The sequence below is a fragment of the Saccoglossus kowalevskii genome, chromosome 12 (genome assembly GCF_978046115.1).
Source record: "Saccoglossus kowalevskii chromosome 12, keSacKowa6.1, whole genome shotgun sequence".
Taxonomy (NCBI): domain Eukaryota; kingdom Metazoa; phylum Hemichordata; class Enteropneusta; family Harrimaniidae; genus Saccoglossus; species Saccoglossus kowalevskii.
Window position 1 is genome coordinate 31,991,215 of NC_140652.1, and position 65,830 is coordinate 32,057,044.

General features: G+C 37.6%; 7 protein-coding genes across 7 annotated transcripts; all 7 read right to left on the minus strand.

The window, feature by feature from the left end:
* Positions 1-21,379: 21,379 nt before the first annotated feature.
* LOC146735735 (uncharacterized) lies at positions 21,380-23,059 on the minus strand. Its single transcript, XM_085506035.1, has one exon. The coding sequence runs from the start codon at positions 23,057-23,059 to the stop codon at positions 21,380-21,382; it is 1,680 nt and encodes a 559-aa protein (XP_085362161.1).
* Positions 23,060-24,241: 1,182 nt separating this feature from the next.
* Positions 24,242-24,721, minus strand: LOC146735736 (uncharacterized). Its single transcript, XM_085506036.1, has one exon. The coding sequence runs from the start codon at positions 24,719-24,721 to the stop codon at positions 24,242-24,244; it is 480 nt and encodes a 159-aa protein (XP_085362162.1).
* An 11-nt stretch (positions 24,722-24,732) lies between these two features.
* LOC146735737 (uncharacterized) lies at positions 24,733-27,195 on the minus strand. Its single transcript, XM_085506037.1, has 2 exons — positions 26,995-27,195; positions 24,733-26,898 (listed from the first exon to the last, which is right to left on the minus strand). Exons 1-2 carry the CDS (start codon positions 27,193-27,195, stop codon positions 24,733-24,735), a joined length of 2,367 nt encoding a protein of 788 aa, XP_085362163.1.
* A 762-nt stretch (positions 27,196-27,957) lies between these two features.
* Positions 27,958-29,637, minus strand: LOC146735738 (uncharacterized). The gene has a single exon (XM_085506038.1). The coding sequence runs from the start codon at positions 29,635-29,637 to the stop codon at positions 27,958-27,960; it is 1,680 nt and encodes a 559-aa protein (XP_085362164.1).
* Positions 29,638-30,987: 1,350 nt separating this feature from the next.
* On the minus strand, positions 30,988-31,299 carry LOC146735739 (uncharacterized). Its single transcript, XM_085506039.1, has one exon. It carries the CDS (start codon positions 31,297-31,299, stop codon positions 30,988-30,990), a length of 312 nt encoding a protein of 103 aa, XP_085362165.1.
* Positions 31,300-31,310: 11 nt separating this feature from the next.
* LOC146735740 (uncharacterized) lies at positions 31,311-33,773 on the minus strand. The gene has a single exon (XM_085506041.1). The coding sequence runs from the start codon at positions 33,771-33,773 to the stop codon at positions 31,311-31,313; it is 2,463 nt and encodes an 820-aa protein (XP_085362167.1).
* A 656-nt stretch (positions 33,774-34,429) lies between these two features.
* LOC102802412 (uncharacterized) lies at positions 34,430-35,419 on the minus strand. Its single transcript, XM_006813513.2, has one exon. The coding sequence runs from the start codon at positions 35,417-35,419 to the stop codon at positions 34,430-34,432; it is 990 nt and encodes a 329-aa protein (XP_006813576.2).
* Positions 35,420-65,830: the final 30,411 nt, after the last annotated feature.

The window sequence follows — 65,830 nt, forward strand, 5'->3', positions numbered from 1 at the left end:
CATATACTGGTACTAGTATATGCATGTAAAGTTACTTGTAGGGAGACATTATACATCTTTACAGTATTTGTTCAATTAGAAGGACATTTCAAATAAAAGTGCCATGTTATTACCTGTACATCGCCCTTTATTGCACCTGGTGATAATGAACCCATAATGCATCTGTTGAAACTTGAACCCACAGTGCACCTTTATATACTGTGTGCAACTCCAGAACCAGACAAATTCTTGTTGTTTTGCCTACTCCTTAAGTCCAATTTCATTTTTCAAATCTGGACAGAGTGATATGCTCATGACATTATAACTGTATCCCGTTGTATTCCATTTAGTTGTAGCCCTAATTCAATATTTACACTTTCATTTTTTTATATACTGCGAAACAGTGTCATGATTTTTTTCGTTCTCTTGGTGCATAGATTTCGTTGCTTTTCATTGGTACCTGACTTTTCAGTGTCAAAATACACAAACATAAAGTCCTTGATAAAAAAATTAAAATATCATGGGAATTACACCAAATTTGGCAAAAAGATTTTGTTTTCAAACAAAAATCTGCACTTCATTCTTGTTCACCTTGATAGGAATCTTGTTTATCTCCCAGCATATATCAGTCGTTATGTCACAAAGTGTGCTGTATACCCATGATTGCCAATCTCCAGTTCTAAATCACTGTATAAATGAGGTATTTACAGAGGTCAGGTTAGACTCATTTTTATCAGCCCTTCGCCTGCAGGTGGGATAAAACCTCTTGATTTACAGTAGTTTTCTAGCTAATGCGACATCATTTTTTTCTGTCTTTGATAATTTTTTCACCAGCAATTAAGAAGTAAAAACTGCAAATAGCAGATGTTTGGCAAATAAAGTAGATCTTCATGACTTGCATTGTAAAATTTGTTTTTGTCAAAGTTTTGTCCTTACTTTCTTCCAATTGATTACTGTCTTTGCATTTTATTTTTAATTTGGGCTCGGTACGTCCATCCATCCGTACGTACGTCCGAGGCTATATCTCGAACACCCATTGACGGATTTCATTCAAACTTTACATGAAGACAATACATAATGTCTTTCGCGTCAAGTTACTTTATGATCGGGGCAAAAATGGTCGACTGGCGGCCATTTTGGATGTTAAATTTGCTATTTCTGATACCTAAACGTGTCCGCAGCAGTTTCTTGGAGAAGACTGGGCTGATTTGGATCAAAGTTGGTATGATGATCATACATATTGGGTTGTAGGTGCACATCATTTTTTTTTCGTGATTCGAGAAAATATGGCCACCTGGCTGCCATCTTGTTTTTCATGGTACCCATGCTACTTTATCTTGAATGCAATGAACGTTTCTGTTTAAATTTTGTACAAAGATAGTATACCAAGAGATACATCTGCACTAACATGATTTTTGTGATTCATTTCAATATGGCTGGCCGATGCCCAATTTTCATGTAAAAGCACTAAAACGTCATTTTTACATGTCCGGAGCTGTTTCTCAGAGATAACTGGGCCAATTTGGATCAAAGTTGGTATGGTGATTATACATATCGGGTTATAGGTGCACGTCATATTTTTTCTGTGATTCAAACAAATGTGGCCGACTGGTGGCCATTTTGTTTTTCATGGTACCCATGCTACTTTCTCTTGAATGCAATGAACGTTTCTCTTTAAATTTTGTACAAAGATAGTATACCAAGGGATACATTTGTAACAACATTATTTTTGTGATTTGATTCAATATGGCTGGCCGATGCCCAATTTTCTTGTAAAAACGCTAAATCGTCATTTTTTACATGTCCGGAGCTGTTTCTCAGAGATGACTAGGCCAATTTAAAACAAAGTTGATATGGTGATCATACATATTGGGTTATAGTTGCATGTCATATTTTTTCTGTGAATCAAACTAATATGGCTGACTGGTGGCCATTTTGTTTTTCATGATACCCATGCCTACTTTCCCATGAATGCAATGAACATTTCTGTTTAAATTTTATACAAAGACTATACCAATAGGTACATCAACATGAACATTATTTTTGTAATTTGATTCAATATGACTGCCCAATGTCCAATTCTCGTGTAAAAGCACTAAATCATATTTTTTTACAAATCCATCTCCAATTAATGGTTTCAATCTAATCTCAATGACATCAAATTGATGTCAGATCACAAAATTTTGAATGAGGACTGTGTCATTAACAATGTAATTTCGTAAATCAAGCAATTTGAGTATCACTGGTTAAATTTCAAGTATTGCAGGCGAATGTCCAAGTGATGATTGATATTTATATCTTGTATTTCGATTTTATTCAAGGATTGTTTACAGGTATTCTTTAGTTTGTTTTGCGTCCACTCTATCGTCTACTGTATTGTCCATATGACACTTTGTGAAATTCATGGTGTGAAATTTATTTCTGTACAAAGTCACCTGCGAAAATAAGATCTGTTGAAATTAAAGTATTTCATAGTAGTAGGCTACACACAGTTATAAAGATGTTTTCTATATTAAAAATATTTTGCTTTTTATTCAGCTTCTATAATGTGTTGACTTTTGCATCAGTTTTGTGATTTACACTAGTTGTAGCAGTATTATGAAAACAGTATTGAAAAAATTTTTAACATGTTTTTTTATCACCTGTTCTACAAGTTCTGCATTAAAAATTAAAATAAGCTAAGAAAAATTTGTCATCTGTGTTCATTATTCCATATTTTCATCAAATATTGGAGTAAGTTTCTATATATTTTTTATAGAATAGAATAGAATAGAATAGAATTCTTTATTAATACCGTAAAGATAATGTGACATTTCTTTTTTGGTTAACGAGTTAATAAAGTTTTTACATAGTTGAGCGTACATAAAACTATCCGTGAATAGTATATATAGTATATCCCACTGCAAAATTTGTGCTTTAGAACTGTTGCTTTTCAACTTTCAGTTTGTTTTTCAGCAGGCAACTCATAACAAATTAAGAATTTGTCGTAGAATCACTCATACAGCCATCTAGCTAGTTGCCAGTACAGTCTGACAATGCTATTTGGTGATTCATTAGAGTTAATGAATGAATTCCCATCATCTGTCAATACTGAAATATATATTTTTAGTTTTCAAACCTAAACAGTTCCCTGTTCCTGTAACTGATTCTAAAGTTTTATTTTCAATGAAAATAATATTTTAAATTCAATTGGAAGGAAACTACTAATCAAGGAAGTCTGTACATGCCAAATAATAACTGACTAAAGTACAGATTTCTTCACAATTATGTGAATTAAATTGATTTTAGCAATTTTTGAAATGTTAGTTAAACTGGAAATGGCCTCATGGAAATCACACTGGCCAATATTTAATATATTGAACATTCCATAGTTCTATCTATTTAGAATGTTTTCACTGACAGCCTATATTTGTTACAAAAAGGCACTATATAACATATAACATGGTAAATGCACTACATAACATGGTAGATGCACTACACAACATGGTAAATGCACTACATAACAAAGTAAATGCACTACATAACAAGGTAAGTGCACTACATAACATGGTAAATGCACTACATAACATGGTAAATGCACTACACAACATGGTAAATGCACTACATAACAAGGTAAATGCACTACATAACATGGTAAATGCACTACATAATAAGATAAATGCACTACATACATTGTAACATGGTAAATGCACTACATAACATGGTAAATGCACTACACAACATGATAAATGCACTACACAACATGATAAATGCACTACACAACATGGTAAATGCACTACACAACATTGTAAATGCACTACACAACATGGTAAATGCACTACATAACATGGTAAATGCACTACATAACATGGTAAATACACTACACAACATGGTAAATGCACTACACAACATGGTAAATGCACTACACAACAAGGTAAATGCACTACATAACATAGTAAATGCACTACATAACAAGGTAAATGCACTACATAACATTGTAAATGCACTACACAACATGGTAAATGCACCACATAATATGGTAAATGTACTACATAACAAGGTAAATGCACTACATAACATAGTAAATGCACTACATAACAAGGTAAATGCACTACATAACATTGTAAATGCACTACATAACAAGGTAAATGCACTACACAACATAGTAAATGCACTACACAACATTGTAAATGCACCACACAACATTGTAAATGCACTACACAACATGGTAAATGCACCACATAATATGGTAAATGCACTACATAACAAGGTAAATGCACTACATAACATAGTAAATGCACTACATAACAAGGTAAATGCACTACATAACATTGTAAATGCACTACATAACAAGGTAAATGCACTACACAACATAGTAAATGCACTACACAACATTGTAAATGCACCACACAACATTGTAAATGCACTACACAACATGGTAAATGCATCACATAATATGGTAAATGCACTACATAACATGGTAAATGCACTACATAATATGGTAAATGCACCACATAATATGGTAAATGCACTACATAACAAGGTAAATGCACTACATAATATGGTAAATGCACTACATAACATTGCAAATGCACTACATAAGGTAAATGCACTACACAACATGGTAAATGCACTACACAACATGGTAAATGCACTACACAACATAGTAAATGCACTACACAACATTGTAAATGCATCACATAACATTGTAAATGCACTACACAACATGGTAAATGCACCACATAATATGGTAAATGCACTACATAACATTGCAAATGCACTACATAACAAGGTAAATGCACTACACAACATGGTATTAAAATGCACTGCACAACAATGTAAATGCACCACATAACATTGTAAATGCACTACATAACATGGTAAATGCACTACACAACATGGTAAATGCACCACATAACATTGTAAATGCACTACACAACATGGTAAATGCACTACACAACATGGTAAATGCACCACATAATATGGTAAATGCACTACATAACATTGCAAATGCACTACATAACAAGGTAAATGCACTACACAACATGATAAATGCACTACACAACATGGTAAATGCACCACATAACATTGTAAATGCACTACACAACATGGTAAATGCACTACATAACATGGTAAATGCACTACACAACATGGTAAATGCACCACATAACATGGTAAATGCACCACATAACATGGTAAATGCACTACACAACATAATATTTTACGACTTAAGATAGCTGTGGCTTTCCATACATTTCTACTTTGGGTTGCTATCTTAATTGCCATTAAGGAAAATCTAAAACTAAAACCTAAGAAGTATTTTCCATTCAATAGATAGGTTAATTGCATGTAATTTCCTGATAAAGAACACGACAACGATAGTTTCTTGGACTTATCTCTTACTGTAGCCATTTTGTGTGCCGACTTAGATAAGCCACTACACATAGTTTACCTATAAAGAAACCACGATGGAGAAGAGTGTACGGGGAGTTTAATAGAGTGGTCAAAATGAGTTAAATGGTTTCTAGAGTAGATAGTAGACAGTCAAGTAAGTCAGGAGGAGGGGCAGACTAGGGAGGGACAAGATTCCATACATGAACAGAATGGGAGGGAACCAAATGTGTCATCATTAGATTGACAGAGACAAAGGGGAGTGACATCATCAGTGCGTGACCATACTCTCAAAAACAGTAAAACATTGACACGGATGAAGGACGACGGATGCCGACGGACAATCACTCATATGATAAGCTCTGCTCGACAAAGTTGACAGCGGAGCTAAAAAGTTTAGAACAGATTTTGCGAGTTTCTTTGTGTGTGGTCTGGCCAAACCCTGGCGTAGTGCATTACCGAAAAATTATGGCACGCTGTAACTCTTGGTCTTATGGTGACAGATGTATAATAATACCAGACTTGTTATATAAGTCAAGATTGTGCGGCATACAACATGTTACTGTGACTGCAATGAAGAATGAAAAGGCAATATTGCAGTATGAGACACATTTTTGCTAATGATATTGCTCACAATTTAGTAATTCCTTCACTTTGTTTAATGTCGCTATTTTTTTAGCAAAATAATGTCACATACTGCAACAAGCCGGTAGGCTGGTTGGCGATCCACTCCGCTCCGCTCAAAAACAAGCAACATGTTTTTGGCTGTTTCCATGGTGTGACATAAACGTGAAGCTAACGTCGGTTTATAACTAATACGCAGTTCGCAAACATCATTCAGTCTTTAGAAGTCACTTAGTTTATTACTAGGACCACAGTCAATCTCCTAGTAGAGTGACTGTGCTAGAACGTATTCTGCTGTTACATTTATTATTTCCAACCGTTTTGCGATAGCATTTTCTAGAATGAAGCGTTTCCAGTAAATACTGGAAAGCGAAATAATGAAATAACGAAATGATAAATATTAACTAAAGTACAGTGTGTTGACCTTCATAATGATATACTTCGTAATGCAAAACACTAGTCACGGTGAGTTATTTAAATATACGACTCCTAATCGAAAAATATGACCACAGTCCAGAATTTCAGACGGATATTAAGCAATGTAAGAACATATCAGAAGCATTTACTCTAAAATATAAAAAAAGAACTGCTGTCAAAAGTCAAGAATGCCAGCAAATAAAGAACTCTGTTCTACAATCCTTTGTGCGCGTTATTACGGACACGCACAAAAAACTGTACCACGCTTGTCAAATCTGGGTCAAATATACAGTACGCTACTATCTTGCCACAGATTGTTTAGTAGTGGAGTGTTCGGTGACCATTGAATTAGCCCGTGATTCATATTTTATGTGTATTAATTTATTCATCAATTTTCGTGACTGACAGTACTGCCCAAATTTTAGTCAAAAAAACGCAACTGGTGAAACGGAAGAGCATCGCCAGGCGATGGACGCGGGCTCTTTAGCAACGACCGCATGGAGGTCAAAATACGCGTTCTATTTTTAGGCGTTAAATTTGGCTCTTCCATTTCGCCCCCTCCGGAATGTTCTACTTTCAAAGCCTAATCGCAGGTTTTTCGAAAAACGTCGAAAAAACACAAGAATTAGTAGAAATGTTCCTGTTTTGGGCGGATTATTGATGGAGAATAATGTCTTTATTACAAAAATGCTGAAAAACCGGGAGTTGTTGCCTTAGTTATTTTTTTATTGGCGAAAAACTGCGAACTCGGCAAATTTGGTTGCACAACTTCCCTTTATCATATACACCCAATGACACCGATAAAACTGGTAGGAGGTAATACATTTGGGGCGAAAGTATTCAAAAATCAGTTTTTGGATGTTGCAATGGCAATGGTGGGCCAGGATTGTTTTCCAATTAGTGACGGCACGACCTACCTATGAGGTATGAACAAAACCGGCCGAGCGGAAACAATCACAGAGGAGTTAAAAGCCATTGCTGGTGAAAAGTTAGGGTCAAATTTCTCGGTAATGAAAACAGATATCAAAAATTCAAATGGTAACTTTGTGCCCACACTCAAGCTGAGTAGAATGAGCTATGTCTGAAGTGTTTTATTCCAAATTTGTAGGAGGAGATACATTTGGCGCGAAGCTATCCAAAAATCAGTTTTTTGGCTGTTGCTATGGCAACGGTGAGCCAAAAAAAATTTACAGATTTTTCCTTATAACTAGGGTTAAGGTGTGACCTACCAGCCAAGTTTGAACGAAATCGGCCAAGCCAAAAAAATCACAGAAGAAATAATACGTGAACACTGGAACACTGGAAATGTACACACACACAGACACACACACACACAAAACGACAAAAGTGATTATAAGGGCAATCCTAGCGGAGCGGATCGCCAATAAGGGCAATCCTAGCGGAGCGGATCGCCAATATTGACGTTCTATTGTTTCCCGCAGTCACAGTAATGCACCCCTTTGCTGACGCTATTATTTCACAATTTGTTCTGCTACTCTGAAACCATTTCACTGTTTTGAGCTATTTCATTGGGTTTTAATTGCAAACTACACTCTCGATGATACACAGTTTGATTAAATCAGTGATTAATTTAATCGTAATCGATATTGTAGCTTAGAAAATGTCAATATTTGATGAAGTGTTAATGAAGCCAAAAATGGTGTAAGCCTCGAAAAGGAATTATTCTTCGCATAAATTGTAATGTGTAACTGGTAATATGATCGACCAATGTGCAATAAATCATAATATGTCGCTATATTGGCACAATTTATAATGTATAATGTAAATTTCTAGATTTACTAGTATTAAACCGGGCCACAGAAGCAGATTTATATGAAAACTGAATGATATCTATCATATCAAACCAGTAGCCTGCAGAAGTACTAAATAGGGTTTCCCTCAGGGAAAACAACTAAGAACTAGTAAGTAATAGTGTAGTGGGGGGATCATGCGTATATTTTCTGAAGATATGAGCAGTAGAAGAGAGATCAGGATAAAACAGCATGGGAATTGTCTGTGGGTGTAGCATAGAATAAACAGTAATGATAATAATAATAATAATAATAAATTAAATCTGTGTATTCGAATGATATTTAAGACGACAAAGTAACGTATGGGTCTAGCTGTAGGAGTGACCCAATAATTTAAAATGAAGAGCGAAAGAGACGGACGGACCTTCAAAAAAAAAATACAGTATAAAATTATAATCTGTGTCTACTTAATAAATGTACAGTGAAAATTAGTTTGGATAACTATCCTTTCCTGCTTTATGTTGTTAGGTTATACAAGTTTGCCACAGGGTTTGTTAGAAAATGTATCACAATTAGTCTATCCAGTGTATCTATATGTATGTCCAACCTCCAGACAGTGTGTTCATACAGCCAGGTAGGAAGATTTTTTGTGCATACGTACACTTTGTGGTCAGGACGTCACGATGCCACCTAGGCTAAACATGTGTTTATGGAAAACGGCGTATTTGCAAAAAGGTGGGAATGACTACCAAACCGTAATATTGATTTGGCTGAAGGAAATTGTGAATCATTGCCAAATTGTATAGGAAACTAACTTGGCTGAATTACTGCCAGACTGGAGAATCGAGGTCACTGACCTGACTACTGGAACAAAGGATTGAAATAATCTTTGTCCCACTCCTGCACTCCTCCAGGAGAAAGAAAATCCAGTGGAATTGAGAGCTCATGGAGAGGCAGTCTTTCCTTGGTGACCGATGTGTGAGTAGGTCATGGTCTCTATCTGCAGCATGTGAAGAGATTCGGGCCATGCTGCATAAAGACTGACCAAGGGAGCTCTACTAGGCCGACAATGGAAGCCACTAATCGTGATGTGAACATGCTAATCCACTAAATATCATCGATTCCATCTTGGTACCATAAAGACCATGGCATGTGTTACCGGTAACTCATACACACATTTACATTAGTGTAGGGAATTTCAAAGGCTGTAGTGGTATTGATTGTTATTGATAATTATTTATTGTACGTGGTATTTTGCATAAGTATATTAAATCTATTAATTTTCCAAATATTTGTCACATAAGTTGGTGCAGGGAGAGTAATAAGCAACTCCATCATTGAGTGCCAGAGGCAATTGACACATGAGGCTGTTAGGAAGCAGAGTGGCATTGATTCTAGTCAATTAGACAAGCTTGGAACAGAGTTAAGGCATAACATAAAGCGTGGCTGTTTACTGCATGTGACCAGAGAGGCTGAACAGGAATTAAGGGTTAAAGGTTAAAGGCAAGGAACAGCAAACCAGATGGGTTGGAAAGACTGGCACCAAAACACAAGTGAATGCATGCTACTCGTGTGGGGAGAACACTTAGGTCGACCCATCAAATGGTTTTTCTTTAAAGCAATTTGGCTACACTATGGGCTACATGTTAAAATCACACACTACAAAGACAGTATTATGTTCTCTGTTGTGTCCTAGCGCAATACATCATGCATGTACGTGTACAAATTCATTTCTTTTTACTGAAACTTAGCTGGAGGGTTTTGGTGGAGTAGAAACCCATTAACAACGTTAGGTTATGACCTATCAAAACACGTGGTAGTAAATGTTTTAGCTGAATCCCAGTTGAATCGATCATCTCAAGCACATTTTAATGAAAGTTATTGGAAAATTGAATAACTTTCAACGCAGGACCAAATAAAATTAGAACATGCTAGCTCATTCGATGTCCGGTAGTATATATTATTCAGTTTAGAGCCTTCATAAAATGGCATAAATTAAATAGTACAAGTTGCCATGCATTCGTATGCAAATGATAATAGATTGTGTATAGGTTCTATATGGTGGTAATATAACTAATATTGGTGTGATGCATATACATATGGTGAAGGGATAGTACTCTATAGAACGCCGTCACTGTCTTATGTGTTTGTCATTAAGTATATGACGACATTGCTGCACTATATAACGACTTGCTTTTAATATATGATGACAAAACGTTTATATATGGTGTCGTTTGACCAATATATGGTGACATTGCTTCTATATATGATGGTGTGTTTTCAATATATGATGACAACACGTTTATATATGGTGTCGTTTGACCAATATATGGTGACATTGCTTCTATATATGATGGTGTGTATTCAATATATGATGACACCACGTTTATATATGGTGTCGTTTGACCAATATATGGTGACATTGCTTCTATATATGATGGTGTGTTTTTAATATATGATGACAAAACGTTTATATATGGTGTCGTTTGACCAATATATGGTGACATTGCTTCTATATATGATGGTGTGTTTTCAATATATGATGACAACACGTTTATATATGGTGTCGTTTGACCAATATATGGTGACATTGCTTCTATATATGATGGTGTGTATTCAATATATGATGACACCACGTTTATATATGGTGTCGTTTGACCAATATATGGTGACATTGCTTCTATATATGATGGTGTGTTTTCAATATATGATGACAACACGTTTATATATGGTGTCGTTTGACCAATATATGGTGACATTGCTTCTATATATGATGGTGTGTTTTCAATATACGATGACATTACGTTTATATGTGGTGTCGTTTGACCAATATATGGTGACATTGCTTCTATATATGATGGTGTGTTTTCAATATATGATGACAACACGTTTATATATGGTGTCGTTTGACCAATATATGGTGACATTGCTTCTATATATGATGGTGTGTTTTCAATATATGATGACATTACGTTTATATATGGTGTCGTTTGACCAATATATGGTGACATTGCTTCTATATATGATGGTGTGTTTTCAATATACGATGACATTACGTTTATATGTGGTGTCGTTTGACCAATATATGGTGACATTGCTTCTATATATGATGGTGTGTTTTCAATATATGATGACAACACGTTTATATATGGTGTCGTTTGACCAATATATGGTGACATTGCTTCTATATATGATGGTGTGTTTTCAATATATGATGACATTACGTTTATATATGGTGTCGTTTGACCAATATATGGTGACATTGCTTCTATATATGATGGCGTGTTTTCAATATATGATTACAAAACGTTTATATATGGTGTCGTTTGACCAATATATTGTCACATTGCTTCTATATATGATGGTGTGTTTTCAAACTTGACTTTTATTGTCAACCTGTTAAAGACATTTATTATTTCTGATGTTAACGCATTAAACTAAACAAACGTGCTAACACTGGCTAGCTTATTGAGAGAACTTTGTTTGTGTTGCATTTAAAAGTTGAAAGCAAAAAACATGACAATGCACAAAACCTAGATTTTTTCTGAAATTGTTGAAGTCAAAATTGACCGTTCAAAAGAGACTGCTTGAATAAAATTGAGAAGAAATTCAATCAATAAATCCACCATCACTTTTAAATTAATGGCCGACATCATTGACATTGATGAGACAAAGCGTATCACATGTTTGCATAATCAGTCGTTAATAATCAATACAGGAATACATGAATGAAATGTTTAGAAAGCAGAATTAAACCACGCTTTGAGCGGGAAAAATAAATCATGTAACTAATTCTGTCGTTCTGTATCCATCAACTATTTTTTTGAAATGGCTATTTTATTTAAACTACCAGCTTAAATGCTTTGACAAGTGGTATGTTGACCTCTATTTGAATTGTTCATTTTGTGACAATATGATCACTTCTCTATTTTTAGTGAATATCTTTGTGATTTTTGGTGAAAAAATGCTATTTTTGACTTCTTTAAATTAACAGCACTGATACCTTGTTTTGCTGAAGACACCATACAAACACAGTGGACGTATTTTGGTCGTCAGGTCACTAGTTGATAAATGGCTTGGCTTTTGAAGTCAAAAGACAGTTTCAGGACGATCGGATATCAGTTCTCAGCATTCAATCTACAACATTCGCTTACGATGAAACTAAGTTGAGTTTTACTTGCATTTCATAACTGAGTAATAATAATCAATACTTGTAACTTCTCAAAAACAAGGAAGTTGTTCGCTGGTAAAATGCTGTAACTGGGCGTAACCCATGAAAAAGTTTAAGCTGAAACGTTGTTTTTAGTGATTTGAGATTTAAAATCTGCATTCTTACAACAATGCCCATACATACCTTGCATATGCCAAGTTTATCAAAACCAATTCTGAGCTTTTTAATACAAAGTGATGGCATGGTACTTTCAAAAAGTTCTTGTCGAACCTCTTCTTTCATGAACTGTGGTATTCTACCATTTTGCAATGTAATAAGTCCTGTAAAAAGAAAGGCAAAATATTGGTCAATTGCACAAATGAAGAATGATATATGGTAATTATTTTATTAAAATTGTTTTTTGAATAAGTATAAAAATTGGTATCAATATAAAGAACCATAGAAGTTTAATATTTTATTTCTGACACCATCAACCTATTTTTTGAGGAAAATGTAAGACAATGAGTTGTACATTTTTAATATGCATCTACTCAGAGATGGCTAGTATAACTGAATCATGCCATGTATTTTCATTCACAAGTTAATGAAAATCCAATGAACTTACCCATTATGATACCAACAACCTCATAGTCATAGGTGAAGCTTTAAACCATTTTCAAAATATTTATCATTTATTTCCCTCAATACTTCTGTAAAGAATTCTTTCCTTGGACCACCAAAATCATGGGCTTCCTGTAATTGTAGATATAGTAACTGATAACATTCTAGCTATAGGTTACAATAGTGAATTTTAAGAAGCAATAAACCAGTTCAGTTATATATAGTTATATACAACTCAGCAAAGGCTTTTTATACACTTGAGATGAGATGCTGTTGTCACCAGAACCTACCTCACCATAGAATTCTACTTCTAATGTCAATCTCAGGTTGTTGAGTAAGGCAATTTCATCCATTCCAGTACTTAAAATGTCAAATCTGTCAACCATTATGAAATTGGTTTGGCCTTCTAAGACTTCACTTGAATCATCAATGTCCAATTTCCTTCCAGTCACCATTTGACTTTGAAAATATTTCAATATTTCTACTGGGTCTGAAATATTGTTTTTTTCGCAATAGTCAAAGGTTACATTTACTGCTATATCCACAGAGTTAGATGGAGGTTTAGTTTCTTCATCAGACTGAAAATAATCATAACTAGTGAGTAATGAATGAGTAAAGTCATTGAAAACCAAGTCTTATTAAAATACAACAATTGATTTTGAGATGTAGGTAGAAAAATTGGGTAATTATTATGCAAATTAAGCAATTATTGTGCATAGATTTCAAGCCAAAACTTATTAGGTCTGTGTATTGTTCAGAGGCACAAATGTACCAAATTTCATTATAATGTGATGATTAATTCTTAAAAAAAATGTGGAAAGTAATTATGCAAATTAGATAATTATTATGAATACATATACATATAAACCCCAAACAATATAGATTGACTGCAAATGAGGCAATTACTATGCACAGATTCTAATGTGAAACTAATAAGGTCTGTGTAATGTCACAGAGCATCTATGTACCACGTTTCATTAAAATGTGATGATTAGTACTTGAGATACAATGTATGAGTGACAAAGTCAAAAATTTACTAATTATTATGGAAAAAGGGAAATTAATATGCACATGATTTTTACCCAAAATTAATCAGGTGCATTGTCCCAGAGCAGCTATGTAGCAAGTTTCATTGAAATCAAACCAGCGGTTCTTGAGACATCGGTAGAAAAGATGCACACAGACAGGGTAAACACAAAAGACTCCCATTGTGTTCTTTGCACTCAGGAGTCAAAAAAAAGCCTCAGGCCTATAGCAAATACTAATACAGAAAAAAAAAAAAATAGTGATCAACAATTCTGACATCCAGTAAGTTAGAGTGTAGGTAAACATGGCTAAATTGCGGGTTACATAGCAACATTAATGTACTCTTATTATTCAATTAAAAAAAATTAAAATTTATAGTTATGATAATTTCAATAAATATTCATGGTTACGCGCATGTTGGCTATGTTCAAGTGGCCACTACTGGTTAAACATAGAATAGAAACAAAGCATTTTGGGCATCGGTACTTTGTGACAACATTAGGTTAATTTACACTCAACTTTAATATGGGGTCATAATTAACAAGCCATGGCACAGTCCCCGTCAGTTATCAACTTCAGATATCTAGTTTTGTTTATAGTAATATAGTTGGAATATAAACATAAACAGCATTAATTAAAACAAAATAGCCACTGGTCTGCCATTTTGAATACATCTATATATCTATAACATGATGTATAGTAAATATATAAAATTTTAACGTAATTAGTCAAATCATGTCAGAAATACGGCTCCAGAACTGCATTCAGCCAGCCATTTTGAATCCAAATTCAAAAATAAAATGATATACATCGAGGTCCCATAATGTTCAACATATGTACCAAGTTTGAATTCTTGACTTTGATGATTTTTCAGCACAAAAATGGACGCCATTTGGCCATCTTGAATCAGATCGTGAAACAAATTGATGTGCATATGCATAATATTATGTATGATGTATGTGTGAAGTTTGAACATAATCGGTCTAGCCATGTGTAACATACAGGTCCAGACACACACATGCGCAGATGTAAAAGTAATCAGAGTCACAATTCATGCGAAACTTTTGGAATTATACTGTCTGTAATTATTACGGTTGCAAAAATAATTGTGATCTGAATTTGGGAATGTTTTTTTTTTTAATGTTACCTTGTCTGAAGTAAAAAAAACAAAGTCTGCATAAGAATTGAATTTCTAATATTGGTACAAACCAAAATCTTACAGCCAAAATTACATAGTTTGTGAAAAGCATTTCACACAAGATCAGATGCTTTGTACAAAATGCATGATAGTAAAATATATATTGTGTTAATTCCAGAAATAGAAATGAGTTTTGATGGATTTTCAAAATTATAGCTGTTATGCATCTTATGATTTGTTATTGTTTACTGTGATAAATATCCATATTTTGTTGTTGAAAGTCATAAACAAATTTGCAGTTGGGCTGTGTCGTGTGTAATGTACATGTATATGACAACGAGACAAGGGGGAATCCCCTGCAGGAAAACTTGAACTCTTCTATGTGTTAACCAACAACGATTAGCCCAGAATGAAATAAATTGGTTGTGTTTGTTTTATTGTGGAATGATGTTTGTTAACATAGCGATTGGTATAATTGGTCGTTGGTCTTTCACACCTGTTTAGTTTATTTAATTTTGGATAATTTTCTATTTTCTATGCTGCACCTGACACAGAAATATTTTTTAAACAAAAAACTATGTTCAAAAAATACTCACCAAAGGTGGATTATTTTCAATTTCACCAGAAACTTCCAAAGAAACATTACTACTTCCAGAGCTACTTCTTTGTTCCAAAGCGATGTTGGCTGTAGATATATCCATGTTGTGGCTTGACTCAGTGGTTTCAATATTGGGTGTATTTTTTTCAGAAGGCATGTCATCTTCACTTACATCAAAAACAGCAGTACACTCCCACAGGTGTGATCGTAATTCTCGAACCAAGAAACTTTGTTTGCATCCTTTGCATATTTCTTGAAGAGTGGATATTGTTACTGGTGCAGCGGATTTAGTGTCTAGATTTGTCTGTATTGGACGCAGGTAGATCTTAGATTGGGGTCCCAAACTGGCCTTCAAGTCACTCACGGTCCATGGACAGGAATTGAGTGTCAGTAATCTAGAACCAGACACACAATGTAATAACTCAAATCCACCGCAACAACGTAACTGAGGAAAACCTTTATCGTCATCTGTCAATCTTTGCATTACAGTTTCTTCGTCGTCAGCGGCAAAAAACTGAATTTTCTTGACGCCAAGACCTACTTTATGAAGTTCGGCTCGTTCACTTTGTGAAGGAACAGTCGTTGTATTTCTATTCGCTAAGCAAAACAAGTTAGCCGTCCATGTTCTCGGACGGGTAGTTTCAGCTGGATGATTTCTTTTTCCAGATGTCCTACGACCTGAATTCGATGTCCTGCTACTGGTACCAGGCCTAAACAACATGTTTCTTTCATGTGAAACACGTCTTGCCAAACTCATGTGCGGCGTACTTGACTCACCAGTATCGGCACTGTCATTTCCACTTTCATGATTCGGCTTGCACATCTCTCGAATACGTATCCTATCCCCAATCGTAGTTATGCCTAGACGAACAAGTTCACCATCCGTTATGGCTAATACAGTAGAAGGTTCTATTCTTTCGTCGGAAAACCGTTGAGATAAATTTTCTAAACCAAGTTTCTCTAGTATTCCCTTCATCATGGTCCGCTGTTAATAATAGCACACGCATGCGCGAAGCAGGGGCGCTGCATTCTGGGATATCCTTCATATATTGAAGTGCGCACCCCATCATATATTGACATTTCACCTTCGTATATTGACGTCTCGTGAACATATGTTGAAGCATGCGCACTGTATATAAAACTAACGTCACTGTATAAGAAAAGAGCGCCACCATATATTATAAACACACCATCATATATAGAAGCAATGTCACCATATATTGGTCAAACAACACCATATATAAACGTTTTGTCATCGTATATTGAAAACACACCATCATATATAGAAGCAATGTCACCATATATTGGTCAAACGACACCATATATAAACGTTTTGTCATCATATATTGAAAACACACCACCATATATAGAAGCAATGTCACCATATATTGGTCAAACGACACCATATATAAACGTTTTGTCATCATATATTGTAAACACACCATCATATATAGAAGCAATGTCACCATATATTGGTCAAACGACACCATATATAAACGTTTTGTCATCATATATTAAAAACACACCACCATATATAGAAGCAATGTCACCATATATTGGTCAAACGACACCATATATAAACGTTTTGTCATCATATATTGAAAACACACCATCATATATAGAAGCAATGTCACCATATATTGGTCAAACGACACCATATATAAACGTTTTGTCATCATATATTGAAAACACACCACCATATATAGAAGCAATGTCACCATATATTGGTCAAACGACACCATATATAAACGTTTTGTCATCATATATTGAAAACACACCATCATATATAGAAGCAATGTCACCATATATTGGTCAAACGACACCATATATAAACGTAATGTCATCATATATTGTAAACACACCATCATATATAGAAGCAATGTCACCATATATTGGTCAAACGACACCATATATAAACGTTTTGTCATGATATTTTGTAAACACACCATCATATATAGAAGCAATGTCACCATATATTGGTCAAACGACACCATATATAAACGTTTTGTCATCGTATATTGAAAACACAACATCATATATTGAAGCAATGTCGCCATATATTGGTCAAACGTCACCATATGTAAACGTTTTGTCATCATATATTAAAAACATACCATCATATATTGAAGCAATGTCGCCATATATTGGTCAAACGTCACCATATATAAACGTTTTGTCATCATATATTAAAAACACACCATCATATATAGAAGCAATGTCGCCATATATTGGTCAAACGACACCATATATAAACGTATTTTCATCATATATTAAAAGCAACTCGTTATATAATGCAGCAATGTCGCCATATACTTAGTGACAACCACATAAGACAGTGACGGCGTTCCATAGTACTCATTGTCATGAATATATACGACATGAGAATTATGTATTCTAAAATGCCGTGCCACGTAATATGGGAATGACCTCTTATTGGTTATTGTCATTAAAATAATCTTATTTGACAACATGTGCAAGAAATATTTGTAATAATTTTTTGCTAAACACAGATGATATTTTGCGTGTATTGTGTTTGAACTATGTTGATACCAAACGCTTCAGCGTGGTATTAAGAGTTTGTTTTCAGGGGTAGGTGATACCAAGGTGGAAAATGGTTGCACATATGGGTATAATTTCTGGAATTACAATAGAGGGGTTCATGCCGAAATACAATATATAGTGTTTTCGCGTTTTGTCTGATATTTCTGTGAGATTCTACTGCTGTAACTAATGCAAGATTTGTTCTGAAATTCAGTGTATTGTGTGCACTCCAGGGTTATTCGTTTTTTTGCTGAAAACACTTCTATTTTTTAATGGCAGAGTCGAACTAGTTTCATTCCCACTGTGAAATCTGCTTTGTAGCTTGAATGAGAACTAATTATACACATTTTCCAGATCGTAACCGAAGTATATAACAGCCTATCACGCGATTTTATTCAGAATGTCAACATAGAAAGAGGCTATCCTATTTTACGCAAGAATAATTGGGAGTAGAATATGTGAGGGATTGTATCAACAGAGTTGATTATACTCAAAAGTAATATATATCCTTCTTTTGCATCGCTGAGCATTTCCGTTTTAGTATACTGGTTTGAAAATGTTGAATTTGCATGATTTGCTATGTGTGTTTTTTTTTTAAACTGAAACGCCCCTAATGGTTGAATCACGGGTTTTGAAGGAGAATGTAACAGCTCACCGTGTGATTTGTTTGAATACAATAGTGAAGGACTGGCATGATAGGGCACCGTCTGATCTTGGAATGACTTTCGTCGACAGCGGTTGTCGCTGAGCTGCACGCTACAACTTTGCCTGTGGTGTTGCTTGCTAGCCATGGATCGAATGAATCTTGATTGCCGGTTAAAATTTTGCTCATTTGGCGATGGTAATCTTCATTTGGAACTGGGTGGAACGACTGTTGCAATGGTGGGACATGAACGTGAAGCTAACGTCGATTTGTATAACTAAAACCGGGCACCGTAAACGAAGTTCGCAAAAAAAAAAAAAAAAAAAAAAAAAAAAAAAACATTCAGTCCTTAGAAGTCACTTGTATTGCTAGAACGTATTCTGTTGTTATTATTTCCAACCGTTTTGCGATAGTATTTTCTAGACTGGAGGCAGCATTTACATTCTATTCAAAGTTCAAAGTTGTGTTGGGATTTATACAGTGTAACAATATCTCTTACCAGTGCGCAAGGTAGCCACAATAAAAAGCATGATCATTTGAACACTGCTATTACAACACTGGTATGAGGTAATACATTTGGGGCGAAAGTATTAAAAAAAAACAGTTTTTGGTTGTTGCCATGGTAGCGGTGGGCCAGGATTGTCTTTCCAATTAGTGACGGTACGACCTGCCTGTCAAGTATGAACAAAATCTGCCAAGCCAAAACAAATCACAGAGCAGTTGCTTGTGAAAACTTTGGGGTCAATTTTCTCGGTAATGAAAATAGACATAACAAAAACAGAAAATGTTTTGCCCACACTCAGCTGAGTAGAATGAGCTACGTCCGTGCTTTTTAATCATAGAAATGTAGGGTGTGATACATAATTATTGTAGAGACAAATGTCAATAATGCGATGTATACCGGTCGAAGCGTTTACCTGAGTTGCGCACTCGTTGTCAATGGAAACTGGGCTGTCGACCTTTCCGGTGACTTGCGTGCGCGTCGAAGACGCGGGAGAAGTAAACAGTGATTCAATGTTGACTTCTGGTGCAGTAGCAAGGTGATTGACAGTAACGGAATGTTTATCAACAAATAAATCACAGGCGGGCCAATTCTCGATACTTGATAACCATGACGGGCCTTCATTCCATAGCGCAGAATTTCGTAAGGCGATAGGCGTAATTCCTCTCGTAAGCAGATCGGCGGGGTTGTCACTCGTTGGGATGTAGCGATACTGCTGGGTGAATGCGTTGATTTCTTTGGTGCGATTACGTGTAAAGACGTCTGGGTTTCCACTGCCATTAATCCAATGTGAGTCACTCCACAGGAAATGTTTATCTTAAATTTTGTAGATAGTTCAATACCAACGAATTTATTCAAACATGTGGCAACCACTGCGCCCATCTACTCTAAGCGGGGTAATGTCAAAGTTTGTCGTTTTACCGGGGCGACACGTGTTCTGGAAATGACAAACGAAGTGCGATAGTTCGATCGAGCGTAAATCACAGCACCGTAGACTTACTTGACGCATCGGAGAAGGCGTGGATTACCGAAGCGGCAATATCGGGGAAATATTTACACGGAATGCAAATGTTTGTAGCTTCTTGTAGATCGAGGGCGATTTCGGACCAACTGCGCTGGAGCTCTTCGGATAGCGGAGCGTCCCAGTGTCGATCTTCCTCCCACAATCATTGTATAAACAATTTGGCTCGAATGTGAACGGGTGATAAAGTACCGAGTGGGTCATATAGGGCCGCGACGTAGCTAACAACATTGCGTTTTGTTAGCATGAGTCCAATATCTGTGGGAAGTCGTATTTTTGGACGTAATATTCTTTATAATACCAGCAGTCCAGCAATCAGACAAGACAAGTACTTTTAAGAGTAGAACACAAGTTGTTTATTCGTGAACATAACATAGAAGAGCCCTGAAACAATTACAATGAATGCTTAAATACCCTCGTGGGGATTCTGAATTCGAGCGGGAAAACTAGATACAAATATACAATACTGTGATTGGTCAATACAAATATTGTGGTGTTGCCTCTCACGTTCGCTCATAGCACAGTGTTCAAGGTCGTATCCCGTTTTGTTACATTCAAGCTTTAGGCGGTACAAATGATGTATATAACAGTGTAATAATATAACACGATACACAATATCAGTAAAAATAGTAAACAATAATTCTATCCATATCTATTTCCGACATTCTCCCGGCCACGAAAAAAAAATATCGACTAACACGTCATATTAACAAATACGAGGCAATGATGTATTAAATCAACGCTATCAATGATCATAGAAGACAACATGTAATAAGAGTTGAATAATTAAACATTTTGAATCAAAGTTAACATTAAAGTTTTTAGAAAATATCTCTATCATGATAATAAAATGTCACGATGTAATGTGTTCAAATATTACTCGCATAGGTAAACAACTGAGAACAAAAAGTCAATATATTTCATAATGTTCAACCAATTAACGGCAATTAATCCAAGACATTGGCAGGCAATATCCGATAAACAATTTCAGGGTATAATCACAAGTCCTTGAGACGATCTTGTATAAAATGTCTAGCCGCAATGACAGCCCGTCGTTTTGGGCGAGAATGTCTAGCATCAGTATCACTTTGTTGCGTTGTGTCATCTCTATTTTCACCTCCATGTGACAACGAGAGTGGTTCTGTGTTTCGTGGTGGACTCTCTTCATCTGAAGGAGTGGGTGTCTTCACCTCAAGTGGATACAGTTTGTGGATAGGACGATTTGTCATACCAGATGAGGTTTTTATTTCTGCTGATCTCACTAGGCCATCATTTCCATACACAAGTTTTATAACAGTAGCTAATTTCCATCGTACGCGTTTATCAATGTCATTATGAACGAGAACGACATCACCAACTTGTATAATATTATCTCTTACCCCGGAAATAGTCGTTTGATGCCTTTCTCGGAGCGCAGTTAGGTATTCGGTTGACCACCGTTTCCAGAAACTCATTTGTAGTGTTGATAGATGTTTATATCGTTCGTTATTAGCGTTATGATCCCCATAGTTAGGATCATTAAGTTCATCGATGTCAGTGGAAATGTAAGGTAGCGTTGTTAACGGTCGCCCGTTAAGAAGGTGTGATGGCGTTAATGCGACGGGGTCATCTTCGGTCGTTGACACGTAGGTCAGAGGTCGGTCGTTTAAAATTGACTCGATTTCAGTAAGAATAGTTCGGAGTTCTTCAAAGGTAACAAAGGCGCGACCGAGTACCTTTTTTATCGTTGTTTTGGTTAATCCTATTAATCGCTCCCAGAACCCACCGAACCAGGGTGTACGTTTAGGAATGAATGTCCAGGAAACGCGATTTTCGGCTAGTAGATTCTTTACTTCGGTAGACTCGAACAAAGCGTGAATTTCGTCAGCGGCGGATAAATAGGTAGTCGCGTTATCGGATAACATCTTACTTGGTAGGGAGCATCGTGCAGCGAATCGACGGAAAGCCATTATGAAAGTTCGAGTACTCAAGTCGGGTACCAGTTCAAGGTGTATTGCACGTGTGACCGCACACGTGAACAAGCAAACGTATGCCTTGTTTTCTTTGTTATCGGAGGATTTGACAAGCAATGCACCAGTAAAATCCACGCCGGTTACTGAAAACGGTGGAGTCATATTGACACGGTAATCTGGTAATGGCGCAGTTAACGGAGATTGATATGGTTTCCCGTCCACCTTTCGACAAGTTACACATTTATGAATGACGTAGTTCACTGCGCGTCGAATTTGCGGGATCCAGAATCGTTGTCTCAGGGACGTCACAATAGCCTGCGTACCGCTGTGCAATAGACGAATATGATCATGTCGAATGATCAGAGTAGTAAACGTATGTCCCTTAGGTAGAAGAATCGGAAACTTCGTAGCAAAGTCAATAGGAGCGTTATGTAATCTTCCACCACACCGCAGAATACCATCATTATCGATAAAAAGTTTCAGTTGGCGCACCAAACGACCGTACTTTGCATTATGTCCCCGAAGTGACATCATAGTGTCACTGTATGTCTCTTTCTGCACACATTTAATCCACGCGGTTTCGGCTCGTTCAAGTTCATTGGCTGTCAATGGCCCGCGTGTAGTATTATTGCGTATCAGTATAGACACGAATCGTTGAACATAAGCGGTAACTCTCAACAGTTTACTCAAAGACCCATATTTAGTCAGATCAATGATACGTTGCATTCCCAGAGAAATGTCAGAAGAGGCTATAGATTCTCAAGGTGAATCTATAAACAAAGTGTCCCGTATAGCATTATCCGATAAACGGCAGTGTTCATCGTCGGTATTCATGGCAACGGGCAGAGTTGATTGAATCTCAGATTGATGAATGTCCGACACGTGAAAAACGGTGGGTGTGTCTCTGTTTACGTTTACCGGCATCTGTGGGCCGCGAGGAAACCCGGAAGTATTGATGTTGACATCCGCGGACTCGTCGATGGCGTTAGAACGTAGATCAAGGGAATCCCCGGTACATAGTTCGTTGACCTCATGTGTGACGTCATTGGAGCGTGGATTCGCGTCGCATTGAACGTCGCTGAAGAGAGGTGAATCGAAAAGCGTGCAGATTGGCCAATTTCCTTGCACAGGAAGCCACCGTGGACCATTCCACCAAAGATTGGAATTGTTCAATTCTTTTGCGGTAATTCCTCGAGTCAGGAGGTCGGCAGGATTGTCAACTGTTGGACAATATTTATACACGTGTTTGAGGCCAGTAATTTCTTTCACTCTGTTAGTGATGAATAAAGGCAATTTCTTATCACTGTGGATCCAATGTAATGTTATTTGGCTATCACACCACAATACGCGTTCAGTAATGTTCAGTTTCGGAGATAACGCATTGTAAACAAACTTACTCAATCGCGTGGCAACTAAGGCTGCCATCAACTCTAGACGAGGTAAAGTCAGTGTTTTGCAGTTGATCGGCGCGACTCGGGTTTTCGCCATAACAATAGCAGTTTTGTTGTTTTTCCTGAGGTAAACAACAGCACCATATGCTTTCATGGAAGCATCAGAGAAAACGTGCAGTTCACAATCGTTTGTGTCATCTGTGGTTTCATTGAAATATTGACGATTCATTGTAGTATTTGTGATCTGATTTAGATCGCCAGCAATAGATTCCCAATTGTTAAACATAGTCTCATTTAAAGGTTCATCCCAATCGATTCCCTTTTTCCAGATGTCTTGAATGAACAACTTTGCCTTTACGTGTACTGGTGATAATAAACCAAGCGGGTCATACAATGACGCTGTATGACTGACGACGTCGCGTTTCGTAATTAAATGTCCCGGTGATTGAATGTTAATATCTCTGTAAGTAAGTGTATCTTTCTCGGTATTCCACTGTATACCAAGAATGCCGACGTCCTACGTGGTCTTCAGTTTGTTGTAATTTCTGGCAAGTTTACGAATCTCATTATTGTTCGAAGACCATGAACGAAGGTTGAAACCACAAGAACTCATTAGTTGATTGGACTCGTTGTAGTATTGTATGGCGTCGGATTCAGACGTACAGCCGGTTATGACGTCATCCACATATATGTTCTGTTTCAAATCGGAGGAGGTTGGAATGTCCGAATTAGCTTCCATCTGCGTTTTGACTACGGTATTCAAAATGAAAGGCGAACACACAGCGCCGAATAAAACCGATTTGAATTGGTAAGTGACGAATTCGCTCTCGATATCTCGTGGATTAGAAAGCCACAAAAACTTTGTAAACTTTCGTTCATCGGGTTCAAGACGTATTTGGAGAAAAGCTTTCTCAATGTCACTTGTCAATGCGATAGGATTTGCGCGAAATCGTAGTAGTATCGAGGTGAGGTCGTTGAGTAACGGAGGTCCGGTCATTAGGCAATCATTTAGGCTAGGAGAATCAGCGTTCTTCTTACAACTACAATCGTATACAATACGAATTGGCGTGGTCTCGGAATCTTTTTTGACGGATCGATGTGGCAAGTAATGACCACATGCAATGTTATCGTTCTTAACGACCTCAATGAAGCCTTGTTTTTTTCTTGATCGGTAATTATTTTATCGTAAATATCAACAACATCTGGCGGTAGACGGCGAATCATGGATCGCGTTCGCGAATTCGAAACGTTGTAGTTTGTAGGTAGTGGAGCGTGGTCTGATTTCCATGGTAACTTAGCAACAAAATGATTGTCCTCTCGGCGCAGGTGAGTATCGCGATACAACTTGAATTCGGTTTCCTTTGTAGGCGTGTTATCAGAGCGTGTATCATCTTTGATGCCGATGGACTCAAGGTCCCAGTATGAAGTGATAGCAATGTCAGTTTTGCAAGTGTCAGTCATTACGTGTAGCACATTAGCAGCAGCGGTAGATTTCCCATTAAGTTTGGGACCAGATAACAAGTAACCAAAAGGAGATGACACGGCTGTAGGGCCTTTGCCACGAATAACTTCGTCTCCGACGAAATTCCAGTAGTAGTCGGCACCGATTAAAATGTCGATGTCGTAACAAGTGTCATTAGAAACCGGGTGAGCTAGGCGTAGCCCTTTCAGATATGGAAGTGTCAATAGTTCGGAATCAACGTGATTGGACATCGAAGTGGATATCTCTGGTATGAGCAATGCGTCAATTTTCGCTTTGTTGCCGGAAATGGTATGCAGATCGAATGTCCCCTTTTTCATTGAGCGTATGCGTGTATGTTTGTTCCCAAATGAAGCAAGATTAATGTTTTCGGAACGCGTAGTGTTCGCGTGTATTTTGTCGGCGAAACTTTCAGTAACAAATGTGCGATTAGCTCCCTCGTCAAATAGTACAGTAGCGGAGACAATAGTTCCATTATTGACAGAAACGGGTATTTTAGCAGTTTTGAGCAGAACCGGCCCTTTTGGCGCAAAGTTCAGGGTTGAAGTAAAATGTACACAAGTATTATTTCCATTTCTATTAGATCCGTTCGTAGGTCTGCTAGTATGATTTCCATTATTGGCCGAATAAACCGGTGTATTATATCCAGTGGCCGAATCTGCAGGTAATCCGGAATTGTGACGAGTATCCCCACTGGGATTAGATCCATTTGTGGCACTGCTATTATTTCCTTGGTTACTGCGGTTATATCCATGAATGTGAAGCGATGAGTGATGCTTACGTTGACAGTGTCTGCAGGTGTGTTTCGATGCACAGTTTCCAACGAGATGCTTAGCTAAACAATTATAACACAGTTTGTCTCGGCGTACGATCTCCAAACGGCGCTTCGCGTCTGTAACAACCGTACATTCGGAAGGCGAATGCGATCCTTTGCAGTAGGCGCAAAGGCGTTTCGGACGAGCTGATTTCTGCCCTCGCGTCGTAGTGTGAAAGGTAGCAGTAATCGTGGGTTGATTTGTTAAAATGTTATTGTTACCAACCTGACTTATCTTAATTTCGGTGAGTATGGCTTTTCGGAGATCGGGTAGGTTCCAAGCGACATCTCCACGTGCCCTTGCTAGTAGACGTTGTATTTCAGTCGGCAGTTTTTCTAGAATCATGGGTACAAGAAGTTTTCCGTATGAGTTCTCGTCTTTACCTAGTGCATGTAGAACGCGAACATGGGATTCGAGCGAGTCGTAGAAGTGACGGAGACTTGTGGCATCTTCCGTCGGCGTTGGTAGTTCCCACAGTGATTTCATGTGGGCACTGATTATGACTTGTTTCTGTCCATACCTTTCCCTGAGTAATGTCAAAGCGCTAGTGTAGTTGGCATCAGTAAGATTAAGTCCTTCAATTGTGTGTGCGGCTTCACCTGTCAGAAGGCTTCGCAGATAGGTGAACTTCTGGATATTGTCAAGTGTTCCATCGTTATGTATGGCAGCATTGAATGTATCATTGAAACTAACCCATTTTAGTGTATCTCCCGCAAATGTCTGTAATTCGAGTTTCGGTAGTTGAACGGCTCTTCGTTGAGCGGATGATTGCGCGGAGATTTGCTTTCCGGCGATAAACGAGGCATTCGCAGCTTTTTTCAGTGTAGAGGGGTCGCGTGACTCAAGAAATTGTCCGATTAGTTCTTTTCTCTCGGAGATCTGAATTTCATAGTCGTCTGTCTCTTATATGTCGCTGCTCAGATCGGGGTCTTGAGTTGCGTTGAAAATTTGTTCATCAATAGCGATGAGTCTTGCATATCTATCTTGAACAAGTTTGTATGTTGCTCGAAGCGTGGCATAGGCTTTAGTTTTGTCAACCTCAGCGTCATATTGTCCGATTTCTGCTTCTGCCTTTTTGAAGATCTTCGTAAGTTGAGCACGGCAAACTGTGCATTTCTTTTTGAGATCAGGCAATGGATCTGTCGCTTCAACTGGATTCTGGGCTGGATCTGGCATTATCCTGGTCTCATCACCAAAAATGTGGGAAGTCGTATTTTTGGACGTAATATTCTTTATAATACCAGCAGTCCAGCAATCAGACAAGACAAGTACTTTTAAGAGTAGAACACAAGTTGTTTATTCGAGAACATAACATAGAAGAGCCCTGAAACAATTACAATGAATGCTTAAATACCCTCGTGGGGATTCTGAATTCGAGCGGGAAAACTAGATACAAATATACAATACTGTGATTGGTCAATACAAATATTGTGGTGTTGCCTCTCACGTTCGCTCATAGCACAGTGTTCAAGGTCGTATCCCGTTTTGTTACATTCAAGCTTTAGGCGGTACAAATGATGTATATAACAGTATAATAATATAACACGATACACAATATCAGTAAAAATAGTAAACAATAATTCCATCCATATCTATTTCCGACATTCTCCCGGCCACGAAAAAAAAATATCGACTAACACGTCATATTAACAAATACGAGGCAATGATGTATTAAATCAACGCTATCAATGATCATAGAAGACAACATGTAATAAGAGTTGAATAATCAAACATTTTGAATCAAAGTTAACATTAAAGTTTTTAGAAAATATCTTTATCATGATAATAAAATGTCACGATGTAATGTGTTCAAATATTACTCGCATAGGTAAACAACTGAGAACAAAAAGTCAATATATTTCATAATGTTCAACCAATTAACGGCAATTAATCCAAGACATTGGCAGGCAATATCCGATAAACAATTTCAGGGTATAATCACAAGTCCTTGAGACGATCTTGTATAAAATGTCTAGCCGCAATGGCAGCCCGTCGTTTTGGGCGAGAATGTCTAGCATCAGTATCACTTTGTTGCGTTGTGTCATCTCTATCTTCACCTCCATGTGACAACGAGAGTGGTTCTGTGTTTCGTGGTGGACTCTCTTCATCTGAAGGAGTGGGTGTCTTCACCTCAAGTGGATACAGTTTGTGGATAGGACGATTTGTCATACCAGATGAGGTTTTTATTTCTGCTGATCTCACTAGGCCATCATTTCCATACACAAGTTTTATAACAGTAGCTAATTTCCATTGTACGCGTTTATCAATGTCATTATGAACGAGAACGACATCACCAACTTGTATAATATTATCTCTTACCCCGGAAATAGTCGTTTGATGCCTTTCTCGGAGCGCAGTTAGGTATTCGGTTGACCACCGTTTCCAGAAACTCATTTGTAGGGTTGATAGATGTTTATATCGTTCGTTATTAGCGTTATGATCCCCATAGTTAGGATCATTAAGTTCATCGATGTCAGTGGAAATGTAAGGTAGCGTTGTTAACGGTCGCCAGTTAAGAAGGTGTGATGGCGTTAATGCGACGGGGTCATCTTCGGTCGTTGACACGTAGGTCAGAGGTCGGTCGTTTAAAATTGACTCGATTTCAGTAAGAATAGTTCGGAGTTCTTCAAAGGTAACAAAGGCGCGACCGAGTAACTTTTTTATCGTTGTTTTGGTTAATCCTATTAATCGCTCCCAGAACCCACCGAACCAGGGTGTACGTTTAGGAATGAATGTCCAGGAAACGCGATTTTCGGCTAGTAGATTCTTTACTTCAGTAGACTCGAACAAAGCGTGAATTTCGTCAGCGGCGGATAAATAGGTAGTCGCGTTATCGGATAACATCTTACTTGGTAGGGAGCGTCGTGCAGCGAATCGACGGAAAGCCATTATGAAAGTTCGAGTACTCAAGTCGGGTACCAGTTCAAGGTGTATTGCACGTGTGACCGCACACGTGAACAAGCAAACGTATGCCTTGTTTTCTTTGTTATCGGAGGATTTGACAAGCAATGCACCAGTAAAATCCACGCCGGTTACTGAAAACGGTGGAGTCATATTGACACGGTAATCTGGTAATGGCGCAGTTAACGGAGATTGATATGGTTTCCCGTCCACCTTTCGACAAGTTACACATTTATGAATGACGTAGTTCACTGCGCGTCGAATTTGCGGGATCCAGAATCGTTGTCTCAGGGACGTCACAATAGCCTGCGTACCGCTGTGCAATAGACGAATATGATCATGTCGAATGATCAGAGTAGTAAACGTATGTCCCTTAGGTAGAAGAATCGGAAACTTCGTAGCAAAGTCAATAGGAGCGTTATGTAATCTTCCACCACACCGCAGAATACCATCATTATCGATAAAAAGTTTCAGTTGGCGCACCAAACGACCGTACTTTGCATTATGTCCCCGAAGTAACATCATAGTGTCACTGTATGTCTCTTTCTGCACACATTTAATCCACGCGGTTTCGGCTCGTTCAAGTTCATTGGCTGTCAATGGCCCGCGTGTAGTATTATTGCGTATCAGTATAGACACGAATCGTTGAACATAAGCGGTAACTCTCAACAGTTTACTCAAAGACCCATATTTAGTCAGATCAATGATACGTTGCATTCCCAGAGAAATGTCAGAAGAGGCTATAGATTCTCAAGGTGAATCTATAAACAAAGTGTCACGTATAGCATTATCCGATAAACGGCAGTGTTCATCGTCGGTATTCATGGCAACGGGCAGAGTTGATTGAATCTCAGATTGATGAATGTCCGACACGTGAAAAACGGTGGGTGTGTCTCTGTTTACGTTTACCGGCATCTGTGGGCCGCGAGGAAACCCGGAAGTATTGATGTTGACATCCGCGGACTCGTCGATGGCGTTAGAACGTAGATCAAGGGAATCCCCGGTACATAGTTCGTTGACCTCATGTGTGACGTCATTGGAGCGTGGATTCGCGTCGCATTGAACGTCGCTGAAGAGAGGTGAATCGAAAAGCGTGCAGATTGGCCAATTTCCTTGCACAGGAAGCCACCGTGGACCATTCCACCAAAGATTGGAATTGTTCAATTCTTTTGCGGTAATTCCTCGAGTCAGGAGGTCGGCAGGATTGTCAACTGTTGGACAATATTTATACACGTGTTTGAGGCCAGTAATTTCTTTCACTCTGTTAGTGATGAATAAAGGCAATTTCTTATCACTATGGATCCAATGTATTGTTATTTGGCTATCACACCACAATACGCGTTCAGTAATGTTCAGTTTCGGAGATAACGCATTGTAAACAAACTTACTCAATCGCGTGGCAACTAAGGCTGCCATCAACTCTAGACGAGGTAAAGTCAGTGTTTTGCAGTTGATCGGCGCGACTCGGGTTTTCGCCATAACAATAGCAGTTTTGTTGTTTTTCCTGAGGTAAACAACAGCACCATATGCTTTCATGGAAGCATCAGAGAAAACGTGCAGTTCACAATCGTTTGTGTCATCTGTGGTTTCATTGAAATATTGACGATTCATTGTAGTATTTGTGATCTGATTTAGATCGCCAGCAATAGATTCCCAATTGTTAAACATAGTCTCATTTAAAGGTTCATCCCAATCGATTCCCTTTTTCCAGATGTCTTGAATGAACAACTTTGCCTTTACGTGTACTGGTGATAATAAACCAAGCGGGTCATACAATGACGCTGTATGACTGACGACGTCGCGTTTCGTAATTAAATGTCCCAGTGATTGAATGTTAATATCTCTGTAAGTAAGTGTATCTTTCTCGGTATTCCACTGTATACCAAGAATGCCGACGTCCTACGTGGTCTTCAGTTTGTTGTAATTTCTGGCAAGTTTACGAATCTCATTATTGTTCGAAGACCATGAACGAAGGTTGAAACCACAAGAACTCATTAGCTGATTGGACTCGTTGTAGTATTGTATGGCGTCGGATTCAGACGTACAGCCGGTTATGACGTCATCCACTTATATGTTTTGTTTCAAATCGGAGGAGGTTGGAATGTCCGAATTAGCTTCCATCTGCGTTTTGACTACGGCATTCAAAATGAAAGGCGAACACACAGCGCCGAATAAAACCGATTTGAATTGGTAAGTGACGAATTCGCTCTCGATATCTCGTGGATTAGAAAGCCACAAAAACTTTGTAAACTTTCGTTCATCGGGTTCAAGACGTATTTGGAGAAAAGCTTTCTCAATGTCACTTGTCAATGCGATAGGATTTGCGCGAAATCGTAGTAGTATCGAGGTGAGGTCGTTGAGTAACGGAGGTCCGGTCATTAGGCAATCATTTAGGCTAGGAGAATCAGCGTTCTTCTTACAACTACAATCGTATACAATACGAATTGGCGTGGTCTCGGAATCTTTTTTGACGGATCGATGTGGCAAGTAATGACCACATGCAATGTTATCGTTCTTAACGACCTCAATGAAGCCTTGTTTTTTTCTTGATCGGTAATTATTTTATCGTAAATATCAACAACATTTGGCGGTAGACGGCGAATCATGGATCGCGTTCGCGAATTCGAAACGTTGTAGTTTGTAGGTAGTGGAGCGTGGTCTGATTTCCATGGTAACTTAGCAACAAAATGATTGTCCTCTCGGCGCAGGTGAGTATCGCGATACGACTTGAATTCGGTTTCCTTTGTAGGCGTGTTATCAGAGCGTGTATCATCTTTGATGCCGATGTACTCAAGGTCCCAGTATGAAGTGATAGCAATGTCAGTTTTGCAAGTGTCAGTCATTACGTGTAGCACATTAGCAGCAGCGGTAGATTTCCCATTAAGTTTGGGACCAGATAACAAGTAACCAAAAGGAGATGACACGGCTGTAGGGCCTTTGCCACGAATAACTTCGTCTCCGACGAAATTCCAGTAGTAGTCGGCACCGATTAAAATGTCGATGTCGTAACAAGTGTCATTAGAAACCGGGTAAGCTAGGCGTAGCCCTTTCAGATATGGATGTGTCAATAGTTCGGAATCGACGTGATTGGACATCGAAGTGGATATCTCTGGTATGAGCAATGCGTCAATTTTCGCTTTGTTGCCGGAAATGGTATGCAGATCGAATGTCCCCTTTTTCATTGAGCGTATGCGTGTATGTTTGTTCCCAAATGAAGCAAGATTAATGTTTTCGGAACGCGTAGTGTTCGCGTGTATTTTGTCGGCGAAACTTTCAGTAACAAATGTGCGATTAGCTCCCTTGTCAAATAGTACAGTAGCGGAGACAATAGTTCCATTATTGACAGAAACGGGTATTTTAGCAGTTTTGAGCAGAACCGGCCCTTTTGGCGCAAAGTTCAGGGTTGAAGTAAAATGTACACAAGTATTATTTCCATTTCTATTAGATCCGTTCGTAGGTCTGCTAGTAGGATTTCCATTATTGGCCGAATAAACCGGTGTATTATATCCAGTGGCCGAATCTGCAGGTAGTCCAGAATTGTGACGAGTATCCCCACTGGGATTAGATCCATTTGTGGCACTGCTATTATTTCCTTGGTTACTGCGGTTATATCCATGAATGTGAAGCGATGAGTGATGCTTACGTTGACAGTGTCTGCAGGTGTGTTTCGATGCACAGTTTCCAACGAGATGCTTAGCTAAACAATTATAACACAGTTTGTCTCGGAGTACGATCTCCAAACGGCGCTTCGCGTCTGTAACAACCATACATTCGGAAGGCGAATGCGATCCTTTGCAGTAGGCGCAAAGGCGTTTCGGACGAGCTGATTTCTGCCCTCGCGTCGTAGTGTGAAAGGTAGCAGTAATCGTGGGTTGATTTGTTAAAATGTTATTGTTACCAACCTGACTTATCTTAATTTCGGTGAGTATGGCTTTTCGGAGATCGAGTAGGTTCCAAGCGACATCTCCACGTGCCCTTGCTAGTAGACGTTGTATTTCAGTCGGCAGTTTTTCTAGAATCATGGGTACAAGAAGTTTTCCGTATGAGTTCTCGTCTTTACCCAGTGCATGTAGAACGCGAACATGGGATTCGAGCGAGTCGTAGAAGTGACGGAGACTTGTGGCATCTTCCGTCGGCGTTGGTAGTTCCCACAGTGATTTCATGTGGGCACTGATTATGACTTGTTTCTGTCCATACCTTTCCCTGAGTAATGTCAAAGCGCTAGTGTAGTTGGCATCAGTAAGATTAAGTCCTTCAATTGTGTGTGCGGCTTCACCTGTCAGAAGGCTTCGCAGATAGGTGAACTTCTGGATATTGTCAAGTGTTCCATCGTTATGTATGGCAGCATTGAATGTATCATTGAAACTAACCCATTTTAGTGTATCTCCCGCAAATGTCTGTAATTCGAGTTTCGGTAGTTGAACGGCTCTTCGTTGAGCGGATGATTGCGCGGAGATTTGCTTTCCGGCGATAAACGAGGCATTCGCAGCTTTTTTCAGTGTAGAGGGGTCGCGTGACTCAAGAAATTGTCCGATTAGTTCTTTTCTCTCGGAGATCTGAATTTCATAGTCGTCTGTCTCTTCTATGTCGCTGCTCAGATCGGGGTCTTGAGTTGCGTTGAAAATTTGTTCATCAATAGCGATGAGTCTTGCATATCTATCTTGAACAAGTTTGTATGTTGCTCGAAGCGTGGCATAGGCTTTAGTTTTGTCAACCTCAGCGTCATATTGTCCGATTTCTGCTTCTGCCTTTTTGAAGATCTTCGTAAGTTGAGCACGGCAAACTGTGCGTTTCTTTTTGAGATCAGGCAATGGATCTGTCGCTTCAACTGGATTCTGGGCTGGATCTGGCATTATCCTGGTCTCATCACCAAAAATGTGGGAAGTCGTATTTTTGGACGTAATATTCTTTATAATACCAGCAGTCCAGCAATCAGACAAGACAAGTACTTTTAAGAGTAGAACACAAGTTGTTTATTCGTGAACATAACATAGAAGAGCCCTGAAACAATTACAATGAATGCTTAAATACCCTCGTGGGGATTCTGAATTCGAGCGGGAAAACTAGATACAAATATACAATACTGTGATTGGTCAATACAAATATTGTGGTGTTGCCTCTCACGTTCACTCATAGCACAGTGTTCAAGGTCGTATCCCGTTTTGTTACATTCAAGCTTTAGGCGGTACAAACGATGTATATAACAGTATAATAATATAACACGATACACAATATCAGTAAAAATAGTAAACAATAATTCTATCCATATCTATTTCCGACAATATCTCAGTATCTGGTTCTTTGAGCGGTTTGACCTGTAGAATGTCACTTTCCAAATTCCATTTCACACCAAGCACATGTGTGGTTGTTTTGGTTTGAGCACGGTCATCTCGTAGCGCGAGGTTGTTTACTAGTATTTCTTTATCGTTGGATTGCCAGGAACGTAAGTTAAATCCTCTGGTTTTCAAAATGTCAGTGGCTTCGTTATAATGGCGCGTGGCGACTTCAGTCAAATCACAACTGTGACGACGTCATCGACGTATATGTTGTGTTGAAGATCACGAACAGAAGCACTGTCATTATTATTATGATTGTTCATCAAAGTTTTGATAGCAGCATTCAGGATAAATGGGCTACACATAGCGCCAAATAAAACTGATGTGAATTGGTACGTAACGAAGGGGCTATTTATATCTGTGGGATCGAATAGCCACAAGAACTTAGTATATTGTTTATCATCTTCGGCGAGTCTGATCTGTAAGAACGCCTTCTCAATGTCACTGAAGAGTGCGACTGGGTTTGCGCGAAACCGCATAAGTATGGCGGTGAGGTCATTTAAGAGCAGAGGGCCGGTATCCAGACAGCTATTCAATGAAAGGAAATCATTTCCCAGTTTTGCCGAACAGTCATAAACGATGCGTATCGGAGAGGATGCGGATTCGGGGCATTTAACTGCTCGATGTGGTAGATAATGTCCTTTGTTTACATCATCCACGTATACCGGTTCAATGTAATTCTTACTCAGCTGGTGATGAATGACCTTGTCGTACGCGGCCAACACGTTGCTTGGCAACTGTCCAACCATGCGTCGAGTGCGCGTCTTGGACATCTCGTAGTTTGTTGGAAGTGGCTCATGATTAGTTTTCCACAGTAGTTGAGCGACGAATCTTCCATCTACTTCTTGTAGGCAATTTTCAGAATATTGCTGAAATTGTTCATTCGCGGTAGGCTTCGTCGTGGGCTGGTTTATCACATCACATATTCCTACCGTTTCTAGATCCAAGTAGGAGTTGATCGAAGTGTCAAGGCGTTCTGCAGTTGATTGCGCGGTGATGTGAAATGTTCGAACGAAGTTAGTGGATTGTAGACCGCCGCGTACAGACCTGGAAAGTAGAAATCCGAAAGCGGAACTCACGGCAGTAGGTCCAGGACCCCGAATAATTCTGTTGCCAATAAAATCCCAGTATCGATCTGCACCAATTAAAATGTCAACATTCATAGATATGACGTTTGATACTGGTTGTGCGAGGCGTAATCTTGCTAAATGCGGTAGGTTGGCAACGTCAGCTGCAATGTCATTAGCAAGGCCGTTGGATATTTCACGGACTTATAACACATTCAGGGGCCCGGTATCTCCGTAGCGCGTATGCAAATTCACGGTGATGTTGTTGACGTCTTGAAAAGTAGAGGGGTTGTCGAACGACTTTAGTGTCAATAGTTCGGTACCGTGCACTCTGGCATTTAATTTGGCTGCAAATTCACGCGTTATGAAGGATCGATCCGCGCCTTCATCGAATAAAACGGTTGCTTGTAGTTTTCATCCTCTGTATGATGTTGGAATAACTGCAGTTTTCAACAATGCGCGTTTAACTGGGGATTCAGATATTGGACCTTCTGAATACGGGCTTTTAGGTTTCTGACTAGCGTGCGTAAAATTGACGCTGACAGAGGGAGCCGGAGGTTCGAAATGAGGGGTGTTCGTGGTAGATTGTCCATCGTCTTGTTTGTGGTAGTGGAGCGATGAATGATGACGTCTCTTACAAATACGGCAGTTAAACTTCAATTGACATTGGGAAACAGCGTGTTTTTCAAGGCAATTGAAGCAGAGCTGATTACGTTTGACAATTTTCATTCGTTGAGAAGTGTCTGTCACTGAAGTGCAGGTAGACGGGTTGTGTTGCTTGTCGCAATAAATACAATTTCTCCGAGGCGGACCACAGGGAGCCCAGGAACTATAATCAACTGTAGTAAGCAGTCTCTATGAGTGGGGGGGGGTATCGGCTGGTATCTAGTGTAAGAAATAGGGAGTGCGTAAAGTTGATCATAGTTCCTGGGCTCCCTGTGGGCGGACGCGGTCTTCTATAAGCGATTGTTACGTGCGATGGCGACATGCGAATCTCTACCCCTCTGATGGGTTGTTTGCGTGTAGAACGCAGCGATCGATGAATTGGGCGACTCGGCTCCGTGGTTCGAGTTATTTCCCACTGATAAAACTCTTACCTCGCGACACAGTGCTTGGCTCAATTCGCTCATGATCAGTGTCCACGTTTCTTCCTCGGCAGCAACAAAACGCAGGTTACAGGTTGTCGATTAATAACATTTTTCTCAATATTTAATCTTCTTCACGATTTGTTTTAATAACAGCGGTCACGATCCCGGGTCGTCCTCGTCGTTGAAAGCGATGGTCATTTAAGCCGAACTCAGACAGCCTCGCTCGACGTCACATGAAAATCTTCTGAGACCGCCATCTTACCGGCATCTTACACTGCTGTCGCCGATGAACACGGGGATGAACGTCTCGTCTAAAATATTAAACACGGAGCTGGCCAAAAAACTATATCCAATTGCATTTGAAGACATTAAAAAATTTAAGGAATATCTTCAATGGGGAAACAACAGTTGTTGAACAGTAGATATGGGAGAAACTGAACTTATTAACGGTAGCAAAGTAGACATAGATTAAAAAAATCTAAATAAATTTTGAAATAATGAGGATTTATGTATACTTTAAACTAGTACCTTAATTTTGCAAAATTGGGTTACAAAGAATATACCCTTGGGGTCCTAAACACACAGTTTCAAAATGGTGTCCACACAAGTACTCACAAAACTTGCTTGTAGTAAATATTGAATGGGATACGGTATATCTCATGAATGCTTGCTAATGTGAAGGGCTACAAAAATTCATAGTTTACAATGAATTTCAGTTATGCCAGTGATCCGAGAAAATTTTTCTAGTTGTTTCAACGTTTTCTAAACTGAATTAAACCAAGGCATATAAATGGCAATTTTACTATGCCTTGCAATAAATAAGCATTTTCTCTGATTATGTTATGATGCTAGTCAAAAAAGTAACAAAACAGCACGAAATGAAATGCGAAAATCAGCTGTTGACCTGGGGTCACAACACCCCTCGGCCAAAATCCGACTAGGAAACTCTTGATTTCTGATTGAAATAATTCGATTTGTAAGTATGGTCATTATGCACCTGTGTTTTTAACCCCATCCAAACCCAGGGCAAAGTTAAGGATTTGGAAAATAGTTATATGAAATTTGGCAAACACCCTCAAAATTATCAAACGCCCGACCCACCTTGGGCATATATGTTTGACTGCTGAAAAAGTGGGAATATAAACTGGAACGCGACGGCCAGCAGAAGACACAGTCAGCTGGCATGAGTGATTAGACTGTGTATATAGGATTTTTTATTTATTTTGGGCAGAAAAATATATATTTACTACACATGTACTGAAAAATTGTGAGTTTTTGTTTTAGATTTTCTGAAATCGGCGAAGTCTGAAACGCTGGTTTCCCAACTTCAATTTTATACACAGTCCAATCAATGTTGCCAGCTGATTGTGTAAAAAGCCTGCAATGTCAATGGGGGTATTTTACATTACTTACCTCAAGAAAGCTTTACATTTACTTTGAAACATGCTCGTTGTTCGTTCGTATCGTATCAAAGAAATGCGAAACCACAACCGTGAATAAAACACACTGTAGACAGAATAGTAAGCACGCACTCTTGTTTCACCGGAAGGTGATCGAAGTAGGTTGTCAACTTGTAGTTAGGGATTCGAAACAAAAAATTATCGTTGAAAATTTAGCATGGCTGATAGACAAATGAATTAGAAAAATATGTATTAGCTTTTAAGGAGGTGTAAATAGAAAACAGTTTAATGAAAATAAGAAAAATCATTCATTTCATTTATTATTTTGTATTCGCGGCGGGAAAGTTTACTCCATACGGTGTGTGGCGGCGCTGTACATTTAGTATGATTCAGTTGGCCGGGTTTGTATCGGGGTTTGTATGTAATTTTGATAAGTAACCATGGAGGTCTCTAGATCAAGTACGTCGATGATATATCAATGCATTTTCTTTTATTTCACAAATATTTTTAAAGTTAAATATTGAGAAAAATTTTATTGATCGACAACCTGTAACCTGACCTGTAACCTGGCCTGTAACGTGTAACCTGCGTTTTGTTGTTGCCGTTTCTTCCTCATGATTTCTCGCAAGTTGCTGTTGGATTGGGATGGGTAATTTGTTCATAATCACGGGGACGAGTAGATTACCATAATTGTCCTGATTTTCCCCAAGACCAGTCAGTCCTCTTATCGTGGTTTCAATCTCGTCATGAAATTGGCGGAGGCTGGCTGGCGTATGCGAAGGCGGTGATAATTCCCAGAACGATCTCATGTGCGAATCAATGATCGTCTGTTGTTGACCATAGCGGTTTGTTAATAAATCCAAGGCAGCAAGGTAAATGGCGTCTGTAGTTCGAAGCCCTTAGATTGTCTGTTTGGCTTCGCCGGTAAGAAAGCTCATCAAATATGTGAGCTTTTGCACGTTTGATAGCTGTCCGTCATCATGAACTGCGGATCTGAAGGTATTGTGAAACTCTGTCCATCGTAGCGGATCTCCTTGGAACGGGGTAATTTCCAACTTCGGAAGCTGCACCGATCGGTATCGAGTTGAAGCGGTGACTGGCGAGTCGTGTACGTGAATCAACGGCTTCGGTGGGCTGTCTGTAGATCTTCGATAAATTGCAGGACAGTCTCGCATCGGTCGGAGATGTGCTGCTCGTAATCCAGTGTTTCAATGGCGATATCGTCTTCGGCGTCAAGGGTGTCAATAAGCTTTCGGTTCGCTGTAAAGAGTAGATCGAGTTGCCTTTTGAGGTACGTCTTCTTGACGGTGATTGCTCTTCGGGCTGCATCGTTGTAACTATTGATGATAGTTACGAGTGGCTGTAAAACCCTCAGTAGGAAAGCTCTCTCCTTGTTTCTCTTGTTCGTGAGCTTGGTGATCGACGGTTTCAATCTCGGCACCATAAATGTGGGGGAAATTGAGAATAGGGTTTCACACTTATCTCAACCCTAACGAGCGTAAAGTTCAAGACGCGTAAAACAAGGGACGGTCGATCAAAGGAACAGGAAACAAATATCAAGAAACTGCTTTTATTACTCGTCACTGGAAAAGATTACATGTACTCTCGCGCTAAAACATGTATTCAGGCATTTTAAGCCTCAGTAGGATCAGCCATCCTAACAAATTTTAGCGGGCTTGGTGCTGATTGGTTCATAGTGCTATGACCTATGATTAGGGAATAAGGGAATTAGGGAATAAGGGAATATCATTTGAAACGGCGTCTGCTGTCGTTATTTGTGCTAGTTCTCTTCGAGTTAAACATGTAATAAAGACGGTGAATTGAATAAACACAATAAAAATATCAGAAAGCACTGAAACACAATTGAATAATATTGAATCGATAATACAAACGAATATCACAATAATAATTAGGGAAATAATAGTGGATTATTCTCCCTATCATCGACAGTTACCCCCAGTTACTTTGGGGTCAAATTGCTCATTAATGATAAAAAGATATCAAAAATGTCAATAGTAACTTTGTGCCTACACTCAAGCTGAGTAGAATGAGCCATGTCTGATGTGTTGTATCCTAAATTTATAGAAGATACATTTGGCTATTTGAAGATGCATTTGCAAATTAGTTTTAGTCAAAATAAGTGACTGCCTAAAAGTATCATTACTGTTTAAATTCCATTTCACTCGGCAAGTATATTCATGTACCCCAAGGGTAAACTATCGTACTTCTAAATATTGTTTATTTCTATGTTTCGAAAAACGCTACTCCTGAACGGACTAATTTGTTTGCTCTCAGACCTCATTTGCATATGGGGTGTGGAGATACCGATTTTGATTTCAGGGACGAATCAAAATAAACTGCAGTACATATGTAATAATGTGGAATACTTCATTTTCACTGAAAACATTTTTCCGCTAAAATAAATTCCAATGAAAATGCCATTTCCTTATACTCTATTGAGACTTTACACAGCACAGTGAAAATTAGATCAACACGTAATGCTTGAAAACCTTTCAGCGAAAATAAATTAAGTGAAATTCTATGAGACTTTATGAAAGTTGTAAATGAACAAATTATATGACACACGCCCCTACCCCGTCATATACACTACACCCCCAAAACATCCTTTCACCAGCGTTTTCTATTAGACTTCAGGGGAAATTGAAATAAACAAATTATATGACAACAAACGTAATTATAATTTTAGCCTCTAGTTCAGCACTGATTAAATAAACTTGAAGTTATTCATTGCCTACACCAGTGACTTCATAGTCTATGTTTCAATCCAAGGAATTTTACTTGCTATTAATTGCATGGGAGTGCCAGTCTTTTATTCTCTATTGTAATGTCAATTTCTTGCGATTACCCAGAACATGAAGCTGTAACAACAGACCGTCTAGGTGCTGTAACTAAATCCTGGTAAAGTAAGCACCGGTTAGGCAGGCTTGAAGTTGAACTGTGCATGTGAAGCCAGCTGAGAGGTGTATCCAATCCTATAGATTTCTTATTTTTTGGTTACTATTTGCTGCAAATGCAACAAAAATCAATATAAAAAATATTACCCACACAGCATTCTACAGGTTACTTGTACATTATTTACTTGAACAGTGCACATGCATACATAAACGACCCATTCAGCTAGCGCTCGACACTAGTACAACTGACTAATTTGTGACAAATCAAATTTGTTGCGAACACAGCTGCCTGGATTTCAGTCACTCACTGTTTAGGCTTGGTCTATTATATTTTGCAATGTCCATATTGCATATACCCCAATTTAATAATATAACTATCCCTTAAATCAGTTCCCCTGGCATCAGTTAAATTTTGGGAACCTCTCTACGGCGTAGCGAATACCAGGTGTTTCTACTTCATCCATCTCCCGTCTTCTCTTCGTTTTATTAGACAAATTAAAATAGGCTATGTCCATTCATATTTTAATTTGGGTTTGCATACTCTAAATTAGAAATTGTGCATGCGTAGTGATTTGAATAATCCAAATTGAAAACGGCGCATAATCTGAATTCAAAAAGGCTACACGTGTAGTAATTTATGTATTTTGGGAATGCCGACTCTTATCACAATGTAATTTGAAATGTTTTCTAGCTACAAGGACCGCTGTTGTCATTGCTTACATATTGTAATATGGCATCTCCTATTCCCTATGTCATCATACTATCTACACTTTACCAACACTTTTTCAGCCATCACGAGGGTTTTCATATATAACCTCCTAGTATAAACAATAGTGGATCCCAGTTAATTGTGGTGAATTTCGGACTGGTCAGAATGCAATCTATTTAGTCACATCACTATGCGGTAAGATGCATCAAGTTATGTAAGACTGGATACTAGATGCATTGAATTGAACTGTGAATGCCCAATTCACTGCTGCCATACTTTCAAATTCTCATACATGTATTAGTTAAAAGTCAAACTACACAATCAAACAGTAAATCGCGAACGTTTGGTTACAATAATTTGTTTATTAATGAGGGGTGGTAAATTAGTAGAGAAAGGGGCAATCAACACTGAGCTCAATGTTATCGAATTATCAATGAATTGATTGTATTGTATTTATAAACACTATTTTCAAATTAACATACATTTCCAATTGACAAATCTCCCTGAAACCCGGAATCTTGCTGAAACAAACATGACATACTAGTATGTTTGTGTCACAGGAACTGTCCTTTCATGGTTTGAGTTATTTATTTATTTGTCATTTGTCATGATATTCAGCAAACTAATCTTTTTGAATGTATAGATGTCATTAATAATTTCTTAAAGGCTTAGTGACTTAGACTTTTAAGATATCGCATTAGTGTTTAAATTCGCTTATATAAATTCGTCAGCCAACACGGTGGTGGCGTGGTTCACCCAACATTCAAACGTGGTATGTTTGTGTGATTTGCATGAACGGAGACGCGAGTTGTGATTTTTTGTATTCGACTTGACCGGCTCTCTACCAATCAGCTTGGCGTACAAGAATATGGAAAAAGTATACAAAAATATGACACGCTGTTATTCGTCCCATAATGACATGGCATATGAATTATCCTATATTTTCTTCAAAATGTTACACTTAGAAAATCATTTCGTTTGTTAAATAATTAAATAGTTCACTGAAATCAGTTGCTACCGTGACGACTATCATGTAATCGGTTATACAGGTAGAATCGTAAGTTTGCGCACGTTACTTTATGTTGGACGATAAGTGATTGTTGTATTTTGTTTGATTGAAAAGCAATTTAGAACTATGCTCTGTTTTAATAAAAAGCGAAAGCTCAATAGATTAGTACTAGTAGATAATTGTAGTTGCTTGACGCGAGAAATATGATTGTGGACGATTTGTGTCACTAGTGTGAATAGAACAAAAACCACAAATAATAGTTGTACTCTCAGAGATTTACAAAAGGACGATTAGAGTGAACACACAACAACAAAATTACGAGAACAATTTTTGACACGACAATAATGCCAGACCTTACTCTAACGTTATACATGCTGCAGATAACATTTTTCTCGAGGTGTGAGAAATAGTAAATATTTATAAAGAGGCACGCAGCCGTCGCGCAGCGCCTCTTTGAATTTTGTGCAAACAAACAATGTATTTTACACGTTGTTTATGATCTATATGCAACGACCAGCGCTTTAATACGACCGCAGACGGGGATTCAATAGACTCAAATACCCTTGGGAACAGTCAAGCAAAGTTAGTTAGTTTAATGCCTATTTCTAAATACCAGCACAGTGGCTGCAGGCAATCGTGATTTTACACCACACCCCGGCCCCCACTCCCTATATTTAGGGGGGGGGGGGCTATGCTTGTTCCCTCATTTGTTTGACCCCCCCCCCCCATCTAGGGAAAAGAAGAAAATTTACCCCCCCCCCTTCACGGGCTTTTCCGATGAATTTCACCCCCTATCTAGGGAACTTTTCAGTCTAGAACTCCTTTTAAACCCCCCTTTTTGTATATCTCGGGAAGTGTTTTGAAATACACCCCCTATTTTGAGAATCTCGGGAGTACAAGCAAAAAATACCCCCTTTTCTACGATTTCCTCGGGAAAATGTTCCCGAGACAGATCGTCAAAAAGTACCCCCTTTCCCGAGAAGATGGGAACGCGCATGCGGCCCCCTATGGATCCTGAGTGGGGGGGGGGGGGGCTCCACACGTTTCACACGACTGTTCAGTAACTGCACGAGTGAACCTTTTCAGCAACACGTTGATTACCTGGAAGATACTGGGTGGAGTGCCGTTTGACCCATATAGTCAATAAATCATAATACGTTTCCTGTTTCTCTGCACAGCAATGAGGAATTCCATAAAAAAAATATATATTTCAGTAACTACAATTTCCCCGCGTGGCGTATTTCGACGTTCATTCTTTCATAGATATTATGTTATTGGGTGAGCAATTCTCTGTGCGTACAGTTGTGCCATTACGGTAGATAGTTATGATTGGGGTTCTAATGTCGTCACACATGTATGCATTCGGTTCTACCATCCTTCTCGTAAATAATGGTTTTAGTTACTGTTGTGTGTGTTTTGTCACGAGTTCTATGCCCCAGATTTCTATGCCCCAAAGTTCGTACATAGTAGCGTAGTACACACCTGTTCAATAATTCATGACTATATACAAAATCATGGTGAACTAGGGGGACCATGTCTTGTCTCAATGGGATTTCATTACATTTCAATACAAATGTTACAACAAGTATCCTAAAGAAACTCGTCATTACAAGTTCTTACTAGGCCTTATACACTCACATATATTATTTTACGTGGAAATTGTGAGTGAAATCGACATGTGATTGTTATTACAGTATGGCAAAAGAATACATTGGACTTGATGCACTTTGGTTACTCCTCATATTGTTGCATCTTCCTTTCGCCAGTGGACAAGGTAAGGATAGTTATTTCCTTTAGTTTGTTCTTTTAAAACATATCTCTCTCTAGACTGTACAGTTAAATAGTCACACCTGCAAACATGGTGGTTGTTCGTATTGGCCACACAAAATTGAAGTATAGTTAAATACCTTAATTTTAACTTAAACCATAAATAATAATCACTGACGAGCTGCATTTCATTATTTAAATATTCACGCATGCGGAATCGCGATATCATATTAAGCATCGGTTGGTAGTATTGATGGATTCCAGTAATGTCTAAACTAGATAGAGTAAAATTATGCCGCATTTTATAGATATAAGGCTATACAAACTTTATATTACTCTTCAAAAACATTAGCTATACATGCTATATACAAAATATCAAGTTGATCAGTTGAAGCACTCATGAGAAACAATGCCCAAAATTGTTGGTAATTTTCAAGGTGGCAGCCATACCACCTGACTAATCAATATTATATTTTTTTTTTCGTAAGAAGCTACGGCTATACATATTATATGCAATATATCAAGTTGATTGGTTACGACATTCAAGATAAACAAATTCCAAAAAACTATTGGTCATCTTTTTCAAAAAGAAAAGATGGCGGACGAATCATGCAATCAAAACATAATACCTGGAAAACATTGGGTGAAATGTCATATGATCTTAATAGTCGATTGTACCACACGAGTGCACCTTCTCGGCAACAAGCTTAATACCTGGATAATAGCCGACTGTACCGCACGAGTGCACCTTCTCAGCAACAAGCTTAGCACCTGGTAAACATTGGGTGGAGCGCCATATGACCTATATAGTCAATTACGCGTGTTTCTCTTTATCTGCACAGTAATGAGGGACCTTATAAAAATGTATTTCATTAACTACAATTCCCCTGCTTGTCGTACTTTTAAGTTGATCCTTTCACTGGTAATATGTAATTAAGTGACCATAGTGTATAGTTTTGCCATCACGTTAGTTAGCTTTCGGCCCATTCCTTCTCGTAAATAATGGTTTGTGTTACTATTGTGCGTGACAAGTTCAGTCACGACTTCTATAATACATGACTATATACCAAATTGTGAACTAAGGGGGGGGGGCATGTCCCGTCTCAATGAGAATAAATTTCATTTTAAAAAATCAAAGAGATGCGTTGTAAAAACAGCAAACAACGCTATTCAAAGGGACGTTGATTAAACATTCGGTTGCTAAGTATTGCAACTGGTACGAGAAGCACCCTATAAACCCTTACACACGATACAAAAGGGGAACCGCAAACAACTTATGAGTTACCTGAGTGGCACTTTTTTTTTAATTTTCTGGGCTAGGGGCTGTCTATTATTTTACATATTTAAACACGATATATTGACACCAAAGACAACAGTTAAATAGTCTAATGCAGGATCAGAATGTTACTGTAGACTAATGGGTATGCAAATGGTGCAAATGACGCAATTTTCTTTTTTTAAAAATACTTTTTGGTCATCCTCTTACAATGTGGTTTCTACATTTACACCAAAGTCTAACATTTCACGCAGTCAAGCCACATACACAGCAGTGTTTATTCGCACTGAGTGTAATGTTAAAGGTCAAACTACACCCACTCCAAGCATTCAAGGCCTATACTAAAAAGGTTCCCTCGATATGAAGATGTTACATTATTGGTAATTTAAAATAATGAAAACCTGTAAAAACTACATACACGTTATTAATACTGACATTATTTCGTTGTCATTAGGTCACCACACGCCATTTCCGCCAGAATGGGATTAATATATTATATTATCCTGAAGCGCCTGGGATAAGCCATGGAAAAACATTCTTAGAGTAGTTTGAAGTAGGCTTGAATAAGTTGATTATTCAGCATCATAAAACGTACTCGCTATCATATACGCTAAATGTATAAGTGTCAAGCAGATAGATATATTTTTAACCTCACTACAAACTAGTATATACATATTTACTCTAGCGGCTGACAAAGCTGCCGACGTTTACACGTGCGGGTACGTGGTGATGACTGTATTGCTTGCACAAACTTCGTGGTCAAGTAACTGCCGAACGATTCACGTTTTCTGCAGGCAAAATTATGACACTTCCAAAAGGTTCTGCATCTGGGGTCTGTTTGATCCTACAGTGTTGATTCCACATCCCCAGTACCCACCCACTACACTGGACACATTAGGTTACGATACATGACGAGGTTACTAAAACTGTGGTACCCTTCTTATCTAACATTAGCTTGAACAGTGGTTCGGCTTCATTGTACATGATATAGTACACCTAGGTGTCATCAATTAACTAACTTGGGTATCGAGTGCATTGGTGACTGACTTCGCGTATGATCGCCGAATATCGAATACGGTGCATGCATGTGACGTGGCACCATATCAAAACAAATAATATGTATAATACCGGCAGACAAAATAGCTTCCCTCTGTTTTGATGAGAACAAGTGTGATCTAAAGATTTCGTGCAATAACATACATTACAATGAGTTTTACTTTACTACTTTTTAAGACTCTTTTCATTTGTTATACTGATAAAATAATACAAGAAATTGTGTTTATTTACATGAATCTTATTTGTATACAGCTGGTTATACACATACATTGGTTAAAAATAAAAATATACAACGAAGCCAACACATTCAGATATATTGATGATGTAATTTCAACAAACAATTTTAAATTTAAATTTATATAACTAAACTTGAGATTAAGGAAAAGAAAACCCCGCCTGCTACTATGATCTGTGCTTAAATTTGACTCGGTTGTCAAATTTACTAACATGACAAAAAACAAAACAAAAACACACACACACACATAAGTTGTTTTTATTTCACCATAACCAATTACTCACACTTATAACGCATCTCAACGAATCATTTTGTTTTATCAAGACAAATCTCGTGCATGGGCGACACATTCAAATGGTTATTTGACACATTTAATGAGTTGTCTATAATGATAAGCCTCTGACATGGTTTATTTCACAAGACATTTATGTTTAATATCTGGTATTGGCTTGAAGTTTATAACAGCAACATCTTAAGAATATGAAAAGTTATATATGGTAGAGGCCTTATTTTATGACCATTCTTTGAAACACCTGTTGCCATGTTTACATTGAACTTCTTCAGAAAGCAGGAAAATAGTTTTGTTTCGTCGAATGGATTTTCTGCCAACTTTCATGTTCCCCAATATTGGATACTTTAGTTAAGTTTGTATGTGTACAATGTGTGGTATTTGTAGCATCTGGTCCTACCAATTTGATATTTTGTATGCAGGATGTATGGCCAAAATACACGAACACAATTATTTTGATCAGTCACATATATTTGCTGGCATCATGGATTTGTGCCAAAGTGATCACAATATAGAACATGTAGCATGTAAGCCAAAGCATGGATGCTTCCACAGACTGACTTGATATTGTGTGTGTAGCATGCATGTTCAAAGCTTCATATAAGAAAAATAATGTAATTTCGATTATCAAGAACTTTTTATAACCTGGTCAACTTTGACTTTTTGTGCTATTTTAGGGCCGCATTGCGTAGTTCATCGCCATGTGTAAGTGCACCAATATAAGTGCATGTCATGTGATTACACGGACAGTGAATTCATGTTGGCTTCACAAACAATGTCTGTCACTGTACTCAATAAATTATATTATGTTTTTGATGGGAATTTAATGAGATGTACACTTTCTTTCTTTTCAGAGATAAAAAAAATATTATTTTATGCTTGACATATTTCGATGTTGATAATATCACTACTAATATATGTTGTTGAGTGTACTCTGATTAATATGTGACTCGATTGGCGATGGTATCAATTAAGATTTTATTTATTTTCGGAAACATATGCAAATAAGTGCATATGAATGACGCGAATAAATAATTTATATTTACAAATGTGACAAATTAACGCGTTATGTGCAATTATGGAGTGCAGAACAATGGTACAATAAATAGTCCGGGTTATTGTGCTTCGTGCTGGGTGTTAAATTATATAATTCATCGAATGTTTTGAGCTATATGATAAATCAGCATAAAGTTTATGTTTTCATGACAATTGACATTCTGATGTATAATATCGGCAGACCAAATGCGTGGTAATATACCATCGTGTTATTCAGAACGTAATAAATTGTTTTGAAGCGGGGCACATGTACTGTCAAATAATTACTTCTGTATACATTCGATGGGGTAAATATTCTGCTGACTTGTTACGCATTTAGATACCAAATGTAAGGCATTTCAGAAACACTTTTGGTTGCAATAATCACGGGTTACTAGGGCGACTGTGGTCAATTCAATCATCCAGACCGTTACTTATCAGCATTGGCTATTATTACTGTGGTGGCATACTCAAACAAAAAGCAATAGACACTTGTGGTTTATGTTAACTTAACCAGCTAGATGAATGCATATCGTGGGTTTGTCCTGTAGACGAATGTACTGATACATAAAGATATCAAATCAAAAACAAATCCTAAATCTCTTTAGTAGCTTGGCCACCATTTTATCGTTCATTTAGTGTAGGCACAACCATCCACGATAACAGACCTATTTGTTACTCTATAAGAGGATATCACTTTGATTACAACTCACCTCATTTGTGACCGAACTAACTACTGGTGTAACCAAACAAGGATGGGGAGTACTGAACACAGTAGAAATACAGCAATAAAGGATAATCAAAACTAATGAAAATATATTGCTCATTACGTTTGGTTTACATTGTAGCGCGCAAGATTGGGGCTGTCGACGCTAATGAAATACAGGAACATGTCATAGAAACTGGTTACCAGGGCATCGGATAGACATATAATCGACACAAAGTACTACTAATAAGTTTCAGCTACTATCACTTGAGGTGGCACACTCCTATAAACATCAATCGACAGTTTGGTTTCTGATAGTTTAACTAACGATGAATTATACAGATGGCCATTATGAATCGTCCGCCTTGTTCACCAATTCAAAAATTGTTTTGAAGTAGAACTTATGCACAGTCGAATTATGACTTCTGTATAAATTTAGCGATGTACAAATCTACCGACTAGTGGGCATTGACATACAGACAAAATCCACCCGAAATGTAATGTGCATTTCAGAAATTTTTGAAAGCGCAGATAAGGAGAACTCCGGGTAACAAGAAATTGACTTTCTAGACTACAGTTTGTTCTATTATCATTTCGACAACCACTAGTGAATTTTAATAGATTCAGCTGGGTTCCAAGTAAATACGTAGCTTAAAAAAAGAATTCTGATAAGGTCGGCAAATGCACTCATCCAGATTCCTAGTAGACGGTCTGGTCTCTCTTAAAACATGTTTTTGACAAAGTCTTGGTCTAAAAACACATAACTGTTTTTTTTTTGACAACATTTTTTAAGTAACTGTTCTGATGAATTCTGATTGGAATAACGTTTTCGTATTTCCTCATTAAATTGTTTAGTTATTACCCGTGTGTTTTGAATTAGCAAGTGGGGTCCGTATGAATATTTACTAATCTAATTTACTGATACATATACGAACATGTAAACCAACAACTCTGATTCCAGACATCCATGTAAATGCGCACCACAATGGCAAAGAACAGCTTTAAATTGTGTAGTGACTTACAGTGACTAAATGGACATTTGAACCACTGAAAATGTAACTTGTCACTGTCAGCCCTCAAATGAAGCTTGTATTAGTGTTTTAGTGAATGCAAACTTATAGCCACTAGATGGACATGCACTTATACGAACACATAAACAAGAAAATAACCACCATGCGTGTGCAAGCAAGTTCCTAGGTAAAGTAAAATTAATGTGTTGTACTTCAAATGTGTGGTTTAGAGTCATGGGATTGGAGTATGACACATTGCAAAATCAGAATTATGTTTTCGGATCCAGTGTGTTTTACTGCAATACATCATGCGTGTACGTTAAAATGCAATTCCTTTCATTCCAACTTAGCTGGAGGGTTGTTGGTGGAGTACACCCACGTAAACATCGTTAGGTCATGACCTATCTGTCGTTAGTAGTAAATCAAAACACATTGCAGTAAATACTTCAGGTGAATTCTGCTTGAATCAGTCACTTCAAGAAAATTTGAATAAACAAGACTGAAAAGATGAGTAACTGCATCAACTTTCAACAAATGACCAAATTCAATCAGGATATGCAAAGTTTCATAAATTATATAATGATCGGTTAGCTGATTAAACCACATACAAGGTGCCATACATTTATATGCGGGTTTTATGTATACTCTAAATAATTATATATTGTGTATAGGTGTAATATGGCCTTATTAATAATGATGTGATGTATATACATACGTTGTAGGGTTATTACTCATTGCCATGATAATATGTAGCGATTTATGTATTTTGCGTGCATTAATAGTAAATCGACATATTATGTACAGCGTAATTTGTTGAAATAGAGTGCTGTTGACATAAACATATACTCAAGCAGTGTGCAGCTCTACTTGTATCTCGTACCAGTGTTCTAATGCAAACTGGGACGCAGTGTGGTGCGTACAGGGTGGGGCCGGGTGTGTTTGTAAAACAAATATTTGTTCATCAGGCTGAAGCTGCTGAAATTAGGTTCATCAAGTAAAATGGAAAAATAGAATTCAATCACTGCTTTTGAACTCTTTCAATTTGTATGTTTGTACATACATGCATTCATACCTACGAGTGTGACCTGAGAGATTGCCATGATTGAGTGTCACATTTTCTATTTTAAGAGTTATTCGGTATAATAATACAAATGCTCACCACAACAGCGGTTGATAACCAGTTTTAGCGATCCTTATAAATCTCAGCTTAGCTTCAGTTGACAATGAGTTCTTCCGGCCATTTAAACTGTATGTCCACTTCTAACGAGGTGAACATTTATAAAATGTAAATGAACACTCACTCTGAATCTAATATAATAGCATTGTTGTTATAATATCACCATCAGTAGGTGTTAATTTTGTGTTTATTTTACACATCTTCATTTGCTGGAAGCATATCCGATTAGCACACCAACCGTTGCATAGCACTGAAATCAAACACTAAATCGGCGAACTAGGGGGGGGGGGTTGGGGATTTGTAATGATGGTGCATACCTATGTGAAGTTATTTCTTTTCTGTCGATACATTTTATATTTCTTTTCGCCACACAACCTACAACATTGAAAATATGTATGTAAACTAGTTTCAAGGCGTTGATTGACAAGAATGTTTCGCATGCCATAGTCCTCTACTGACTTGGATGTATTTGTTTTACTATGCAACTTTTTTGGTGTTGTTAACAACTATTGGTTTTGTGTTGTGGATTCGAGTTTTTCATCTGCTAGCTCCGCACGGCTTAGTCTTTTCCACGAAACGAAACGAAACGAAACCCAAACCCTAACCCTAACCCTAACTCGCATTTTTGTTTTCATTGGCCCAATAATATCTGAGAAAATTTCACACTGTGAAATACGGACGTGACGATGTTTGAGGTCGTTCAAAATCTAAGGTTAGGGTTAGGGTTAGGGTTTCGTTTCGTTTTGTTTCGTTTTATTTTGTTTCATTTCGTTTCGTGGAAAAGACTAAGCCGCTCCGCACATGTTGAATATCATTTTGGTATTCTGCATTTGTCAAAATAGTTACGCATTAGAAAACATTGACTATTTCAAAATAATATTTTCTTTCTGTTTATATATAACCTGGTAGTAGAAATTTCGTTACGTATTGCACGTGTGTCATAGACAATGCTTTGAAATGAAAAGGCGGTGACGACATAGTGCTGTTCTAATATTGTCATGTTCTCAATTATTCTACTCCACCCACGAATAAGTAGTGGGAGTGCAATAATCAAGTTTCAAAATTCATGCATGGAAAATCAAAAGAGATGACATGTAACTGTCTTTTGTACTTAGCCCCTGTGTCAGCATCCTTTATACTATGTTTTTGTCATATTACCTCAAACTCTGCAAATAGAAATGGTGTGCATTGTTGTGTGATAACTGTCATGAAGGTGATTGACAGGTCATACTTGCTTTCAAATATGGAAGGGCAGTTGGAATCTACCAGGTATGCTTGTGATTTACATAACAAAGGGTGTTTACAACTTGGGAAGGACAACTGCAATTTACCAGGTGTGCTGTTATCTGAATAACAAAAGATGTTTATGATCTACTGACTTGCCTACGTGAGACAGCTGGTATCAAAACCACATTTTGATTGACTCATGTGGAAACCCAGGTGGTGTCCCTGATTCTGAGCAAATAAGGCCAATACATAGGCTACACTGAAGACAGTTTGGTTCAGCATTTCTACTGTGTGCCCTGTGTGTTGCTGCTACGATATTGTGAAACAAGTGATGCAGGCTTCAATCATTGTTCTTTGAGACTTGTATGAAATGCTCTGCGATCTCCTGCTTTCAGCGGTACCTCCAGAGTAACAGCGTTCTCCTGTATGCAAGACTCCTGTATTTTTTCGTTGTTGTCATGCATGAAATGTAAGTTATGGAAATGTGACTTGACTTATCACCAGTGCACACTTCCCTAGGCAATCCACTATTTTAGTGAATTTATTCATTGTATTTTTCTGTGCTTTGTTTCTTGTAATGATTTTGAGAGCTATTAAGCCGGAAGCTTTAACTTGATATTTGGTGTATTTTGGTGTTTACAGTACTATAGTTTTTTTTACCCAATACTAGCAGTGAAAGAACACCCTGTCCCTGTATGTTCTGTGGGTGGCCTCCCATTATCAATAAGCAGGCCTTACAATGTGACACCCTGGCGACTTGCAAATGACCAGAATGTCCCCCTCGCATCGTCAGCCACGTTCTTCGACTGCAATAAAAAACCTGAGATCATTGATGTTTTTGTTTTACTTTTCGAATTTTACTAAGAAGTTTAAGTGAAAATATTGCATGTGTTTATCAAATATGTCTGCAATATACATTTAAGACCGACAACGAAATTCGATTGACTATATTATTTGGATAATATAACAATATTTATCATTGGGATAGAATACGTCTGGCCATATCTAATAATTACCAAGGATTACTATAGCAATTTCACGATAATTTGTTATAATTAAGGAAAGCTCGTCTATATATATATTTTTATATATTTAAGGTTGAACAAAGACTTGTTTCAATAATTTAACTTTGTACATTAGGTATAATTTGTATTTCAGTAAGAAATTACAGGAACAATTCGTGATATGACAACAGTACCTCAGATTAGAGACACCAGATCATAGATGCAAATAACTTCTTCCCCGATGTGTGAGAAACAGTAAATATTCATGGATATATACGTTACTTGACGCATCTAAAATATTTTCATCCTTATAGTAAAATTTTAAATACATGTGTTTACCATATTGACCACGACGCGACGAAACCGCGCTTTAACACGTTTGGTAGACAGGGATTCTGAACTGTCTGAAATAAACCAAATAGCCAAGCAAAATGTTATAGTTCCTAACCCAATTCTAAACATCAGCACAGTGGTTGTGGGTTTTTTGGGCAATCAGGAATTTTTCCACATTTACGATTGTATTGCACGAGTGCATCGTTTCAGCAAGTTGATTACCTGGAAGACATGTTACACCAGAATGCTCCTAGTTCCTCGTAAAAATATTGTTTTTTTTTTGTTACTGTTGTATGCAGCACAAGAGTCATGACATGACCTAAATTCCGTACGTAGAGATCTGAAATAACATAGTATAATTCATAAACTAGACGGACCACGTCTCCTTCATTTCAAGAAATGAAAGGGCAGTTACACTGCGAATGAATCGATGTTAGTAAGACGCCAATCAAAACAACGTTCATTATATATTCTGTTGCTGAGTATTGTGACTAATACGTCAAGCACCCTAAATAAAGCTTTCAAACGATCGTTCCCTCAATAGAAAGAGAAAATACACAAACTTATGAGTTACCTGAGTGGTAAATTCTCAGAAACCGTGGTCAACCATATAAGCATTGTCCATTGTCTATTGTCTTCATTACTTATATTGCATTACATTGCATTGCATAGGATACCACGCACACATATTATTGTGCTTGACGATTGAGTGTGATCGACATGTGAATGATATTTCAGCATGGCAACAGAACACATTGGACTTTTTGCACTTGTGATACTCCTCACGTTGTTATCTCTGCGTCTTTCCTTGGCTAGTGGACAAGGTAAGGTTATTTATCGCCTATAGTTTGTCTTTCTAATACCACACCATACTCCGGACTATACAGTTAAATAGTTACAAATGCAAACATGGTACTTAACCCAAAAATGTACAATATAAATACAACTTGGGAAAATTGTTATGTAGAATAATCTCAAATAATATTTGTAACGCACATCATAATATTTACTATCAAAAATTAAAGCAATAATTACATTCATAAAGAAATACAAATAAGCATCATGATTAATGCCCCCAAACAATGTAATAAGTTAATTGTGTTAAGTAAATGCGAGAATGCAAGTAAGTAAAGTTTTACTCTGTCATTTATAGATCGATAACATCGATTTACACTGCAGAGTAAATAAGAAAGCAATAACGTAGAAATAACGACGTCAAAGACGTTTGTTGTATAGCTCAATATAAAATGGCGATGTTTGTTTGAAAATCGCCCAGGAATTTTGTTCAGATGACAGTTCGACATATAAGGTGCTGAACATCAAGAATATGTAGGCTTGGCAACTTCACCATGTACTATAGCTGACAGAAGCACATGTTGGCCATGGGGTTTCCTACCCAAAATATCAGGAGCTGGCAACGAACTTTCCAACAGGCAGCAGGCAGAAGTGATTTCTTTATGTTACGCCATGTGGCGAGTGAATTTATTCAGGAAAAAATCATTTAGTGGGTTTGTTAGTCTCACCCATTAAAACTGTCAAATACAGACAGCGCCATACCTGGCCAAAATGATTGAACTTAATTAATAAACTGGCAAAATATACACTCCAACAGTTTAGTTACCGCGAAATGACCCGGTGACAGTATAAGTTGGAAAATGCGAGCATGTAGTAGAATAAAGTGAGTGGTCACCTCACAACACAAATTCTTATTTCGCGTGAATAGGCAATGTTTTTTTTAAATGCGATGTGTACGTTGCAATAAGATCTATATTGAACATGATCCGAAGACACCGCGCTTTAACACGCTGACAGGCGGGGTTTAAATAAATAGACTGAAGTACACAAAATACCCCAGGGAACACTCGGGCAAAGTATTCAAACACTAGCATAGTGACTGTAGGTTGTTTAATATAATCATGATTCTACACACGTTTTACACGATTGTACCACACGAGTGAACCTTTTCAGCAACAATTTGATTACCTGGAAGACATGTCATACCTGAATGGTTCATCCTCCATCCTCATAAAAGAGTTTTTGATACTATTGTGTGTAGAACAAGAGTTACGACTTCTATGACCCAAATTACGTACATGGTAGGCGCAGAGTAGAGATCTGCAATAAACCATTATAATTTCACACGTTTATATCACACGAGTAAACGTATTTTTAAGTTTACGCTTTCACGGTAGCTGGCTGAGCAATTCTCTGAGTGTGTAGTTGTCCCATTACGTTGACGTAGTTCCCGCATATCATACATGTGTGCTTGTGTTACTATTAAGTGTGACAAGTTTTGTCACGACGTCTAGGCCGAGACCTGTCCAATAATTCATATATAACAAATGTTGAACTAGGGGGTCCGTTTCACTGGGATTTTATTTCAAAAAGTCAAAGGGTTACACTGAGAGAATAACCTTTTGTGTATAACGCTATACAACACAGCTTTGAGTAAACTTTCAGTTGCAAAGAAACCTGTCAAACGATCCTTCCCTCAACATAAAGTGAGTTATTGAGGTGTACGTTTCTTGAATATCGTAACTTCTTGAACTATGTAACTAGTGTTCAATTGCGCCAGCCGTTGATACTGAGCCTTATATTTCAATAAATAGGTCATCACGCTCACATATAATATTTTACGTGGAAATTGGGAATGAGGTTGATATGTGAATGATATATCGGCATGGGAAAAGAATACATTGCTTCACTTTGAATAACTTTCATATTGTTGTATCTATGTTTTCTCTTCGCCAGTGGATAGGATAGTTATTCACTTTTAAAGACATTTGCCGCCATAACTGCAATTCTTGTAGATGTACGTATTAGCCACACAGACTTGCAGTATAGTTGAATACCCCAACTTAATGAGGTGATAAAAATCAAACCAGCGGTATCCCGGTATCCATCTAGCTCCGTAGAGCCCGGGAGAAGCTACCTCGTATCCCGCGGGAGCTCCGCCGATTTCACTGATTAGCATTTAATAACGACAAACGTCATTCTTCTGTTAGAATAAGGAAAGGTTCAAGTAGATAATTTATAGTAATAGTAAGGACGGTTGTGTTTTAAAAAACAAATTAAATGTAATTGGTCCAAATTTCATTTTGCTCACCCTCTTGCAATAAATTTACAGTGGCGGTGACACCGTCGGGGGTAGGGTAGTTCGCCCTCACATCAAACTGAAACCCTTTGTGTCAAGAAAAATTGCCCCTCAAAATGCAGGATAGCTTTACGGAGGGTTTAGATTTCCGGAGGACCACCCCACTGTAAGGTCGCGCCAGAGGGACGGTGGGCAGACCACCCCTTACACATTCGAAATACATACACAGCAGTGTTTATTCGCATTGAGTGTAATGTTAAAGGTCAAACTACATCACACCAATGCCTTCGAGGCCTATACTAAAAATGTTCCCTCGATATGGAGATGATACATGCGTGGTAAAATAACTAGCAGCCTGTCGGCTGATATAGCTCCGCTGTTTGTGATGCATGCTCTGAAAGCAATGACTAAGAAGCAATTTAAACTTAATGCTAGCTGCTTTAATATCGCAAGACACCAACTTTCTTCATTTTGTTGCAGAGAATAATTCACTAAAATTAAAGAGTTGAAGATATCGTCATTAAATTATCAAATCTGACAGAGATTCACCCAATGTACCTACAAATAAAGTTACAAAGCAATCGGATTAGCCGTTTTCAGGAAGAAGTTGAAAATAACGTTTTCGACCAAAAATTACAAAAATATTTTACAAAATTAGAGGATTAAAGATATTGTCACAACATAAAAAAATCTGACAGAGGTCCACCTGATGTACTTACATATACAATATCAAAGCAATCCGACTAGCAGTTTTCAAGAAGTCGAAAATATAATTTTATACCAAATATGACAACAATATTTTACAAAATTAGAGAATTGAAGATGTTGTCACAAAATAAACAAATCTGACAGAGGTCCACCTGATGTACTTACATATACAATATCAAAGCAATCAGACTAGCAGTTTTCAAGGAGAAGTCGAAAATATAATTTTTTACCAAAAATGACAAAAACATTCATCAAAATTAAAAAAAAATGATATCATCACGAAATGGACAAATCTGAGAGAGGTCAACCCAAGGTACCTGCATACCAAGAATTAAATCATTTGGGCTAGCGGTTTTCAAGAAGAAGTCGAAAATAGCATTTTTGACCAAAAATGACAAAAATATTCGCTATAAATAAGACAATTGAACATATCCGCGCGAAATGATTTAATTCTTGGTATGCAGAGAGAACTACCACAGGTACCTTCATAGAAAACTTCAACTATACAGTTTGTGGTTTTTAAGAAGAAGTCGAAAATGTAAAGTTGACGACGGCGACGGCGACGGACACCGACGGACAATCAGTAATACTATAAGCTCCGACAGCTAAACATAATGTAAATTTGTACTAAAAACTACATATACGATGTTAGGACTGTCTTGGTTGGATCTTGTGCGCTATTAATACATTCGCCGACATCTTATATATATTCGTCTGCACCCTTCACACACTACTTCCATCCGAATTATATTAATATAATTCCACACCCACACAAGAGTCTGCGATGAATCGTGAGACATAAAATCTCCAACTAGTTTGAGAACTCTTATCACTGGAACTGGTGTACGGAATTCCCTTTTTTCACATTACACAAAATATGTTACTAAAAAGAGAAAACAAGTTTGAAACGTGCTTCGAATATTTTTAAAGTGGCTCAAATAGTAGATGTACTATTACGCATCACAAAACGTACTTTCTATCATATGCTGAATGTACAATTGCCAAGTAGATTGAAATCAGGTGACAATATATGTATAACCAAACAAACACATACATATTTACTCTAGCGATTGACAAAAGCAAAGTTGTCGACATTCGACGTGCACAGAGTACGTGATGATGACCATACCGAACGATTCACCTTTTCTGCAGGAAAAACATTACACTTCTAAGATTTTCTGCATTCGGTGAAAATATTAAAAATTATTATTTTTTTAGTCTGGCATTGTCGGTATTCCCAAAGGTGAATGCTTCATTAAAGCTGCGTTGATGGCGCCTGTTCTCTTTAAAATTCTAGTTCACATGTTTTACGTTCGCGATTGAACAGCATTTCGAGCGTCTCTGCTGATCTTTCTAAATCTAAGAACTTATCATAAAAACCCATCACACAACTCTAACACACTTGCTACATTCTGTCGTCAAGATGAAACCTAAAGCTCGTGCATTATTACACCTAAAGATTATTATGCTAAAGCATGTAGTACATATATGGACTTTTGTCATCTTTCGTCAAAATTAGTAAACTTATAAATGGTTGAAGTCTCGAATATACTTGTCGCTATAATGAATAGTTAGTAGAACACAGGGGATTATGGGGAAATCGACAACAGAAGAATTATTCTGATCAGTAATTTTTGCTGCCATATTGAATGTTCAGCAGAAATGTATATTAAAATAAAATAATGTAAATCAGTCACATGAATTCGTTGGCATTTAAAATTTCTCAATTGTTGCATATATTACCAACACTTTTTTACAAGAGAAAATTGTTTTCTCATTAGTGATGGTGATGGTTGGAAAGAGTTATACATCTTTTGCCACAACTGCATAATACTTTACACGCATTTCGGGTTTGTATATTTATGTGAACATTTGACTATTTTCTGCGTGTATTTAATTGACAATTGAGACCATATATCATAGTGACACGTTTTGTTGATGCATGCTACAAATTAAATGTTAGATCACTGGGTTAAATAGTATGAGAGAAATACTTTTTTAGACATTTCTTCTTTTGTTAATGTATTGCGGCAACCAAACTTTGTGAGCAACTATGATAATTTGCTCGTTTTGTAATACACAATTTCTACAACCGGAGTTAATAGAGATCCAATAGAGGTCAACCGAGTTCGGAAAACGGCCAAGTGATGCCACATATGCCATTCAACTTTTGAATGGGTCAAATGAGTTTAACGATCAACTAGCTTAACAGAGGTCAAATATGCCGCCTATGGATCAACCACAGGTCAATTGTGGTCTTATATTCCGCTTAGAGGTCAAATTTAACTCAACTAGAGGTGGACTGATTTTAAATAAGCGCCCAGTGGTCGACTAGGGTCAAATAAGTTTAGCTATAGGTCAAATAAACAGCAGAGTAAGTACATATAAAGTAAAGCTATTGGGATGTGTACAGTGATACAAATTAAACATGCACATTAGGGGTCACTAACAATTACACACTAGGCCCAAATATACATGCAGAGTGGCTCGAATTATACATCCGCATTTGAATGAATTAGAGGTCAATTGAAGCCAAGTAGAGGTCAATGCAGGTCAAATAGGCCGCCTAAATTATCTGATTTCTAGTTTACTCTTATTTAGGCTGAGTACAAGTAGGCTGCCTAGATGTTAAATGAGGTCAATGTGAGGTCATCTAAAATCGAATAGGCCGGCCAGAGTTGAAAGAAGGTCAACGAATAAGTAACCTAGAGGTCATTTGTTTGCACGAGATCAGCCAGAGGTCAATAGAGGTCAACTAAAGTTCAACTGATGCAAATATTCCATCTAGAAGTAAAATAGAGGTCGAATATGGTCAACTTGAAATCATCTGAAGACAAAAAGGCCACTAAAAGACATTATAAAGTCAGCTAAGGTCAAAAGGCCGCCAAGCTGTCAACTAGAGGTCAAAGAAGGTCAAACAAGCCAAGAGCAAGAGAGAACAACTGAAGTCAACCTAATATAAATATGCCATCAAAAAGGAAAATAGCGGCCAAACAATGCAAAATATGCCATTCAAAGTTTGAAATTGTCTACTGGGCCCAACTAGAGCTTAACTGAGGTAAAATAGCCCTCTCAATTGTCAAGTTAGAGGTCAAGTAGGAACAATTGAGGTACAATAGAGGTTAGCCAAGTTCAAATATGCCGGAAAAGCTGATGCTGAATAAGCCATTCAGAGTTTAAATGGGTCAAATAAAGCCAACTAGAGTTCAACTAGAGGTCAGTTACGGTAAAATGTGTCACTTAGAGAATTAATTAATGGTTGACTGATCTGAAATTGGCTTCCTCGATTTCAAATAGGGGTCAATGAAGGCCAGCTAAGGTTAAATTAGTCAACTAAAGGTCAACGAGGATACACAATCAGTAAAGATATTTAGACATGGAATCTATGATAAATAAGGTCAACTAGAGGTCAAATAAACCGCCTAGTAGCAAGCAGTCAACTGAAATAAAAAAGACCGCCATGTGGTCAAATATAGGAAAAAATAGGTCAACCACTGGTCAAATTAGGTTAAATATGCCAACTTTAGGCCGAATTCGGTCAAATAGAGATCATCAAGGTCAAACAGGCCGCCTCGATGTCAACTAGGGTCAAATATACAGGCAGAGTAAAGCTAATTTGACGTGCACAATTTAATCAAATATACATATGCAGTAGAAGACCACATTAGCACCAAATACACATGCACAAATGCACTGCATATAGGTCAACTTGATGCCACCTGAAGTCAGCTAGAGGTCAAATAGACGTCACAGGTGTCACGCGAGAATCCGTCTTGCAATTAGATTAATACACAGGTGCATGAATGCAGGAACAGGGGTATGTTGTATTTATTTTATTCAAAATTATTTTGTTGTGTTTGCGTGGTGTGGTCGGAGGACACTTCACTCTGACTCAGGATGTCATAGTGGCAGGACTGACTATTAGTCGCCCGCGTGCAAACTGAGAGAAACGAGCCAACACGTTTACCACGGGGCGCCCGAGACATATACGTCTAGGTATAAGCTGGGGCCAGGTCATTGTAGGGAAATTAATTCTCTTACTTCTGGCGGAAACCGTGCAGGGTTGTGAACCCGGTGTTCAGCCACAATCACTCTGAAGTCAAGATATTTGGGACACATCTTTACGTTATTTGAACTCTATTTTGTTTAAGTATAAACTAATTCAAAATAATTAACAGTACTGTATACTTTGTTTAATTTATGAGCTGTGTATACTTGATATGATTATTATATTTATCCTTGCTTGACACTGTGCATGATTACTGTGTAATATATTTCTGTGATTGTGACGAGGTTAATTATTAAGGTTATTATATACTATGCCTTGTACATGCATTGTATTTGTGGAAACGATAGCTAGACCAAACAATGCCAAATTATTTTCGGCCTATGCCAGCGACAACATGGGTAAAATAGGGGTCAACTGAGGTCAAAGTAATATTTAATGTGTTAGAAAAAAATTGTGAAAATTATTTTCAACTTAAGTTCTCCAGCTTAAAAGTTTCTTGCACATGTGCAAATAATGGATTTCCGACCATGCCACATTACTTGCTTTTGTATGTCATGTATTCTGTATAAATGTATTTATTTTTTGTATAAATGCTATTGATATGTCCCTCAGCAGACAAACACGTTGACACATGTTTTTATAGGTATAACACAATTTTGAAAACACATGGAATTCTATTGAGATATGTATTGGTATTTGGAAAATTTAATGTATTTTAAATAAAGTATTGTCAAGTATAGTCCTACATGAAATTCATTCATTTATAGTATCAATATTACGTTATTGAGCTACGTATGTTTCACTCCATTCGCAACCCAGGTCATGTAAAGGAATTTCAATAGCATTTTTTTAATTTGAAGAGAATGTTGTCAATTACTCTCAGGCGAGTGCTATTTAATCTTAGATAAAGTAACATTATCAAGAAAAATAGTATCTAGCGTTAAGCTTTGTTCAATGCCAAAGCCAGTCTATTTAGCTCATTGAAATTAACAATTATGTTGATTGTGACCTCGTTTTGTATGCGCACCTATCGTTTTGTGGTATTATAATAACCTCCATAACATCGGCATTCAACATGACTGGTCCCTGAATGTTGTGTAAAATTACATGCACATGATGCATACCCTCAAAATGGCGACCCGGAACAAAATGGCCACTGAAACGTGAGACTTAAGAATGATAGATTCATGCAGCTTATTTTAATTACAAATTCTATAAACACGTCATATTTGCTTATATGTCACAGCAGAAAACAAAATAGCTCTGATGTTGAATATGCATAATTGCAGTATAAGTACTACCTTGAAACTTGTTTCAAATGTTCAATTTCTGTGTATAGATTATAGCATGTCTTATAAACTCTACTTGTATACAGTTTAAATTGTGATATTTATTACAAAATAACAATTTTATATATGGCCACCATTTAAACTTTTATTCACACTTATTACACATACAGTATGATAATATACATTAGTCTAAATGATTAATACATGTGCCTCTGTCTCTACACTTGCATGCTCCTGGTCATGGGAGTTTTCCATTTTTGCATTCACATCTTATGGATCTGCATCCCTTTGTGCATCCATATGATACACTTAAAGATACTGGAATTGGTGGCAGTTATGTGAAAATTTGGAATACTTGCCGCTTTCCATCATATAAGGGTTGAGATGTATTGCTTGTCGCCATACACTACTCTGTTAGCGTGCTCTTGGAACATAGTACATCAAGGCATCCACTGCCCATAGCATTTCTTTTGTAAAATAATACCACACATACTTTCTCGCATTGCAGTAGTTGCAATATCCTTTGTTGCAATGTTCTGAAAAATAATGCCTGAATCATTTAAGATTACTTCAAATCAGTGACAAAATACTGTCTCATTACATTGTATATGTAGTGCTTTCATTGTGAATTATTTAGTCATGACCAACCATAAACAATTCCCTGGTTTTGGGTGTATGATAAAGTTCAACGATTTACCACTAACACATTCATCTGTGACTTCACCTGTATTTCAGCTTGGTATACACTCCCCCTTGCGGCATAATTAATGTTGCTATAACAATCGTAAAATGAGATCATCCACCACTATTGCCAATTGGTATCTGTCTCCGTATTATTTACAAAAAACTTTAAGAGCTTATCGAATATGGACGAATCAGGAGTTGTGACTAGCTCATTATAAGAAATTTGATCATCAGATTGCTCTGCATCCATTATAGCAACAGTCATTTTCTGATCCAATTCCTTCATATATAATGACAATCATGGTAGTAGTATAAGCCATAAAGCTTTAAGGTTAGCCTATGCGCATATACACACACTTCATATGATGTTCCGGCTATTGCCTTCTCAACGCTGAGTGTTGATCCTTACTGACCGATATGTCGTCCGATCAGTTATCGACCCAACTCTCGTTGCCAGTCTCGTGCTCGTCTACCCTGCACTACCCCCTGTCTTTCCTTTACTTTAGCTGACTTCTACTGAACTAACTGTCTCTAGCTCGCAAAGTTGCATTGACGGATGCATCTTCTTACCGTGAGCTCACAACGCTTTCTTGCGTAATCATGCGAAATGGGGTGCGCCAGCAGTGACGGACAATACAATTTAGGCAGCAATCACCTCTGTGATTGCTCATATAGCCAAAGGAATACTTTAATATACTTTCAGGTGTATCTCGGACTGGTGGCATGGTACTTTTCCCAACATGGAGTGACCTCACTCCATAAAAAGCGTCCTCGCTCAAAAGTATATCACTTTGATTAGCAAAATATATCAATACAAGTATACGTCTCTGTAGCACTGAAACAAGAGTTACAAACTTCACAATGGCTTTACAAATTTACAAAATATTTGATACGACGTCAGTAAAGTGTTTTACATGTGGTTGTCAGGTTAATAGTTCGTTGGTGTAAATACTTTGTTCTAAATGGTGCAAACATTAGATTTTTTTTATCTGTGCGAGACAAAAATAAATAAATGTGCCCATGGTACACTTAAAACTAGTATCATGTCAGAGCATAATGACAAGGTGTGGTATATCACATCCATAATACTCAATAACAAAATATACAATAACAACTCCGTAATATTAAATACAATCTGTCGCTTGACATATTCGAAACTTCATTAAAATAATAAATCTCGTACAGTATTCACAACAACAGAGAACTACAATGGCTAATTTATAATTATCCACTCTGTCCAAAAATGAAGTGTTTGCAAACATTCCGCGTCAAAGTAAACAGCGAATTTAGTGCACGATTTTGGATGAAAATCCTTGAAAAAGACCCAATTAAAATGTTTTGATCTGGAAAAAAAAAATTACGTGTATATTCAACAGAGACTTGTTCATCAACCTGCCAAGTTTCATTGATATCTGCTGCAGAATGTCTGAGGAAATGTTGGAGATGTAAAGGGAGGTGGACGGGAGGAAAGCAGAAATAAGAAACTATAGTCCGCCTTTTAGGGAACTAAAAAACAGTCAAAACAACGCAGGGCATGGGCCTATCACGAAATACGATAATAGGGGACTACCTTTAATAATAAAAGTAAAATTTCTTGCAGGTGACAATGATATGTATTTCCCTAAACCTCTAATTTATAAGAAATGTGGGGAAGAATAAATGTGTTGTATAGTAATATTAATACTGACCGTGGAACTAAAAATATTCGCTTATAAAATATACCTGCTAATTGACTGATTTTTTCTTTACTACTGATATGTGATTTTTTCCATGTCAAATGTTTATCCATAGTAATCCCAATATAATTAATACTACAGCTTTCACTAAATTGGTCACCTTTAAGGTTGAATTCACCCTCAGTTTTGATTTGTTATGTGTATTGGCAATAAACATTTGTTTTATCGGAATTGATAGTAAATTTATTTGCATCACACCACAATACCACCTTTTGAAATCCACAATTCAGAGCGTTTATGTTGATTTGGTTAGATTTGTTTTGAACTGTGTGGGAAATATTAGGTCAGTGGATTGTGTGATGTCATTTATATATAACAAAAATAGTATGGGCCCTAGAATAGAACCTTGGGGTACTCCAGATGTAATTGGCAATGTTTGGGATTTAGTGTTATAAATTCTGATTTGTTGTTGTCAGATTACGTTTAAACCAGGAACAGGCAACTCCCTTATAACATAATGTTAAAGTTTAAGATTAAGATGCTGGGGTTCACTGTGTCGAATGCTTTCGAAAAATCTATAAACATTCTAATTGTGACATTACCCCCATTCATTTCAAATAACAAATATTGAATTAAGCTAATGAGTGAAAGTTTGCAGCTATATTTTTCTCGAAAACCATATCAGGCATTTATTTACATTTTACTGGTGATTGGTAGGATAGAGATTGGTTGAAAGTTCCCCCAGATTAGTTGTATTACTTTTTTTTTTATAGAATGCGATGACTCGGGCCTTGTTAAGACAGTCTGGAAA

What these genes read in the sequence shown, in the direction of transcription:
- LOC146735735 (XM_085506035.1), bottom strand. Translation starts at nt 23,059, where the DNA reads ATGCAACGTATCATTGATCTGACTAAATATGGGTCTTTGAGTAAACTG.
- LOC146735736 (XM_085506036.1), bottom strand. Translation starts at nt 24,721, where the DNA reads ATGACCGGACCTCCGTTACTCAACGACCTCACCTCGATACTACTACGA.
- LOC146735737 (XM_085506037.1), bottom strand. Translation starts at nt 27,195, where the DNA reads ATGCCAGATCCAGCCCAGAATCCAGTTGAAGCGACAGATCCATTGCCT. An exon ending in AACTTGTTCAAGATAGATAT is followed by an intron (nt 26,899 to 26,994) that starts GCAAGACTCATC and finishes TATGAAATTCAG; the next exon opens with ATCTCCGAGAGAAAAGAACT.
- LOC146735738 (XM_085506038.1), bottom strand. Translation starts at nt 29,637, where the DNA reads ATGCAACGTATCATTGATCTGACTAAATATGGGTCTTTGAGTAAACTG.
- LOC146735739 (XM_085506039.1), bottom strand. Translation starts at nt 31,299, where the DNA reads ATGACCGGACCTCCGTTACTCAACGACCTCACCTCGATACTACTACGA.
- LOC146735740 (XM_085506041.1), bottom strand. Translation starts at nt 33,773, where the DNA reads ATGCCAGATCCAGCCCAGAATCCAGTTGAAGCGACAGATCCATTGCCT.
- LOC102802412 (XM_006813513.2), bottom strand. Translation starts at nt 35,419, where the DNA reads ATGAATGTTGACATTTTAATTGGTGCAGATCGATACTGGGATTTTATT.